The sequence below is a fragment of the Haliaeetus leucocephalus genome, unplaced genomic scaffold (assembly GCF_000737465.1).
Source record: "Haliaeetus leucocephalus isolate CR32 unplaced genomic scaffold, Haliaeetus_leucocephalus-4.0 Scaffold130, whole genome shotgun sequence".
In the NCBI taxonomy this organism is placed as follows: domain Eukaryota; kingdom Metazoa; phylum Chordata; class Aves; order Accipitriformes; family Accipitridae; genus Haliaeetus; species Haliaeetus leucocephalus.
Window position 1 is genome coordinate 1,557,287 of NW_010972566.1, and position 72,089 is coordinate 1,629,375.

Genomic DNA, 72,089 nt, shown 5'->3' on the forward strand with positions numbered 1-72,089 from the left:
AGGATCTTGCACTCACAGCTGTGCAGAATTCCAACACATTCACTAAGAGTAATAATGAACTTCTAGTATCGACCGGGGGGGGAAAAAAAGAAATACTAATAAGAATCCCTCATAGACACATGAAGGATATACATGGTACAGCATACTGTAAGAAGAATTTGACAGAATACTGTATTACGGTATGAGTTTTTTCTTGAGCTGCTCAGAAATTCTTTTCAGAACAGGAAAGTAAGTTTCCAGAGATCTGGATTTTCATGGAAAAGGTTTAATTTTCCAGAAAAAAAAAAAAAAAGAAAAAACTTTTGGAAAACTGAAACAAAATAATTTGACTTGGGTAAATTCAACTAGTTAGCAGAATATCAAAATGCCTCTTCTCATTTGAAAAATGGTGAAACAAATTAGCTTAGTATTTCTGAATCAAAATGCTTTATAATTTCTGTTCTACAATGTGCTTTGACCTTTTGTCCCAGTTTGGAAAGTAAACAGGTGCTGAAATGAATAAATGTGACAGAAGCTCCGCTTCCATTCAGCTGTGTATTTACTTCCATGTGCAGCACAGTTAAATTCTGGAGGGCCTTTTGCAGCATCCTGCACTCCAGAGAGAAGAAGCAGGAAGAGTGGGTTTGGAAGCACTCTGTATTTCCAGCTAGTGCTGTCTGTTACAGCACTAATGGGACTGGCCTTTACAGAGATCAGAACCAAGAACATATTCAAAATTGATGACCACATATCGACATACATTTCAGCTGAACAGTTTCACTTTTCATTTGGAAATGGCAATAAAAATAACAAATAGAAAAGTCTTTTTAAAGTGCAGTGCCAATTCCTGGCCCATTTCTTTCGTCATTCCTCATGTCACTTCCATCCCATAGATATGCCTTTTTAAAATTGTTTTAAAGAGAATGTAATACATAACATCTGTCTCTGAAACAGTTAACATAGAGGGAAGTGGGGGTGATGACTGAATTTTTTTGGTAGCTTGTTTGCAAGTTCAATGCAGAGATGGCTTTAAGCCACAGACTTGGCACTGGATTTGACGTCAGCTTGAGGGAGAAGGGTGCTGCTGACAGGCAAAAGGGCAGTTTGTGAAAGCTCCGTATCCCTTCCGTCCCTGCTCCGTAACCAGAAATACTGCAGGGCTGCACAGCACAAAGGGAGATAAGATGCTGGTACAAACAGTTTCTTGCATTCAGCAGAACAGGCCCTGGCTGTGGGAAGCCAACAGTGGTTTTGAAAACAATCTTTGGAAGCAGCGTACATTTCTCAGGAAGCTCTGCAGGTGGCCCTAGCGCTGAACTTTTAAAAACACAAAGCTTTTAGGCATCATTACCCAGATCTGCTGTCTACTTAAGCCTGCTCTTAGAATGGATGTAAGGTGCCTAAATACAAGGTTGTTATAATAATAATAATAATAATTAATTATAATAGCACTATTAACAAAAGCTGTGAGCACTCTACCTTACGTGATCCTTAAAAGGGAAGCTCAGAAGCTAAAGTGTAGAAATAGCTTTTTATTCGTTCCTCCTTTCTGTGACACTCATGAGTCACAGGTCTGTCAAGAAAAAAAAAAAAGCTTAGACCTGCCTCCTTTTAATAGTTTAGCTGAAGTCGGAGAAAGATGATGCAAGCTGTTTCACCCACTGCTGACCGAGCTTCTTACTCGGGACACGACAGAACTTGACTGCAAAGTCAAGAATCCCTGTAAGTGGCAGAATGGGAAAGGGGTATCCCTGGAGGCTGCTCTGTCTTTCATTGCCAGCCTCTATAATTATACACTGCCTTTCAAAGCAGTTTGTGAAAGCTGTCTTTGGAGCCTGCTTCTTTTTCCCAGGCCCTGGGGAAAGTGCATCATAACCATTCCCTGCCAAATCTAAACACCTTACGATCAAGGACTTCTAAATATGGCTCTGCAGTAGAGCTGCTGGGGGGAAAAAAAAAAAAAGATGAAACTTTTTTTTCCCTGAAAAATGACGTTTTGTTCAACCCATCAAGCTTTACGGAAATATCTAGATTGTGATGAAAGTCTCACCTGGGAAGTTTTTCAGGTCTAGAATATTACCGGAGAGTGGGGAGTCAAAAGGCTTTATAGTAGTTGATAGCCCTAACTCTCTGATATTTTTCTTTCCATTTCCAGGTCACTTGTTAAAACAAACTGTGTTTGTTTGTATTCAGCAAAATGTTTCAAAACCTTAAACCTCTTCGTAAAGTGGAAGTCCTCTCAATCTAGCCCTAGTGTCAAAGATGCTGTCAGAACCCTGAGTGACAAAGTCTTTGTGCTATTACTAATAAATGCTTATTACAGCATGGATAACAAAGGATAAATATACGTCCTGTGTGCTCACAGGCAGGGAAGAATAGCTATTTTTCTCTCCATGGCCTCATGTGGTAAGAAGCCAGATCATTCCAGCTTATGTTATTGCATTCCTTGGGAACATTCCTGTACAATACTGCACTGCTTCCCCGGTGCTAAGTGATAAGGATTGTAACTCCTTGACTCGGTCTGGTGAACGTTTGTGGGAGCAGATTCAACTTCTCGAGTGAGAGAAAGTGCACCGACATAGGTATGGACTGCAGAGGCTACCTCTGGATAAGGGAAGGCAAACACAGATGTGTCCCTCGGTTGCTCTTTTCTCAGCTGATTCAGGCTCCCGAGGCAAACTCGTGTTATCCTTTCCAGTGACTGTGCACTTTGGAAGGATAAAGAACTATTTTAAGTTCTCATTTATATGGTGTGCTATAAAATAAGGCCCAAGATGGATGAACAGGGGCTCTGTTTTTTAACAACAGTGACTTAGAGATTTGCACATCAGCCATCTCTCCTGTAGAGTCAGACAGATTTACAGCGCCTGGAAATGTTTGCCAACAAAGATGTTATTGTAACTCCAGTGCCTGTTCAGGGAAGTTTATGAGGTAGAGCTAGAAACTGTTCATATTGTCTTCCTGCACTTGATGTATAAGAGAGACAATATGCCAAACACGTTGCTGAGTTAAAAGCAAAGCTACTGCAACGTTAGGATTGTATCTAACATCAAGTAACCTCACATTCTGGTCTGTTGCCTCCACCCTTCACCTAGAAAAAAACTGCCGTATTGAACCCTCCTTGCGTGACTGTGGGCAACTCAGTTATCTTTTCTGTGGTTTTGCTTACACAACTGATAAATAGGGGCAACGTTCATCATCTCATTAAAATTATTTGCATCTGTTCGATTCTTTGTGAGAAAGTTGCCTGGTCTTTCCGATGATTGGTTGTGGTTTACAAGACTAATAACTGACTTTTCTCCTTCAGATGCCATCAAAGATTCATCACTAAATGATGGGTCATTTCTGTAAGTGGACATAACTCCATTGGGATTCACAGCAACTGAACTTTTGTCTGGATATTCTTTTCCTTTCCAAGACATGCTAGTGATATTTTTTTTTTCCATGTTGACCTCTTGGGTTGCCATTTTTCCTTATTCTAAACACCCGTCAACTGCTAATACAGTTACTTAAGACAGGTCATAAATCCTTATCCAAAGACAGCTCCACTTGCTAGTGGAGAACAGGAGACAGCTCTGCTTCATCTGGTTGTAATTCCTGGAGCTTACAAAAGTTTCATACGTGTCTATAAGTCTAAAATTCACCCTAACTAAATCTGTCCTGTGGCTTTCAAACTGAATATTAGCTGTCTTTTTAATTAGTGAGATTTTAAATAACTTTGCTCTTTTTTTATTCTCTTGGAGTAAGTTAAGTAGGCTCCATAGTAAACATCCTCCTCAGGGAAGGTCCCCTGCCTCATTTCTTCTATACTTTGCACTCGTTGTGTTAAGCCTATGCTCAAGAACCAACGCTTCCCTGTGAATACATCACTGACATTAGCTGCACATTCCTTGGATAGCAGCAAAGTATTTGGCTGTCTAGACACAGCCAAATAAGAGCACAAAGCTTACTTTGAGCAAATCACTAACAACTTCTGTTGGCCAGCAATGGGCAGAAAGGTTCTCTGATCCCTTTAGCTGTGGTGCATGGGAGTAAGTCCAGGCTCTACACGAACTAAGTCACTGCAACATTTTCTTCTCCATCATTTCCATTCTAGGAAGAAAAATATGATCCAGAGAGACTATAAAGAAATGTGGGAACACAGCCAGAGTAGTCGCTGCTAAATCTCTCATGTTGGTGTGGTCATTTTTTAATAGCCCAGGTGTAACATAATGTTGGAGGGATATACAACAGGCAGATGGTACCTGGCCAATCGCTCAGTTGTTGGAATGGTTCCGCTCCTCTCCTCATAGTCCAGTTCTATGTTTGGAACATTACTTTGTTTAGGCTGAAAATTTAGCATCGAATATTTCTTCTACTTGTGGTGGAAGCAGATTTTCTCTTTGTGACCCATTTGGATTTAGAAGTAAAGTTTTGAGAGGAGTTGTTTTTTTGCCTACTTCCTTGGGTTTAGGAAATATTTGCCCAGAGAATTGACTCTCTAAAGTACCCAAGAGCCAGATTGAACCATATGCTCAATTAGAAAGAATGAGAAAACTGTATCTATTTCAGGATAGAAGATGAAAAGGACATGACGAGAGGAGCTTCATTCAATGTCTGAGGAGATTTTTCAGGCCTGAATGAAAACTGGATTAACTGAAGCACTATTTCTGTGATTCTATTTTGGTTTCATTTGTTCAATAGAAACAAGCGAAATCCTACTTAATCAAAGATTCAAAGTCATGGCATATGTGGGTCATTTTTCAGTGCTATGTGTAGCAAATTAGACATAACACTCTTGGTATAACAGAAACTGATCATTTAATCCATTTTGAATAGCACAATAATGTAGATTGCCATAGTACATGTCATTAATGTCAGCTAGAGAAGCTGACCTTGTGAAGTGTGTGGACTTCCCATCTATTTTTTAAATGATTTTTTTTTTTTTTTAATTTTAATGATCTTTGTACCAAGAAGCCTTGAGTTTACCGGTAATGATATTGCAAACAGCACCCATCTCATCCATTTTCCATTGACATTAAAGTCTCTGCATCATTTTAATTATATTGCAACCCATAATAAAGACCTAAGTACTTGGATCCTTGCAGTTATGTTGTAAAACAGACACAGGAGGCCTTGTGAACTGTGTGCTTGGTACCAATGGGGCATGTAATGCTTCAGCCCATTCAAAGGTTTTCGGCCTGTGAAGGCTTGTGGGGAAATGAAAGATAATACATTATTTACATGAAAATATGTTAAACAAGCAAGAACCAGAGCCAGTAAAATGAGTGTGTTTCTCTGCTTCATGGACCTTCTCCTGCTTCTCCCACTGGGAATAACCAAGAACCAGCGTTGCTTCACTGCTACTTCGCTGTTACAACACACCATGCTGTAGAGCATTGTAGAGTGGGGGAAAAAAAGGGGTTAGAAATTTTTTTTTTCCTCTCTCTCTCTTTCTTTCTCTCCACCCAAAATACATTCCTTAGTCCACCAAATATAACTAACAGAAGGTCCTCTGGGTTTACACATGCTGCTGTTGTCAGCTGTCCCCAGCCAAGCTGTGGATACAGCAGCAGGGGAAAAGCTTTTCTTTCAAACTTTGTATTACTATTTCAGGATACTGATAAAGGATCTGTGATGCAGCAACAGTATTCAGGTGACTTTTCCTATTCTTCAAAATGTATAACCAAATGGCTCAGACACAGCTAAATATTTCCTGCATGTGAACCAGAATTAACTGAAATAACAGTTGGTTTTCAGACAACTGGTTTTCCAAAGTGTTCTAAGCACATTGATGGCCTTTTTGCCCATTTGCAAAAGGCTTTTATCTAGAAGCAGAGGTTTATCTAGAAGCAGGTGTCAATGACAGCCTAAGAACCTGCTCTTTAGGCTTCTGCAGCCTCAGCTGGCCTTGCAAGGAGTGAAGTTCAAGGTCATCATCAAGGAATGTTCCAGAAAGTTGTCATATTTAGCACAAAATAGCACACTCATCAATCACCTCTGCGAAGCAAACAGGATTTTGACAAATGGCATGTTTGTACAAAGTGCCTGAAACTATTGCTATTTTAGGAAGCCTTACTCTATTGTCAAAGTAGAGGAGCTAAAGCTATTTCACTTCTTTGTGTAGTAAAATCACCTGTTGAACCGTGGCACTGCAGTCTTGCTGATAACCAGCCCGAATACTTGATATGTGCATATTGCCCCTGCTCTGCTGCAATGCATTGCACACATCATCCTCGACAGCAACGGAGTTTCATTACAAAGCCTTTATTTTTGCCTGTGCTGGTGCAATGTCCTTCAGCAGTACTTGTGGGTAGATACCTCGAGAGGTGGAAGATCTGATGAGGAGGATGACAGTAGTGAAGATTTTGTCTCCAGATAGGCTCAGTCTCAGCTGTCACAAGACAGTGATATAAATGAGAGACACAAGAGAAGAGCATGAATGTGAAAAACTAACACAATGTCAATGGCCTTTGGCTTCTTAATATGCCTTCACTTCTGAAATTGGGCAGTGCATTTTGGTATCCTTCCTGTTTCCTCCTTCAGAAACTTCTAGTGTGTCAAAAACAACAAATACAGAGCGAATGCTAACAATAGGTAAGACAAGTATCTATGTTTCCTATGTTTTGTAATTCTATTTTCTTATTTTGAAATTTGTTGTGAATACTGTTCTTTGGGGGGGGATTTTTTTTTTTTTTTCAATTTGTTGTATATAGTGTTTTATTATTGTTTTTGTTACCTTTATGAGTAGGTTTTAATAGTACTATTATTCAAATTTTACTGTGCTTTCATCAAGCTCCCATGACTGTACTCTGACAAAACAACATATTTTGTATCCCAAAGACCTCCAGTAGTATCAGTGTGATGATCTTCAGCACCCCTTGGTCTAAGCAGCAAACGTTATCTTTGAGCTCTTTATCAGAGAGTTTTCCCTCTCTCTTACTCATCTTGCAAATTAAAGCAAAGGTTAACCTCAGCCCAGTACCACCCATAGGCCCACACATCTTGACGCTCCACTGCACCTCATCCCACAGCTCCAGTCTTTTTGGCATGCCACATTTTCTATTCACTCTGTAAGTCCATGGAATATCTGAAGACACAGGGAAATCCTAAGGATTCCTTTATTTTAGTTAGCATGGGAAATATACCAGTCCAAGCAAAATTATACGTATTTCCCTACCTTGACTTTCTTACATCTTTGAGCAGCTGGGGGATATTCTTCATCTTCCACATTTCTCCTTTTCTGTCTCTACTGTAGATGTTCAAATACCTGATTCCTTCTCTGTTTCTTCAGTCACAAATGATCTGATAGAAGCGTTTCCCTGCTGGAAGCGCAGCACTTCCCCTTCCTACCTTATGTCCATATTTCCTGTTCCCATGTGTGTCCTTGCATTCACCTCCTTGGCCTTTCTGTGTTCAAAGGGCTCTACCAGAACTTTTTTCTTTGGCTCTGTCTCTGAAGCAACGCTAATGGTGTAGACCCCAATGCGTCACAGAGGAGCTTTCCCCTAAGCTTCAGCTATCCTATTGTTTTGTCTGACCAAGTCTATTCACAAGATAATAACACTTAATGAGTCCCTCTCTCTCTCTCCTTCCCACAGACAGACTTGTAGACGCCACTCTTCGGCTTTTTAGCGTTAAGAGTAGGAAGCAGTCACTGCAAAGGCATGTCTACATTGCAGGCAGAGCTATGATTGCATCACATGCAGACATACTTGAGTTACCTTTACAGTACTCCCAGCACCTTGCTGGGTTACTGGGAGCCATTCTGTCAGCCCCAGGAGACCGTGTCCTTATCTGTGCCCTTAACCCGCGCTAAACTACAGCCCCCTGCAACTCCATTTCCATTTGCAGCTGGGTTCCCCCAAGTATATTCCCACAGGTGTGTATCTAGCAGACCTCCTGTTGTATTGTAAACATTTTGAAAGGCTGTCAGATACCCAAATAACACCAACACTTCATAAAATCAATCCGGAACTCATGTAGTTATTGATGAAGTTTCTATGCAGACTCGAAAAAAACAGGCTTATGCAGTGCCTGGTAAGAGATATTACGTTATAGGAAAGTATTATCTGAAAAGGTGACTTTAGCCAATTTTATACTAATAGTATCATCCCAACATAAGCACCAAAATGGTTTTAGCAGGCTTACAGCTATACTCCTACAGTGACTTTTGATGTTGGTGGTATAGCCGGGTGCATATTTGCTGAGCAGCAAAGGGGAATGTATCTCTGCTGGGGTGCTCCAGTCGCACACAGGCACCGCTGGCCATCCTCTGTACTTACAGCCTTGAGTAAAAGTACTCTGCTGACACAATTCATACCTGTAAAATGTGCTGAGCAGCTAGTGATCTATTTCCACTAAGATATATCTGCTTGGAGTCTCCCATGTTACACCATCTCCTTCCCTGCATCATGGACATAAATGTGCTGGCGGAGACGCGCAAGTGTCCTGCCCAGACACTTGACTGCCTTCTCCCAGGACAAACCTCATTTTTAGCTCATGTCGTGGATTTCTCACCTCAGCTGTTGAATGGTGAGCAGCTGCCTTCCCTTGCCTTTTCTTCCTTGTTTTTCTACATCTGGCCAAGATCCCCGAGGAGCACTTCCTTCCTGGTTGTAGAGACAAGAGGGTTTTTGCAGACAGCTGTTCCCCCCCAGATGCCAGACAAATGATGAACCTTCCCCATCCTGAAATTTTGCTCTGCGGTTAAGCCCCATTTTGCCATTCTCCTTACTGTATTTCCTAATGGTTGTTAAATCATTTGGACTTTTTTAAAAATCCCTTTGCTTTGTATGTGAGCAATCGCTGTTGCGTTAGTTATTGCACCTATCTGCTTTGTCTGAGGCAGTATTTGTGGATTAGTGAGATCCACGATTTGAAAATTATATGTATAAAGAATACAGGAACATGAAAGCAGTGGCATGTTCTGGCAACTGTGAGGATGATCTGCAGGTGCGAGTTGCAATTTAGGAAAATTAGCCCTGAATTTTGAAGGTTGCTTGCTTTTGCAGCCTCTATCCAACTGCACTAAGAGTGCCAGCTGGTTACCTCTTTCATATCAACCAAATGCAGCTATGTATCTTTTTCTTACATATCAGACCTGCATGGCAATTTTAATTAAGATTTTTTTAAAGTATCAGGGATTATTTCAGATCTTGGCTGGTAAAGTATCAAAAGTAACAGGTGTTTTCTTTGAGTTTCTTGATACCATTCATAATATTAACATTGAGCTGCTAAAGTTGCTGGCGTGCTGAACACTAGCTCTTTTGATGCATTTTATGATCCCTAATTTCCTTACTAATAAGCTATGGGTCTTTAGCATATTTAGCACATTAGCTGCAACCTCGGCAAACACCGATCCGTCTGTTCTTTGAGTAGGGTGCAAAAAAGGCTGACAATGCAGAGAGGGTGCCTAAAGCAACTTGCTCTGCAATGAATCCAACTGCACAAATGTGACTCAGTGCCTGCTCCTCTCTTTAAAAGTAATTGTCCAGAACAGCTGACTCAACCAGTGTATAAAACTCTGCCCATACAAAGAGATCACCTACGCCATTTGACGACTTGTTTTTGCTGGTTGGTGCTAAGCGTTCTCAAACTATTCCTGCAGCGTGAACCACTGCCCATAGGGCACCATCCACCTCCCCACTGAAAGCACTGAGACCTTTGCAGTTGGCTTCAGCAGTATGTGATCAACCCCATACAGATGTTAGTCCTCCTCCCACCGTTATTTTCATTATTTGCTGGACACCTTCCTCTCCTACTGCGTTTTCAGGGATGGGCTTCCCAACCCTCCACTCATTGGACTCCCAGCCTCTGGAGCAATAACTTTAGGGAAGGATGGGTTGAAAGTTGTGAGGGATTCTCAAAGGGAGTGCCAAGGGACACTGAATAGCCTTAGTCACATGAAAGTGAAGTAGTCTGTGACTGCATGGTCCTCCACCCACACAGCCAGCCTGGACTAGCTCTCCTCCTATTAAAGAAAAAGCGATAAGCACAATGTCAGCACCATAGTCTGAGGCAATCTCATATTTGGAAGCAAGAGGGACAAAATCAGGGAACAAGCCTGATGCTGAAAAAAGTGCTCATACCAAGCTATGATGAGCTCTGTGCTGCTATGTGTCTTGTCAGATCCACGCCAAGCACACACGTGATTCTTCATAGGTTGTGTGTCAGAGCTGACAAGTGGGGCAGCTCACGGAGCTGACTCCGTGTTCATGTGAACATGCCCCTTCTGTGGTGATAAGATAGGAAAACTCATGAGCTTCGGCCAGAGAAGGAGGGTTAGCAAGCAGAGTAATAAATATCAGAGAAGAAACTGTTGTATGAAAGAGAAACAAAAAAAAAAAAAAGAAAGATATGCTGGTAGACATTTGGGAGAATAAGAAAAGAAATAAAAATGTATGGAAAATAGTTATGGAGCTATATATTATCTCAGCCTAACTTCAGTCACCAAGTACTGCTTCAGTCTACCCACTGTAACCTCTTCCTTCCTCTTCATTTTCTCTTACTCTAGCTTCTCTCTCTCTCCAGTTCACACAAATTAGCTTTTAATAAGTTTTTTTAAACTATTAGCCATGTTTTTCAATTCACTCACCTGTCAGCTGATTATATCACTATCTCCTTCTTGTGTCCAGGACTTCTCTGTTTTAAATATTCATCCCTCTTCCAATTTTTCAGCCTTTATCTTCAGGGTCTGTCCTCAAGGCTTCCTGATCTTCTGCCCATAACTTCCTTATCCTTATTCAATGAAAGTGTCTCATCCAGTAAGTTTTGCAACTGCTTTTCCAAAATCCATTTGTATTTCTCCCATTGAAAATGTGTCCAGAGATTGTGCAAAGGAAAGCAGAAATTTCCCCTGAAAGGAAAATAGCTGACAAATTTACAATCATATTCATTAAGTTTAGGGAGGTAATAAAAATGAATTTTCTTTTCAAATTTTCTTTTAGTATTGATTTTGTAACGGTGTCATTTTGAAATACGTTATTACAGTACAAAAATATTAAAGATTGAAATTGTCACATTTCCAAAAAATAGCATGTATTGGATGTTTCAAAAAGGTGGGGTATTTTCTTAGAATTTCCCTTCATTAATGATACCAAAGTTGAAAAGGGTTGCTTTGGTTTGCAAGGAATAAAAACTTTGAAATCATAACACAAACTACAGCAGTCTTTCCTCTGCACAGCTTTAAATAACATAACTTGCAATTTAGTGTACATGCCAAAATACTTTCAAAAGTCCGGGGGGGGGGAGGGGGGAATATTTATGGGAATATTGGGGACAACTCTGTTTCACAACTATTCTGGATGGATGACTAGCATATTACAAGAACAATTTGATTTTCTTACAGGTAAGACCATGTTAAGTGTCCAATCCAATAGTTCTGTGAAGAGTCCTTGCCAATTTCCGACTGCAAATATAGAAAAACCTCGTGATTTGAAATGTTTCCAATGCAAAGCAATCATATTCTAAATCTTCCTTCTTCGTGTGCCAAGTCTATATACTCTTGAAAATGCTTTACCAGTGTGTACCATCATCAAAGGATAACACAAAATTATATGTAATGTCTGCCTTGAAAAACATGTCAGCATTGCATTTTAAATACAAAAATATAACTTGATTCCACTGCGAGTGTTATTAAAATCTACATAAAGATGAAATTGTACCTTATTTTAAGATGTATTCCAACCCATTTCTGCAACAACTGAAAATAGGCTTGTGTGAATTCTTCAACAAACCAATTCTTTCCTAAGTAAAGCTAAAATTACAGAATCAGGTTATATTTCAGTAAAATAAAAGTGTTTTGACATTACTCATGGGCCACATTTTTAAGGCAAACAGAGAAGTTATTATCTCTTCCATGACACATTGGAATAGCCACTTCTAAGTGGTTCCAGCTTTGAAATCTGAGGAATTTCCAGCCATGAAAAGCAAGTACATTGTACTTCTGCTCCTCCTACCACCTATAACTCTGCACTAGTGAGAACAAGATCTTCTCACAGAAACTACTGAATACATGAACTTTTTAAAATAATTGCACAGTTTTCCATACGATACAAGCAGCAAATGAAGCATTGGAGTTTACCAAGTACAGACTAACTCCTGCTATGATTTTTAGAAATGTTTTAAGTTAGATTTTTCTACTAAAATTCTCTGTATCTGTTATGCCAAGGAGTTCACTTCCCCCAGATATGCTTTATTCTCAGCTAATGGCAATCCTTCTTCAAACACAGTAGAATAGTAAACCATATTGTGAGCTAGTATATTAAGCCCAGGCAAAATTGTAGATTCCTACTTAGAACAAAACAAAACCAAACCAACAAAACCAACTTGTGCATTTGAGACAAGTGGTTGCACATTCTTTGAGGTTAATATACTGACAGCAGAGCAAAAAAATATAAATCTAAATCTACAGTAACAATAAATTACACAGATGAGAAAGTCACATATTCATCTCATTACTGGAAAAGAATCATGAAACAGTGGAGCGTCAGATGTAAGGCTAAGGCTTTCCTTAACCCCTTCAAAAAGTGATACCGGATAAAAGGTGGGATAGTGCAGGCACATTTGAACAAACTGCATCCAGATGTGCACCGTGGGCCTGATCCAAGCTGACCGAGACTGACGGGAAGACCCTCACTGATTTCAGAGCTGCTCGGAGCTGGCTCTCGGAAAAGGGACTTCCCAGCCAAGTGCCACATCACCAGGTCCCTCCCGCGCTGCTGTGCCAAACGCGGCTCCTTCTTTAACAAACCGTCTTTCGTCTTGTGTGTAATGCTGCTGGTTGGTCATGTCGCAGCACTCCCGGGAAGGGATGGAAAAGCAGATGGAAAACTGAGAACAAAATAGGCACTTAGATGAAACTTCCTTGGAGAGCGCGGGGTGGGGGAGAGAGAGAACAACTGGGAGAGATCAGACAGAAGTTTTTGCCAGGATGTGTGAGTAAATGACATCAGGCATTTATGGAGGTTAAAGCAGTAACAGCCAAATTTCTCTCAACCTTGAGAGAACCCACTAAGGGCTCTGAAGCAGAGTGAAAGGAAGGGCAATCTGTCTAGTAAGCCTGCTTGACGTATGTGCGTGTCCTGAACGTCGTCTGTGCATAAGCCTCCAAAACCACAGCGCTTCAGCGTGCAACCTCTTCTTGTGCCGCAGAGCCAACATATGCATCTCTTGCGTTACCTTGGAGGGGACCATGAGCTGATTTTTCCAAAGATTTCTAGAAAAGTTGTATACATTCACTGGTCTGAAGAGAAAATATCTTTGCCAATGAAAGGAACATGTCGTTTCCTGCTCAGGTCTCAGCTTCCGTTGAAATCTAAATATGAAGCTAACCACAAAGTTGTGGCTAAACTCTGTCTTGGCGTTGAATAGCCAAACTCCATTGAAATTCATAGAGTCGAACCCCACAACACAGCGTATAGTTTTTCCCAGTGTATCTATGCATTTTTGTTTCTTACGCTCACCTCAACATTTCTACACTAATCTCTCGCACTCCAATTTTCCAGTATAGATCATTATACAGCCATTTTACTTAAGGCAAGATGTCTTTTTGTCGTCAGTGGCAGTAGATCAAAGTGGACTGGCCAGTAGAGGGTGCTACTTGAATTTGGGAATAAAACATATCGATACGCTTTAAGAATAATCAGATTTCTGTGAGATTATGCAAATCACAGGGGTCATCAAGTCCTTCTGCCATCAGTGCTAGAGAAACTGAATGATGGTATATTTTTTTCCTGAAATGCTTGTTTCAACGGGTAGTACAACATGTTGAGCAGTGATCTAAGTGAAGCTTTGGATTTATGGTCCCACAGCAGTCTAAATGGCACTAGGTACTACTGCTCAGAAATAAGCATTGCATACACAACCCAACACTCTTGGTTCACTTTGGTAGACTCTTCATTTTATACTCTCTCCACAGATAAGTTGGAAGTTAGATTTTTCACTCCAGGTCAGGATTTTTACCTCTTTGCCTTTTACCAGACCAACCCAATCTGCTTGAAATTTCCTAAGTGTGTTATACTGCCAAAGTAGAAGTTTAATGGAAAGTTTGAGGTAAATTCAACAAGATGTTTGGGAGACATGAGGGCTCAAAAAAGGAAGCGGTTTCACCTCTTGAAAATTTTCCTAACATTTTTTTTGGCTTATAGTAACTGCAAAATGGCTTGGCTGAGAAACTAGAAATTTGTTTTAATCTTTTGTAGATGGTGATTTCTGTTTCCTTTGGCTTCTTTTGGGGTGCTTCAGGGGGCAATTATTTAGTCGCTAAAAGACATTTATGCAAACATTTAGGGCTCCTAAATCCGCATGTCAGCTTTTATAGGGCTTATGAAATCCACAATAGTGGAATGCAGCCTTCCCAGACTGCACAGACTTTTTCACAGGGTAACTTTTGTGATCGGGGCAGGGCAAACTTCGTTTCAGAACAGACTTTAGTAGGTTTGAGTTGCCCTGTGAGAAGCTCTGAAGGGTCCCACCCACAGCACCGTCAGGTCCTCCAAGACCTGCTCAAGGCAAAGGCCATTTCCATAAAGGCATTTTGCTTCCTTTTTGTCTCTCCATCTGCTTAGAGCTCTCCTACTTGCCACTGTTATCTGCACGTACGTCTTTTGGCAGGATTTGAGGGAGAAGATACTCTTCACCACAAATCTAAACTGGTTCTGTAAGCTATGCCACTCCCAGTGCATGGCCAGAGGCAGGCCTGTATGCAAAGATTTACCCCAATGACATTCAGGAAAAAAAATCAATTTTTGCATTCTTCTCACTAGTTGGTAAAATGTCTTGTACTGGCCCTGAGGACCACGTCTTTAAGTGTAGTTAACAGTTTTTCAGTAGTTAGCAAAACTTTCCATGATGAAGTTTAAAGGTGATTTGAACTTCCACGGTACGTGATTTGTTACTCCTATTGGCCCAAAGTCTATGGAGTGAAGCAATTTACTGGCAGCATTTTTTGTAGAATAATATTAAGAAAAAGCTGAGGTTCCCTAATGATTTATTAACAGAATATGGTCAGAATTAGCACCAACCTGTTGAAGATACTGTTCCATTTCTGAGATTTTTGTGCTGCTCCCAACTTCTTGGATTAACCATGAATTATATCTTTTTCAATCCAAAAATCAGAAATAAGAAGCTGGGATCCAAAAATGTAAGTCAGAAAGAATCTGTGGAAGTTTGGGAAACTTGAAACCAGGCTGTCAGAAAGGGATGAGGGAGGTATGCAAAAAGTATGAAAGAATTAATATTACACCTGCAGGCAGAATTATCTTCCAAAGTACAGAACATTTTCTGAAAATAGTTTAGCATTATTGAAGAGTTGACTAGAAGGAACAATGTGCACAGCCAGTCCTGAGACAGTCATTGCATTACGAGTGAGATGTCTTTCTGCCACCAAACTTTCTTTTTCCCTGTTCCCCCTTTTCTCCTGTCTCTCCACACCCAGCTTTACTCCAGAATCTATTTTATGAGGGAAAATATATTTTGAAGAAAGCCTTGTTTATAGTCACCTATCAGCCTGGTATGTACGCAGTTACTGGCCCAGAGTTTTATGTGTCAGTAAGACAGCCAGTGGTGTCACGGAAGTAAAAAAGTGGTACTTTAAAAGATGATGTGCTAAATTTCCATTGGTTAAACTAATGAAATCCTGGTGAGTCCAAAGAGATATGGACTTGGTAGGGAGCAAGACATGCTAACAAAATGAAGTAGAAGTGGCAGCTATCTCAAAAGAGAAGAAAAAAAATAAAGAATATCAATAAACTACAGAGGAAAGGGGTTCTCAAAAGTTTGTTTCTGGAGGGCAAAGGGTAAACAAGAACAAAATTCTTTTCAGTGAAAATCCTCATTACATTTAACAAAATGGCCACAATTTATAAGTATGCAGCCTGTTTACAAAGACTTTGTAGACTTCACTTTGCTAACATTTTCTATAGAAGGAAAGTCTGCACTGGATGATTTTCAACCCATTTGTTGTTTCTTTTCCACCAAACAAAAGTATTGAGAAAGCACCGATGAACAGAAGACCAGAAATGTAAAACAGATCAGAAAAGAGTGATGCTAGGACACCTCAGGGGCAACCCTGAATGTTTTCCCTCTTCACATGTTTTCTCAGGAAGAGACATTTTTCATCCTGCAATTATGAGGACCAGTCAGCATCTAAAGGAAATTTCTTCATTAAAATCCATTTGTCTTGTAATTTCTCTGTTCGCAAATATGTGGGATTTTTTTTCATCAGACAAGTCCATCACCTTTCCCACACTTGAAAGGGAAGCTCCAACAAAGAGTGCTTGCAGGTTCATTATTTGGCTCAGTTATTTGCCAGATGTGAGGCCGTGTTTTGGCTAGCCTGTATGCTCTAATGTAATATTAAACCAAATAAAAAATTAAATGGGGTCCAAGTGCAGACCTGCAGCTAAGAGAAGCATTCTATGAAAAAAGGAAAATTCCTGAAATTTTATCTTCACTCTTGAGATAATGTAAATTATTTATGCCAAAACAGAAATTAAGCTTAATATTCTGTTAGAAATATGACAAAAACCCACTATTTTTTCAATCCAATTAATCTCCAGCAACACTCACCCTATTTTACCTTCAAGGTAACACGGCAGTATCTGGAAGGACTGCTTGTAAGGGAGTTTGACCTCTGCTTCCAGTGCTCCTCCTGAGAATTGCAGGCTATCTGCAGACTTGATTTCTATGTGTCCCAATTTATAAACATGTCAGGAAATTTATTCTGTAAGTGGCAAACCTTCTGTTTCTGGCTGGCAGTTCACAAGAGTATCTGAATTATTAACTCATCCACAACTGCCAAATGGCAGGTTAGCTGCTGGTATGTTTAAAGCCTGATTGAAAACTGCATAAAATTAAAAGCAATGTTCTATGAAAACTTTTGGTAACTGATTTATTTTTTCTCTATGTGTCAAAGGATGGGTTTGGAAGGTTGATAACATGTTTATCTCGTGACTCCAAAGTCTGCTTGAAAGATTAATTGATCTCTTCCCTCTTTATTCTTGCTATATTTATGAAAATGTACTTTACATGATTTTATGACTTTTTGTATTCAACTGTTATATAGAATAGGTATCATAAAACACCATCCTGAAGAAAAAAGTAATGAAATATATATTAAGGCAACAGAACCCACATGAGGAAGCTCAACGAAAAAATCTAATTGCTGATGTCACCTGATAGCGCAGTGGAGGATGTGTTTTTAGTACCAATTGGCAGCTAACGTATAAGCTGTAAGATAACTTTGTTGAAAAATACTCTTTTTCAGTTACTGTTTGCAACACTGGGTCCATATAGCCCCACAAAAGACCTGTTTTGGTTTGGGTTTTTGGGGGAAGATCCTGCTTGACTTGTACGAGCTTCGCATCAGGCCTCAGTTCTGTACGAGATAAAATTCTTCCTTCAGAATTTTTCTGCCATCCATCATAGACCAGTTAGGAGGAACCAGGAGGTTATCTGAACCTTGAAAACTGTGAAATCATGGATAATCGTGAAAATTGCTTCTGGCTTGTTTATAGGAAGGATGAAAAAATTACCCTTGTAATTGTTTGAAAACTCTCTAAACTATCCCTCAAATAGGATTTGCTTAGTTTCTTGGAACTGCTCTGGGATGATACGCGTTCTTCATTTGCAACCTATCATCTGCGACCGTTCACCCACTTGTGAGTAGCAGAGCCATCTTTGACTAATTCTGGTATAAATCTGAAACTACATCACAGCACGACAACGTTAATTTCTTTCTTTCTCTGCTTATGTATTGACAATAATAAATAGGCAAATAAATAGGATGGCAGCTAGGATTTCATCTATATACATGCATACATGCACATATATAAATACTTATGAAAGAAGCACAAAAGACAGATGTATGCATGGCCTAGAAAATAAAAGAGTAGGTAAAGAAATATTTTCTGGTGTATATGAAAAATAGGTACAATTTATATAGGCTTAATTCCATATCCCTGTATTTGTCCTCAACCATACACATGTGGATGATTGTACACATGTATGAAAGTCAGGAGAGGAACAAAAGAGTGTAAACTAATATCTGTTCGAAACAATATTGAATCTCTTCTTAGTGCAAACTAACAGGAATGGAATGATGTTGAGACAGGCCTTTTGTTTAAAAGGCTTTTTTAGCTGTTTGAAATTCAGGCAAGAAAAGGCTTAGACCTGTCTGGGTTTGCAGCATTTTGCCCTAGCACCTCCACCGTTAATGAGCGTAGCAAAGCTTTGCGAAAGTTGTGGTTGAAATAGTTGTTCGTAGCAGAAATAAAATATACAAAAGTTATTACTTACATTTCGAAGCATCTGTGATTAGCCATAAAAAATAAGCTTAGTAATTATTACAACCATGAATATCTTAAAATACCTCTAGCAAGAACTAAGCTGTGATCCCATTAAGGCCATTTGATATAAACTTCTAATATGGCAACAAACTGTTTGCTTGGAAATCAAGCTGTAGTAGCTAGAAATTACTCTAGGTTTAAGCAAACATTGTTCAGAGTTTAATCTGCCATCTACTGTGGTTAACTCTGATTTGACTTCTCCAGGAAAATGTAGATTGCCATGTCATTATTAGCCGTCCTCCCTCTGCCTCCTCTCCCCTTCCCTCCAGTTGCTTCCACTTAAATGGTCCCCCAACCCTGGGGAAACAAAGACCATCCTTAACTTCCTTAAAGCAGCCACGTGAGAAATCTTTCAAAACATAACGCTCTAAAGAGAAAACTATTATCTTCATATAAAAGTATACAGCAAAGGATTTGGTTTCCATTTGTGCTTTTCCTTGAGCTAAATGTAGGGAAGTATACAGAAGACATCAGGAGACCCTCCATGACAGAAGACATCTAAGACCCCCCAAGGTCTTAGAGATGCAAGAGTTTGCTGTCTAGACTTCTTGTTACATTTACTCTCTTGGTTGTCAACGAAGCGCATGTCCCCAGCGGACTGGGGGTAAATTTGCACCCCTGAATTTTGCCTAGGGACTCTGACTGCCTTGAGACGCTGCTGCTGGGTCTCCCTGCCTGCCTGAGTCCGTGCTCCTGGGGTCGTGGCTTTCAACTCACAGGGAAAAAACGCCTCTGCCTCTGAATACCCTGCACAACATGGACCTTCTGCTCTGAACTAGCATGCCCTTTGAGGGAGTGGAAATGATGTTGTCCAGCCTGGTGGGGCTTGGTCAAAATCCAGGCGTCGCAGTCCCTGGATGTACTCTAATCTTTAGGCTGTCGTCCAAGAAGTAGGCATCAACCAGGTTTTTTCAGGGAAGGTGCCTACAAGTAGTGAACTCAAACCCATTCAGAAGTGTTACACGCTCTCTGAGCAAACAGAGAATTAAAAATACTTTGTTAATAATTCTCAAATGGAGCTAAGTGGAAAATAGCCACTTAATCATCTCAGGTGAGCAGCCACTCTTCTGTACACGTACACTTTCAGTGAGCTACATGTGCTGGGGAGCTTCCATCAGAAAAGCCATGTGCATGTGCTATCTCAGATATTTTGATGCATAAGAATATGAGAGTGGTCTGAGTGGGTCACACCACAGGTCCATCCAGCTCAGAGTCCTATCCTCAAAAAAGTCAAAAAGAGGATGCCTAGGGAAGGGTGTAAGTGATGGTACTCAAGAATATTCATCCAGCATTCAACCATTTTTGCCTCATTGACTTTTTGAACCAGTTGTCTTGCATACAATAATTCTCAGTGGATTTTTCTTACATGAATTTGTCTAGTTGCCTTTTGAAATCATGTAAAATTTCAGCACCTGAAACACCCTGTGATAAAGAATTCCACAGCTTAACTGCATGTTGACACAGATGGATTAAGGCCAGCTTGTTTGAATCTCTCTCCTGGACCTGAATTACATTCTGGGAACTTAAGTGCTATTTACAGTTCACTCTTGGTCCCTAAACTGGTGACTTGGTTGAACAAAATCTGAAAGCCAAATACCTGCCAGACCCACTGAAGCTTAAATTTGTTGTCGTTACATTTAAGGTATTTTTCAGGGGTGAAATCGCAGCGCTGTGCCAGGACTGAAGTCTTAAAACTGGGCCACTTATGAAACCTGTTCACCTGGGCCTTTCTCAGACTGTTTTATTTGTTCCTTCATATTAAGTGCATTTCCCTTTGCTAACACTTGCACTGGTTTGTTTTTTGTTTTTTTGTTGTTTTTTTTTTGGGGGGGGGGGGTGTTAATCAACCGAAATAGCATGTATTAATGACAAGAACAACAGGAAGAATAAAAAATTTACATTTTAAAAAATCCAGTCAGACTAAGCTGAGGTAAGGTTTAGGACACTGAAATCCAATTTCCCTTCTTAGGGGGAAATAAAACTTTTGTTCAGATCTTGGACAAGAAACAGCAAGGAAAGGTATTAAGTATCACATTACTTTTTGATGGTGGAATGGAAGCAAAAGTATTGCTGGTAGCAGTTTGGATCTTTAACTCACATTGAACAATAAAAAATCAAAAGATAGAAAGGAAAAAATCTGATTTGTATTGCAAACATTTTGGTTTTGTCTTTTTTATCTGTCTTTTTATCTGTGTGCAAACCATCCATTTGTTTGACTATAACCCACAGGTCATTTTCTTGCCATTGTACATGCCATTCCTACTGTGGTATTACAGATAGGCAAAGCAGATAAACAGAAGAAGCAAATAAACAGTCTTCAGTGTGATGAATGCAATTTATAATTAACATGGACAGGGAAAAGATTCTGAGCAGAGGCTTAGAAAAATTACAAGTCCTGATGTTCAACTTGTTTCTAAATTCGTCTGTGAACCACTGATAAAATAGAATGAGAAAAGTCTTTGTAAAGTAAATGATATATTATTACAGAAAATAATAGGAACATGCAGTGCTGTAAGTATGAATTAGGCATCCTGTGGTTGACTTTTGCATCGTATAAACATACTAATCAGTCCAAAGCTGAAAACAGAGCCAGGAATTCAGTAACCAGTGTCCCTTGTCCAGCTATTAGTGACTCCCAAAGTGCCCTGGTATAAAGGACCCATATGGAACTATTCATGTGAGTAAGGCAAACTGCCAGAGCAAGCTATACGTGATGAGTAATAATATATTAGCCAGAAACTGAGAGTATAAATATATGAAGCACAATTAAAGCTCACTGAATTCAATTAAATTTTTCTATTGCATTTGTTGGCATTGAATCACGACGGGAAAGGAAGACTTGCTTAACGTACGCCTAAAATGATACATACAAGTACATCGTTATTAGTCATGCTACCCGTACATTGCACCTGTTGAGCGAAGGCCTAACAGAGAATTTCTGGTATTGGATTTGGTAATTTTTGAGATGGGAAATTTTCCTCTAAAACCTTTTGAAATTTCATGGATGCTTGAGTGCTGACAATACATCAGGGTTGTTCTCTCCCCTTGCATAGTGTGGACACATGCTTAGGGAGATGATCATTCTGCCTACTAGCTTGGTTTGGTTGTCAGCAGCAGACATGGGGCTTTCTTCATTAGAACATTCATCCATAAAGACTCAGTATCATTTATTTCCAAGTTATTGCTGAGCCAGAAAGAGATAACTCCATTTTGATGGAGTGCCACTCACTTTCTTCATTTACTCAGCTGGCCCCTTCCTGTGTTAAGTTTTATAACTATGATATTAATGTTCAAGTCATGAACACCTCTCCAAATTTCATTAATACCAACCAAGTCAAATTAAGCCCATAAAACAAGCAGTTCTCATTTCTCTTGTTTATTACACTGGATCCTAGCATAGACAGATAATTAAAGACATTCCTTTTCTTCATGCTCCTTGGTGCCATGATTAAGGCTGTTCTCGACAGTCTGACATCCCACTAAGTGCACGTCTTCTATTCTTTTCCCTTTTTGCTGTAAATTTAACAGTCTTCCAATTAGTGCAGAGGGCTGGTGAGACAGGGACCATTTACCTTGTGTGTTCACTTCTCTGCTTAGAAGGTGGACCGTATTGCCTTCCGTAAATGATAGCTTCTGCAGAAGAAACCTTTCTCTTTACCATACTTGTCTTGCCAGCACTTCTGCCTGCTTGCTCCTCTTACTACTAGAGAATGGCAGCAATGGGAGGTGCAGAGACCAGCAACAAGGAGATACCGTGAAGCTTATTAGCAGGATTCCTAGTAGTGCTACAGCCCAAGGACAACCCAAAGAATCTGCCACTACCTACAGAGTGCCTCCATCACTTAAGTTAACCCAGGGATCTTTCCTGCTCCTGGAGAATCCAGTTGTTAGGGTGTCCGACTTTCTAGTAATCTTCCCCCAGGCACATAATTCTTTATTCTTAGAGGTTTAGAAGAAAATATGATCATCTCTTGAGCTCTAATGCATTATGATACTTGGGATCGGTGTGGAGTACAGAGTTTCTCACTGTCTTTTATAGCACTGGCATGCTACAAAAGCATAGTACACAGCTCCAAAGCTTCAAATTCATGTACGGATTGCTGTTTTGTGTACCTTTTACAGGTCATTCCAAGCAAACAGTCATATGAATATAATGACTACTTGACCTCCTAACAAATTTGGATTGCTGTGAGGCAAAACAATTAATAATAATTAATAATTATAGAATAGAGAATTTTTCATTTGTAAATGCTCATCAAATCAAGGAAACTGGCAAATGAATCAAATTTATGAAACAAACACGGCTCTGAGTGTACAGTCATTACACATGGCTACCCCATAGACATCTTTGTGACATAATATGTTTTCTGTTTAATAACCTGTGTTTTATACGAAATGTTATTAAGGAAAGTAGTGGGCACCAGCAGTATAAAGAAGCAGAAGTTAACCTACTTTTCTATATATTATGCATGGACTACGTTTTTGGCCACAATACTATGATTATTTTATGATAGAATTAAAAATAACATTTACTCACTCTCAATAGTTTGCTAAATCATCTAAATCTACATTTGATGCATATGGCTAACCAGACTGACATGCATTAAGTGAACCAGAACTAAAAATTATTTAAATACAGTTTTGTTACTGTCCCAAAATTCCAGAGGAATACTTCTGCCCACCAGCAGGCATGTACATGGAAAAAGTGCTTCTGAAATCCTAAACCTAACATTTTTCTTTTAGCCAACATAAATGTAAAAGTCTGATCCCTTAATAAATTAGAGATTATGTAAACTCTGCAAAATGCTTTTTATAGGCAAGAACTAGTCCTGATGAAAAGCTTCTGTGACTAGGTTTACTTGTATCTCTATTGTTTCTTCCATCAGGAGGAAGATCAGTCCAGGAAGAAGTCCCTGGCACATTCAATGAAAAGTAGAAATTAAGGGACCTTTTCAATTCAAGAGACATTTGCTTTTAAAATTATGGTTTGTGTGTGTTGTCTCAGCCAGTCCAAGCTTGTTTCAGGATGATTAGTAACCGTGTATTTTCCAGTGTGTTGGAGTAGGCAAGGATTTTACATTTGCTAGTCAATGCACAGTCAACCTTGTTAGAGCAAAGAGATTAGCCTCAGACAAACACAGACACACAACTTCTGGGAAAAATTCTACTAGTGCTTTCTTAGGACTTGTACTTCTTGCATTAGATAGTGAAAGAAAAGAATTCGGGTGTAGAATGTTACTTTTACAGCCTAATTTTCCAATTCTGTGCTATAGTCTTTATTCACAGAAACCACCTCATCAGCAGCACTAGTGGGACTATTTGCTTGATTAAAGCCTTCTCCAACTTCTGATAGATGAAGATTCAGAGACATCAGTAAATATTATTTCTATTACTTTCAAATCTGGCTCTTCAAAAAAAAAAAAAGAAGAGTTGGACAAAAGAAACTGATTACACGCTGAGACTATTTTAACATCATAAATCTACAGGCAGAAAGGAGTTCCCTCTGCCTCCACTTCAAGTATACAAGAACTCGTGCTGCTCCATTATAGGCTGGTAAGAAATTGTGAGAACACCGGTAAAAGCCATGCTTAACTTCAGCTAATAAGCCTCACTGAGCAGAAAATATGTTACCTGAGAACTAAGGCTGCATTACACACTTTCACATAGCTTCTGTACGGATTTATCATGTATATTTGATCTTCAGTCTTTTGGGACTATCTCCTTCCCAATGCTTTTTTTCTGAGGAAAGACAAGCTACAGGGGATGGTGGACTTCACCGTCCGAAGGGGAACGTAGCATAAATAACACTGAAGCAGGCGGCCTCTTCTACAAAGGCACTTAGTGCTTGAGTGTTGCAAACCCATCTCTCCTCCTTCAGGGTGCCGGACGGCTTCTGCTCAAACGCTGTGGTGCTTCTGAAGCAGGTTCCCTACACCAGGTCTGGAATAAACGCGAGCGGAGTCTGATCACCCCTGCCCTTTTGTAGCGACAGAAACACCCCCAGAGGCATCTGTCTGGTCCCAAAGAGAGACTTCAGTAGCCTCAGGTTTTCTTTACACTGTCTCAGCCGTGCAGCACGCCTGAAGTCTGCACGGCACGACACGGATTTGGGGGTGAAAGGTGGAAAACCAGAATACCAAATTCTGCATGATAACCGCTGGGCAGGCAGAGGATCTGGATAAACTGGCTTCCATCTGATTTGCATTGCTTTGAATCTATTTCTACATCTGCATTCACTCCCTTAATGTCTCCTCACACTGAGTTCCCATCCAGAAGTTCAAGGAGCTTTATCTGGATGTTGAACAGTCTGGGAAATCATTGCAAAAGGAATTTGCAAAAGTAATCAGGCAAATGTTTAGAAAAAATTTACTCTGCTTATACCTTCTTCTGTTCAAGCAAATTATTTTACTGTCAGATATTTTCAAACAGAAAAGCTGAAGTACAGGCTGGTAGTCATTAACAGTGTGCAGAATACGAGTTCCAAAACAGGACCTGGATCTAAGCGTAGACCCCAGCCAGTCAGAATGGAAGTGCACTGTATGACCTATTTCTCCCACCTCACATAATCAAAACAACTCAAACTTCTCTTTTTGAATACATGACAGTCACAACACACTAATTGCAACTAATATGCAGGCCAAGAATTATTCAGAACAATTACATGGTAGAGTTTCCAAAATCCATGTATTTGAGAAAGTTTCCACTTGCAGATTTTAAACTGGAAAAGTACAGCTGCTAAAAAATACATAACGCTGTGCAAATAATCTCCTCAGCTTGGACATGAGTCTTTCTTTCTTTCTTTCCTTCTTTCTTTCTTTCCTTCTTTCTTCCTTTTTTTTAAGAAAGACAAATAGAAACACTCAATAGAATGTGCTTTCATTGAGCATTGAAGAAAATGCATTCAAATCCTTGCCCTTTCTCATATAGACTATGGGCTTGATCCCAGGTGCCTTACTTTCTAGGTAAGTAATATATATTATAGCGCGGACTCATTTTCATTTTGGCAATAAGTCCCACACTGTGGACCTGGTAAACCTTTTTTTGTGGAAAAATACATTGTCAAAAGTTCCCAGCCAGTTCTAATTGTAAGTTTGTTTCTGGAAAGGGAAAAATGAAAGGGAGGAAATATAACCATATTTGTTGGGTAAATCACATACTAAATGCATCCTTCTGGTGGAACAAACAGATGTGGAATAACAGGCAGAGTCATCCAAAAAATCAGTCTTTGAGTTGGCAGCAGGAGATTTATGTTCTAGTCGTGGCTCTGTCACTGACTGATTTGGGCTTTACTTTCCAGCTCTTTGCCTTTTCATATCCCTTGTGTGTCTTGCCTATTTAACTTATAAAAACTTGGCACAACAGCATTCCCTTAAAATCTGTAGCTGTTCTGTGAAACCCTGGACTCTCCATGGCAGCAGTCCTGCCACGTTAGCCATGTCGAGCTGTAGGGACCTCTCAGCCCAGATCTGAGTAGGCACAGGTAGGAAGAGTTGCTGCAGCAGTGGGAATAAGAGATTCTTAGGAGCAGTTTTTAAAAGCCAGTTCTAGCAAACCAGGCTGAGCCGCTTCCAGCACAGCTCTCAGCATCCAGTTGCAATTGCAACCCTCCTATTCATCTCCACCGTCCAGGCAGTCCTCTGTCTGCTTGCACAAATTTAGAGCTTTGACGTGGAATGGACGGGGCTTTTCTCATCCTCAGGAACTTTTCCAGTTAGGGACTGATACTGTTACTATTTACAACCAAAAGAACTTCTTCCATGCCACAGAGGGATACCAGCATAAACCAAGGTCAGCGTGATAAAATCAGCCCCCAGTGCAAAACATCAAACCTTTGAAACGCTACTGCTTGACAGGTTGGTTGTTGTTGGTTTTTTTCCCCTTGGCTGTATGGAGTTAAGGCATTAGGTCAAATTCTGCTCTCACAACACTGTGAGTCTGGGAGACGTGAAGTTAATATCAAAGACGGCTGGCTAGCGCTGTGCCGGCAACATTCATCAATAAACGTGTTGCACATATTGCTAAATGCATAATTTATTCTCAGTGTTAAAATGACACATAGTGTCCTTATAAAACTAGAAATAATTGTTCTTTAGTACTATATTAACAGCTATGCAGCTGTTTTACAGAACCTTCCTTTATGTAAAAAGGGCTGTTAAATTGTAACACCAGGTTTTATTTTTTCCTCTTTTTTTCATTTAATTTTTAGCCATTTAGGAGGGTTTTTTTCTATTTTTAGTTGCCTTGACTCATGCTTGAATTTACTAAATTACTCTTCCCAAATGCTCACAGGGAGAGTCTTTTGAATTAATGGATAAAGCTAAACTCACTCCCATTCTGCAACTAAATTAGTATATTACAAGCAATTATTTATGATTCATCCAAACTGGCTTCCCACGGCCCCATAAATCTTACAGAGTCAGAACACTGTGGCATCATCTCTGCTGATAGTTTTCACCCTTTTGCCAGGCATAAAGCTCCTTGAATCAGAGAAAAACTGTTCGTACTCAGCAAGGACCAGTTATGGTGCTGGCGCTGGCAAATTTAGGGAACTGTGTCCAGCCTGACAGAAGGAAAGTAGGTATTTCCAACGGCACTAAGCACCTACGTCCAAAAAGTGCAGTCTTCTAAATTCCTGCTCATTTGTTGCCACACCCTGGAGGTGCCTAAGCTCCGCAGGCGCCAGCTTTTCACATTAAAATTCCCCAGACTCCTGAAATTCTGCTGTGGGCATGTCCAGAAACGCCTCTCGTGTCATGGCACCCAGCTAGCTCGCACCCCAGCCCCGCCAGATCCAACAAACTCAGCTTTCCTGCACCTGCACCCCTCTCGCCCAAGGGGTTGAGCCGCCGACCGTTCCCAAAACGTGGAGAGCGGCTGCTCCGCGAAGCGCGGCGGCAGCAGCGCAGCCGCGTTCGAGAGCTCCTCGGTTAGAGCCTTTACCCTAGATGTGGGAAAGCTGGGGTTTACACCCTCCTGCGCCCGAGGAGATCAAAACCCACGCCCTCGCCATGAGGCCGGGGCTGTCCTGGGTGAAAGTGTCTCTCCACCCTCCCCTTTGAAGCTCTTCCACCCTACCAGAGTAAACCACAGCTTCGCGACGGCTGCGGAGAACGTGAGCGAGCGTGATGCTTCGAGGGGTTACAGCCCTCGTGGGAGAAGGCAAGGGAGGTTTCGGTGCCATTTCCCTCCCCCAAGGAGTTTCTGGGTGTTATGCCCTTGGTCAAACGTTTAAATGGTCTTTTTTGGAGCGCACGCAGGAAGGGGCTTCCCCAGTGCCGCTCCATGGGATGCCGAGGAGGCTGGCGTCACCCCTCCTCGGTCGCCAATGCCACCGGAATCTCGGAGCACCGCTGCGGCTCCTCCTGCCCGGCTCTCCCCAGGGCCTCGCGATGGCTGAGTTTCTCAACAACTCCTCTCCCCAGAGAAGCCGAACACCACCACCGTTGAACAACGACCCGGCGCGGCATTTCAAGCGCGTACAACGTCCGTCACGTTCCACCTCCCGGCCGCCCCGCTGTCCCACACGCCACCGGAGGCGGGTCCCCACGGCAGCCCCGCTGCCGGGCGGCAGGGATGCCAGGGATGCCGCTTGTCCTGGTTTCCCGTGGTCCAGGAGCTCTGCCGTCACAGCTCGCTGGAGCTATTGTCCGTCTGACAAATGGCTTGAGGAAAACGGCGAACTGGGTTTCTTCTTTCAGGGGTTTTGGAGAACGAGTTGCGTATTTCTCCTTAATATGCATCTATCTGGGTGACAACCCTGCCAGCGCAGGGCTGCCCACTTCTGCTAGCAACCATTGTTTCCCAGGCTGGTTTTTGTGAAGTGGTAGCAGCCTCTGGGACCCAAGTTCACACTGAGCTTTTTGTTTTGCCTTGACTATTGGAAATCTCCAGTGACTCTCCAGTTTCCAGCAGTGAAGTCATTTGCGACACTCAAGTGCCCTTCAGTCCGTGTCCTTTTTCGTGTGATAGTTCAGATTCCTTGGCCCATAAATTCAAACCACTGCCCCACTTCATAAGCTTGAGCGAGTCCTTTGGCTCGCCAAGTGCATTGTTTGAAGATTAATTCTTGATCTTCAGTGCGCTGCTTTGACTTCCTTAGGCAAGTTTCCAGTGGAAGTAAAACTTGTAATATCAGTCTGTCCGCATATCCGTGCCATCCCCAGTGCATTTTGCCTCCTGTGTCTGATGTCAGACAAACCTGACAGGGGGACACGGGTTTGAAGGGAGAGATGGGGCCTGAGCATTCACAAGTTCTCCTGAACAGGTATTGCAGCTGATTTCTGTAGTGAAATACATGTATACGTGAGGCATGATATGTATATATCATTGCCAAAATGCTCTTCAGAAGCAGGTTAGAGATATACAAAGGTAACAGAAAATGTCATCAAAACTAGTCAACCGACAGAAACAGGTAGGAAAGCAGCCTTCATTACCATCCATATTCAGAGAATTAATTATTGCAGGGCCAGTGACAGAACTGGGGTTAGCGTTTGAGAGGGCAGGTACTGCACGAACAGGTTTATGAAAGTGTCCTGCGCAGCTTGCCATGCGAGGACAAGGGCTGGACCTGGCTGGAGGTAATTGTTTATAGCTGCCTCAGGAGTGGTTAGGGGTATATTACTAATGTTAGGGATCCATACCCACCCCATAAATAACTATGTAAGATTGTTTGTGGAATTCATTTTGATCTGGTCGTTTATAAGGGATATGTTCATCTAATTTTAACCCTTTTCACTATGAAGCAACTGTAAGGTTGTCTCTCCAACTTTGGTATTCTCTGAGTACAACAGTCATATATGTTTTGTTTTTCCTGTGGTTTGCAGTATTTATGACTTTTTTTCTCTTATAGAAGCTGACTACACTATAATCACTTCCAAATACTCCCCCTGACAAGGATAAATCAGCCTATGCTGAGCTCTGGGCTGCTATGACCAGACTGCTGCCAATATCAAAGCCTGTTTAAAAGTAGCTGGGGGATCTCAGGGCTGCTCTGCAGATACAGATGTTTAACATTTCATTACCAAAGTTTTATGCTGGCCTCCTCTATGTGACTGAACTGAAACCTTTTCAATACACTTAATGTTGCAGAATCAACTCTTGTTGAAATAAGGCTATCTTCTGTATATCTTCTCCTGGGCTGGCAGGTGCTGCTGGCGTGTACAGTGAATTACTGTTTACCCCTCCTCCAGCAATCCCTTACACTTCTAGAGTGTTTCAGCCCTGGCAGGGCTTCTAGCAGCTCCAGCAGTCTGCGGCTCCTCTTTGTTTTACTCCTAGTGCCCTACGTGGTTGAGTAGCTACTCAGAGCCGAGGACCGTGACCCGTCTGCTTCCAGATGGTCAGCCCTGCGGAGCACTGGCCTTACAGGACCCCGACGGGTGGAGAGGATAGCCTGGAAAAGCTCTGGCCCTCTCAATGCCATGGCTGGCACGGATCACGAAGCTGTCACCACTGTGTTCCTGTATATACTGCTCAGCTGCGCTTTTGCTATTTTCATGCACTAAACACCTGCACTGCTCAAGCTAGAGGGCCTTGTTGATACTTACAGATAGTAATAAAAGCACTGAATGGCTTTTTCAGTTGAAAGAGAACCTCTCTGGTCATATATCAGCAAAGAAAGTTCAGAAGACCCTATTGTTTTCATGTGTTTTTACGGCCTGGGGAATATTTTTTGGAATCATGTCCTGGGCTGCATAGAAAGAAGCATGACCAGCAGGTCGAGGGAGGTGATTCTCCCCCTCTGCTCTACTCTCTTGAGACCCCACCTGGAGTACTACGTCCAGTTCTGGGGTCCCCAGTACAAGACAGACATGGACCTGTTAGAGGAGGTCTAGAGGAGGCCCAGAAAAATGATCAGAGGTCTGGAACACCTCTCCTATGAAGACAAGCTGAGAGAGTTGAGGTTGTTCAGCCTGGAGAAGAGAAGGCTCTGGCAAGACATTCCAGCAGCCTTCCAGTACCTAAAGGGGACTGATAAGAAAGATGGAGACAGACTTTTTACCAAGGCCTGTAGTGACAGGACAAGGGACAACAGTTTTAAACTGAAAGAGAGTAGGTTTAGATTGAACATAAGGAAGACATTTTTTACGATGAGGATGGTAAGACACTGGGACAGGTTGCCCAGAGAGGTTGTGGCTGCCCCATCCCTGGCAGTGTTCAAGGCCGGGTTGGATGGGGCTTGGAGCAACCTGGTCTAGTGGAAGGTGTCCCTGCCCATGGCTGGTTGGAACTAGGTGATCTTTAAAGGTCCCTTCCAATCCAAACCATTCTATCATTCCGTGTTTCTATTATTCTATGAAGAAAACAATCCAGCTGCACTGACAGGAAAGCAGTACCTTGTCAGGCTTTAAACTAAGTAAGTTTGTTGTTATTCAATTTGTTTGATAGTTAGCAGCTCTTGTAAGACTGACTCACATCCTCGCTTTGGTAGTGACTGATTAAAATCACTGCCTCCTTTCTTCCAGCAAGATTACAGACCAACTGATTTCAGTAACGTCCTTCATGACATCACACCCTGGGAGATGAAATTTGATGAAGTTCAACACAAAACTATAAATAAAACGGAAACACTGATAGGTACCTTAAAATGGCATCCGGAAGCTTTGTGAAGAGCTAACTAGAAGGACTGCCTGAATAATGTTAGATCATACAGTAATGACATATTTTGTCCCTTTAATTTTAGGAAACACTGCATTTGCATGAGAAAGAACATATTTGCAATGGCATGTGAAAAATGCAAAATTTCAGCTAAAGAAAGGTCATTGTAGTTTCCAAAATAATTCCATTTTCCTAAAATCTCCATCAAAAAGGACTATATTCAGTCCTTTAAACCGAGCTGTTTTCCCTTCAGCACACTTTAGCACATGTATCACTCCGTGTGACAGCAGATACTGTGGGGCAAGACCTTAGGCAAGCATAAATCAACAAGCCTATACCAAAACTGGCAGAGGTGAGATGGCTTAAATCAATTTAGAACATGGCCTATCAGTTGCATAAAAGTGCTCTTTGCAAATGATAAAGTGACAAAACCGGGGTTTTCTTTTGTGAATTAATTAATCTGTGCTAACTACTAATGGAGGTGAAAGGATCTTCAGACACAGGAAAAGGTATACAGCAGCTTTAGAATATGATGAAAGTTTTACACAACCACCTCTCTTGGTAGGACTGATTTTTGACATTTTCAGTTACAGCAGACTTAGACCTTGCATACATGTTGCACATAGAAGAATACGCATGAAACATTTTGTGACTACTTTCATGGGAGTTGTATTTATGGCAGAAGAGTGAATTTGTGGACTGCCCCTGTTCTATCCTGCCAGAATTCACAAACAGTTTTAAAAGGAAGGTCTATTTAAGCGTCAGTTTTGATCCCCGCTCCTTTCCCAGGGGGCACAGAAAGGCTCCCCCAGGAAAACCCTGGCTGCCGGCGTCGGTCTGGGGGTGAAATCTTTACCACCATATACCTTCGGAGGAGAGCCAGGGACTTCTGAACGTGATCCAAAACAGCCAGCGTGCTAAGCTTGGACCTGCCTAAAATCGGTAAACTCAGCAGGCAGCTGCTGACACCTACTTATTAGGGAGCGCTGAGGGCAGGGGACGGCTGGCTCCGAGCTGCAGGTAGCCCATCTCTGCTGCTGCCCAGCCTGCAAACGGCCCTTGAGAAAGCAGAGAGGCGAAACTCCTTCAAAGAAGCAAACAGCTCTCCTTGTAACTGCCTTTAAGAAACAACTGCTCACCACACTGGTTTTCTATTTCTCCTTGGGGTTTTTCTTGTTGTTTGGTTGTTGTTGGTTTGTTTGGGGTTTTTTTCCCCAAATATGCAATCCCAATGGTAAGAGAATAGAATTAATTTACCTTCTTAGCCTGAGGGGTTCAAACCCACCACCCTCAGAAGAACAGCCCACGTATCAGCCTGTGGGATGGGAATAAAACTTTCCACCCACCCGCCCCGCTGAAACTGAGCCGCAGCGCAGCAAAAAATTCAGGAGTCAGTGGCTCGGAGCTGCTTGTTCCTGTCGAGATCGGGGCAGCTCTGGGCATGTACAGAGAAAGCCTGGGCTGTGCGTGTGCGGAGGTACAGCCCCAGGGACCCGAGAGATGGTAAAATTAAAAGTGGTGTCTAAAGGGGGAAAGTTCATCCAGGATTTTGCTGCTGGAAGGATCCCAGCCCTGTGCTTTCACGCTTCTGCTGGACGGTGCTTCCACACTTCTCACCCGTAGCGTCAGCACTTGAGCTCCAAGATGCAGAACCTTTCACCGCGGTATGAAAAATCATACTGCTAACCCTGCTCTTTGCCCCTCTGCCCAGTCTCTGCCTTTACGACCTCTTACAACCTGCCTTTGAGAAAGGGATCCCCCCGAACTATCTCTCTTCTACCTCTGGACTGCATTATTTATTCACGGTGATACTATAATGTGAATAATAAAATGAAATGCAGGCCCTGCTTGTGCTGCTGAGGTCAGTGAAGCTGAATCTATTTACAGCAGCTGAGAAACTGCACAAATGTATTTGTTTTCCTTCTTTGCTCCAGAAATCTGAACCCTTCATTTTCTGTTGCATGAAAAGACACTGCACAATGATTATTTTGGTGGATCATTTCCCATCCGCTCTGGGTTGTCCTTTTTATTTTCTGAGTTTATACTAAAGTCTGGACAAAATCTTTTAAAAATGCTATATTTGCCTGTGAGCTGCATCCTGACAAAAAGAAGGAAAAAACAAAAACACCACAACTTTTTATTTAACAAAAAATGTTCTCAGGTATATCTTGGAGAGGAGTAGGAAACAGATTCCGGGACCATCATAGTGGCTTGTATGTGTAAAATTGTACAGGGTATTTAATCAGAATTTGATAGCTTTTTATTTTTAACCTGATGTCTCAATGAAACCACAATAAGCCTGAGATGACAGAAAACTTTTCTAGATGTTTGAATTCCTTGGAAACAGAGGCATATAGGTTGAAATAAATCAGTTTCCAGCTTTGGTTCATGTACCTGAAAGGCTGTATTACTTCTACTGCACACAGTACATTAGAGGCCTAATTAGTCACTGCCCAGTACACTGATTCACAAATCTACCCCTGCTCAGAAAGTACTTCAGTATGTGCTTCTATGAACCTAAAGAAATTCTTCCATATTTTTCAAGCAAGAGGTCACATTTTCAAGAAAAGCGATGTGGTAAGATCTCACACCTAGTTTATACTACTTTAGAACAGCTATAAATCATAGCACAGTAAAATATCAGACCCGGCAACTCAGAGGTCTGAACAACCTGCCCTCTTTACATAGACTGGGTGATAATGCTGACATTTTAACTGCTCATTAAAGTTATCTCAGCCCATACCCTAGTGCTCATTATTTTTGCAGTCACTTATGGCTACTGTGTTTATCCTAGAATCCAAAATCCACCTCCTAAACTGTCTACGTACCCGAACTTTCACTTCTCTACTCCCCTTTCCTCTATTCCCAGTCTTTTAGCAGTTAGGTACTTAATGCATTCACAGTAACAAAATGTTTGGAGTATACCACAAGTCTAATAGGAAGCATTAATAATGTGGAAGTTCCTAAACTGTTTCCTAAATGGATCTTTCCCTATAGAATTCATTTTAATCTGTCTTTGGGATCAAAATTTACATATGGGCAACCTCCATTCTCCAAGTACCCCTTTCAATATTTAAACTAACCCAGTACTTAGCAAATATGTTTAAACATTTAAATCTACTGGTGACTGTCAGGGGCACATAAGTCCGCAACAATGGAAACATGAATTGCTCTCTTGCATCTTTTCCCACCTGTCATCCCATCTAAAGAAAAGGCCAGTAACTGCAGGAGGTATTGCAGAACATCAGGAAAATTAACAAGTCTGAACAACTGAAGAGAACAAATAATAAAACCGGTTTTGCCCATAAAATCCGTCTCCCAGCAGTTTTACTTCTATATTAATTGCTAGCATGAATACTTTGGATGCAATAAAAAGTCTTTGAGCTGAACAGGACTAATTCACAAAGAGTTTTGTGCTGAGATTTTCAAATAAACTCTATTTTGATTTTAACATTGACCGGCTCAATAGGGATAGCCTGACCAAGGCTGCGCCCTTCAGCATCATTGTACAGATCGAGGCTGTTACGTATAATATTGTTCAGAAGTTGAAAGGCAGACAATGTACTTTATATGATGAGGAAAACACCTCGATAAAAATAAATTATATGAAGCTCCATTGGAAATTTCAATACATCAAACTTGTGCTACATGATTCTGGGAAAGATTTTAGGTCCAAATACCACAGAGCATGCAAAGTCTTATGACGCTTTTGCTCCATTCATATGTTTATCTGATGACTCCACTTCTAAACCTCATATTTAAAAACATGCAAAACATGAACTTGCTTCTGGTTTTATTTTTATGTATTTTTTTTGTCTTTATTTTATCTTTAAAACTGCTCTCAGCCTCTTCAACTTCTTACTCTATACGGACTCTGTTGTCAAATCTCCGCATAAACATAGCTCCAATATTGTGTGCAGGGTAGGATCGTGACATTTCTAAACTATAATCAAATGTGAATTTTTTTTTTTTTTTCACTTAAAACAATACACTGGTTTTAAACAGGGCATTTTCATGAAGCTATGAATAACTCTGCCTCACACAGATTTTGGGAGAAAATATATCATTATCTCCATCAAAGGTCAACCGCAGATTATAACCCTCTTTTCGCTTGTTATGATGAATGCCTTTTCTGTGGACAATGATAAGATATGGCAAGAAATGTGTGAGAACAGAATCTTAAGCAGAATACATCGCCTTGGGTCCAAGAACCTTTTCCCATTATTTTGCATTGTGTTAGTTGGCTAATACTGAATTACCACACTTCAAATTAGTTCACTTCTACTCTTTTTCTTTCAAAGGCATCTAGGGGAGCACTATGCATCAATTAAAGCTGATGCATGCTGATCCTCAGCTCCTGTGACTTCCAAGGCACTCGGAAAATGATCGCCAAGGGGGAAGACTGTTACAAGAAATACTGATGGGAAAACAGACCAAGAGAAGAAAATCTGAGAACCAGCCACATCAATTTGGGGTCTGCAGGACCCAATTATAGAGCCGGATTGCTGAAATGGATGTACGTTTAGAACCCAAATTTAACTGGTAACATTGCTTGGGAAGGAAAACCGTCTCGAGGCTGGATGTGTGCTGCAGAGCAGGAGCAAAACCACGTGGCAAAAATTTGGAATGTGCAGTGATTTGCTCCCATCATAGCAAACTACAGGGAAAGGCTCTGAGCAATAACCAGAGTGGACTGGAACAGGGTAAGCTGAAGGAAACATTAGCTGAAATAGTCTGTGACCAGACTTTAGCTCATCACATATAATAGCCAAGTGTTGCCTCAGACAGCTTAACTCCCACTTCGTATTTTGTAACTCCTTTCTACAGCGCTACAAGATGGAGCTCACGTCCAGCAGCCAGTGGCCATATGGCTGCATATGCAACTGTGGAGCTGTGGAACAAGGGGGTGCAGGAATATTTGGGGTGCATCCACAGAAACGGAGGTCCACAAACACATGCCTTGTTTGTCAGACCACTTAGCAGAGGCTTGCTCTCTAGTGGGGAAGCAGAGGGGAGTATTGGGCTTCTGCAGGTTTTCTATTTTATTAGAGTAGGTATTACTGAACTTTCTAAGTTTTAAAAGCAGGGTACACATGTATTAAAGAAAAAAAAAAGATAAAATGCAATCTCTCTCACATATGCACCTATATAATATATGCACCAAATTCTTAGGATTACAGTATTTTGCCAATGAGTTTTCTTCATTAATTAGTCCCTGTTCACATACTTTTATACATCAAGGTAGCACACAAGTCTAACATACAAACTTGTCTATCTCTAAAATATATTTTGATTTGTTAAAAAAAAAAAAAGAAGAAGAAGAAAATAGGCTGGTCTCAATTAGCTGAATCATACAACCAGTTCATACTTCTGACTTGTTACAATACAGCCCTTAGGTAGGTGAAGAAAGAACTGCATAGTCCTTACACAGGCAAAACTCACCAGAACAATAGGGGAAATCTGGCACAAAAAAAAAAAAAAGAAAATCAGTTTCCATGGGGTTAGCAGCAAAAGCACTATTATGCAGCAGCCACCTAGTATTATAGAAAAAAGCTATGGTCCTGCTGCAGAACGTGGCTTTGCAGAGACTTTGATTTCCTGACTTGAAACTAAATCCTGAAATTCGTCCACTTTGCTACATTTCTCCTGCTTCATTAGATCTTGCAACTCCACTGCTATTATTTATTTATTGATTGCCCTGTAAGAAGGATCCCAGCACAGAGAGGAAAACACTTCTTAGTATGCAGTTTGTCTACAGGCGTACGGGGGTATGTGGAGAGGGGAGGACGGCACTGTGGAGTGTCTCCACCTGCACTGACATTACTAAGACTGATGGTGTTTCTCCCACTAGGAAGAAATGCATTCTTTAAAAAGGAAAAAAAAAAAGGGTAACTTATCATTGGCTGGAGAGAGGCTGAGCCAGTAACAGTGCCATGGAGAGATTGATTTGTTTGTTCTAACACTGCCTGTGCAATATCAATGAGTTGAGAACATCCAGATGAAGGGAGGAAGATTAGGTAATACTGATTGAATTTCCCCACATTTCTTTTTTTTCTTTCTCTCCCAAAAAAACATTTTCTTTGGAATAAGGCATATCCGTCAGATTATATGAAAGGGGATACACTTTCCTGGTAAAGAAGATGTTCTTGCGGTTAAAGCATGAGACTGGTAAGAGGGGTTTTCTGTTCTAGTCTTAGATATTTGTCACGTCAGGCCACATTCAGCTCTGGCTATCAGCAGCTCCCACTGGCTTCAAGGAGAGCTCTATCTGCTTAAGCCAGGTGTGCTGATTCTGTCTGGGAACGGCACAGATATTTCTCAGTGACTCTCCCAAGTGTGTTTATGAAAATAATGTTCGCTCACATCTTTGAGCACTCTGAGGTGCTGCTGGAACACCAAACACTTTTGTTATCTACCATTAAGTTACAATCAGCAGTCCAAAAGACCCAGCTGGCATCAGACATTTTATTTTTCAGTTTTATTAGGGGGCCATCCCCATGATTCATTACAAAAGTGCACTTGTCCTGTGTCTGGGTTCCTTCTCCACTGAACCTGGGAGGGCACCAGGGAGACATTGTCCCTCTGGCCTTAAAAAGGAAGGTTTATATACGTTCACAGGTCATGAAAAATTTCTGGCAGCTACAGGCACTTTCACTTTTTCACTTTTTTTCAACTCATCTTTCGCTCTCCATGCTTACTTAGGCCCGCCTGGTTGTGGATCCCTATCAGAAGCAGCAGCTCAGGTTTTCCAATGCATCTGTTTTCATCACAGCTTCATTTAAAGAAGCTGAATTCCTGCTATTATTACACCTCTTCTCAATGTCCTGTTCTTCAGATTTTTAAAACAAATCCAGTTCCATCACATTTTCCTTACAGTTTCCTTTCCTTAGAGCCCTTTCTGAGTATACTGCATTGACTGGTAGGTACATATGCATGTGAAAGTGAAGGGTGTCCAGTCTGGGGGTAACAGTGCCAATAAGGTATGGATTCCACTTTTCTGGGTGTCAGGATAGCCTGCTACCCCAAAGCTATTCCTGGGATGATGGTACATAGCTTTTAGTCCTTATTCTATCTATACCTCTACCACTCTTACTGTTGATTCTCCAGCCTTCACTCAAACAGCTTGAATTTGTGGTGAATGCAGATCACCACCTGAAAGCAGCTCTGCTAACATTTTCCATCATATGGCATTGTGGAGAAAATTGCAAATCCCATGAAAGACAGAAAAAAAAAAAAGCCATCCTACAAATCTGTGTTCAAGGACTTTGATTTGTTTACTCCAGTCTTCAAAGCATTATCTTGCTAGGAAAGTGAGAATTTGATAATATGGGCAAGGTCGTGGGAAACATAAGTTTTATTTTGGAGGTACTCACTCAACACAATTGTTTAAGCACTACTCTTATTCAGCAAAACACTTGTGTTTACTTTTTCTTATCATCTTCTTAAGCATGCAGGCTGGAAAAAATATCCATGCTGCAAAGACCTCCACTGAAGTTAGCAGCCATGCATGAACATCTCTGAACTGATCTGAACTCAGAACTGGCCATTTTTATCCTGTAGTAATTTCTTGAGAAGCCTTATAATTACAGTTTTGTACGTATGCCTAGCTCCATTCACCTAAAAGATACTCAGGGCCATCCTCACATTGCACAGAATAAGAAGACAGGCTATATTAAAGAGGAATCCTAATTTTCTTAGCGCCCTGAGTGCTGAGAGCAAGTTCCTGCCTGGAGCAGGTCGTATGTCTGAGCATTCTCCATTCTCTCTCCTGTGAGAGCATTAAGGAGGGTTTCAGAAAAGGAGTCTGCATTAACAAATCGGCCTCCCTAACCTTACCTGTACCCTGATCTCCGATTAATCACTCCAGATGAAAACTTCATAAACTCAGTCAGCAAGAAATAAGCCATAACAGTGTGGTCAATTCAAAAAGTGAAATAGAAACATGTAAAGCACTGCAAATTAATCCCACAAAAAATACACAGATCAGGGAACACAGAAACTGATCCCAGTCTCTTCTTTACACAGATCCCATTAAATCTGTGCAGACTGCTTCCTTAAGAGCACTAAACCCTCTACAAACATAACTCATTTGGAAAGCAGTTAACCAGTTTCTCTACTGCTTAAAACACACTAAACAAAGTGTGGCAATGACAGTATTGTATATTGATTGAAAACGATGCCTTGGCTACAAACCGCAGTTGGTTTTTCTTTGGCAACAAGGAATGTACCTATGCTCAGCCCTTTCCATGCCCACCCGGGGTGGGGGGAGGCAGGGACGGCTGCTTGTGTTTCTCTTGGCTCCCCATGACCAATGCTGGACAGTCCCTGCAGCTCCACAGGTAGTCTCCTTCGCTCCAGTAGAAAACGCAGACTGGTAGCCTACTGAAAACCAGTGAGATTTGTGCTTCTGAATTATTTTGTCTTATTTTCAATTGTATTTTTTTAAATAGGCCACCCTGAATGCAGAGCACGACATTAACTGCGGAAGTATCACAGTTCTTAGTTGTTTTTCCCTCATCAAGACTGGTGTCAGTGAAGAAGTAAACCACAGCTAAATCATTTGGCATAAATCACAGTACGTTCTAGCTGAAAATTCGCAGTATCATTCTCCCGCACTTGGCACAAGCTCCACTTGCTGAAAGTGTGATGTCATAGAAATGGAGTTATCATGCCACTGCCAGCATTTGCATAACAGTTGCTCATTAAAGGGAGACTGAAGGACATTACTATAGAAAGAGTTAGTTAGGGAACATCAGCCTCAGTTAAGGAGAGCCACTCTGGCCAGAGGCTTATAAACACTTGGAAACCGAAATGGCTGATGAATAGTAGGTAAATTTATCTACTTTGCTTGTCATTTTGATTTCTTTTTCACTCTACTGGATTCTTATCCTAATTTAAGCTTAACAAATTCCAAATATAAAGAAGTATTTAAAACACTGGAAAGACAATACCAGCTCCTCCTCCAAACCAATCTGCCAGTCCCAGGGAAGCGGTGCCGCACATAATGGAGCGTAAAGCAAGTCAAGTTATACAAAGCCACGCAGCTGCACAAATTTGAATTAGATCATCATAAATCTGGTGTGTGGCCCCGTGCGGCCGCCTCACAGTGCTCCCAGCAAACTAGTCTTATACCAACGCTTTGACTAGCTTAATTGCTCTGCCCAAGAAGCTTTATGTAATGCCTCAGACGACAGCATAACAAACTGATCAAAAGCAGAGGAGCCTTCTATTCTTCACCCTGAACTCACATATCGGCGGCGAATTATGTCATTCACAGCACACCCGGAGAGTTCCAGCATATGATAGCATCTCTCCTCACTCCAGATCCACTGCTAGGAGGAAACATAACATTTAGGACGGTATGTTAAACTGCAGGCGGCACACAAACACACGCACATAAAAGAGTTTGATATTACTTGCATTAAGTTGTTCAGTCCGACGCTACTTTGCCCTGAATTCATGACACCACTCTGCAGCACCGTCATGACGCGGCAGCTCAGCTGCTTCATGTGATCACCGCAAAATCCATGTCAGTGATCACGTGAATTTGCCCCAGCTGAAGACCCTGGTGAAGTTGAATGACTTCAGTGGGGCCATTAAGTTCAGCCTGGGTCTTTCACAACGTCTGTCATCACGACGGTGCCCATTTTACATTTCAGTGGTGCTAAGAGCGAGCCAGTGTTGTTATGCAAGCGGTCTCCCAAACTGGGCTTTGACTTCCATAGTGATAACATGCTCTCCAAAAATGCCTATTTCCTTTTTTAGCAAATAGTTTTCCAGCAATCTGAAAAAGGTCATGCCCATCTTATACCACACACCAGTGTATTTCGTTTCTTATCAGATCAACACTTCATCTGTTGGCCCCAGTACTGAAAGAAGATGTATGTCTTATGAAATGCATTCACCAGTAGTAATGTGAAAATACAAAAATGTCATCTGTAGAGGATACATGTCTGTCAAAAACGTACAAAACAGGCTATTACTTTGTATCTATAAAGAATAGCTTAGATAAGATTTTTTCTTTTTTTTTATAGATAGGCTCTTACAAATGATTGCATGAGATTTTCCTATCAATTTTAAATTTAATTTTCAACATAAAATGTTATGTTAAATATTATGTACCTTAAGCTGTTAGCATTGAGATTTTATTTTTTAGATTTATTGTGATTATTTAAATATATGCATATCGCTGTAAGAGAGCAGAGTCATAGGAATTCCAAACAAATGAAATTTCTGAGTAAAGGGTTCTTTGCTCTAGTTTATATATCTGCAGCTTTTAATGTAAATATACTGCAATAAAAATCATAAGAAAACTTGGCATTCAAACTTTCCTTAAGTAGTTGAAAAATTCTTAGCTTGAAATTGTCATTTATCTGCCATTTCTGAAAGGTCATTATATCCATAATATAAACCACAATGTTAAAAATAAAGGCACTAAACATTTATAATAGAATATGCAATCTCTCTTTACATTAATCATAGCATTCATGTGCGTGTTTTATGCTGTAATTCTTTTTAGCTTTGCTTATATTTATTTCATCTTAATTGTTTCTATTAATTGTCAAAATGACTCTACTGTACTTGTTATTCTTTTTAATATTTCTCCAGTAACTTCTTGCACAGTTGCTTTAAGGCATTTTAAATGAAGATTCTTTCTTCTAAAATAGCTCTTGAACGCTTTCTCTTAAAAGAAACTCCTAAAATACACAATTCTAATTAGCTAATACATTTACAGTCCACGGTCTTCTGCTATTCTGTTCATTTAAAGAAATAAGAATAGCAAGAGGCAAGTAGATGTGTTCTCTTTTAATGTTTCACCCACCGATTATAAGTGACTCCAAGTTTCAGGCTCACTCAGGCACTGGCCTCTCCAGGGGAGATGCCGGCAGAAAAGGTGTTTTCGAAAAATACGCACTTTTGTGTGGGAGAGCACTGGGACAAGGAGCACCAAACTCTTCCCACTAGGCAACTGCTGGGTGGCAGATAATGACTGCAGCAGTGCCTGACATGGCTGAATTCATTGGTATGAAGGAGTTTTTAAAGTACTGTCAGTCCCAGTTTCTGTACTGAAGACAGAGTGCTATTTGCTCTGTAACATTCCTTTGACCTTTGTGAAGGCTTTGAATAAACCAAGTTCTCCACATCTTTTCCTCCCCACCTCTGGTTCCATTAACTCCTCCACCCTGGACTTCATGCCCAACATCGCCCTTCCCACCAAACTCGGAACCAAATTATTCAGTTACTTTAGGGGCCAAACCTACGTTATCTGCCCTATGCTTACTAATTACTGCCACATGTTTAATGAGAAGCCTCTTCTTTCCTTGCTCTTTATATAACTGTCAAAAAATTTTTTGCTATTGCTCCAGTTTTCTTTGCAAAGTTGAACTTATCTCAGCTTCTAGCAATACGTACTTTTTCCTTGACAACCTCAAAGGCTTCTCAAGTTTTAAAACACCAGATTTTTTTGGTGATAAAACCTTTTGTCACTCCTAATATCCTTCTGAATCTGATTCTTCAATCAGTCAGGTTAGGAACAATTCTCTATAAGCCTTTCCCCCCAGCATGGACTAGTGAATCTGCGTAGTTCCTTGTCTACCTGACAGAAAGAAATTCCAGCCTGCTCACACATTGAAGTCCTTGAACTCTTCAGTTCTGCTGATGTCTTTAACCAATCCACATTTTTGCAAAATTAGGCTTATCAGGAGTTTCCACGTACGCATCACATAATGTACACTTCTCGTGGGCAGCCACATCACATACATTGTTGCTTGTTTGGCTTATTTCTTATCCTTAGCTTTTTTTATTTTCTGGAAATTTTTCCTGACTTGCTTACATGCCATAGGCTCGATGCTTTTCTTGGTGGCCTTTGCCTGTATTTCTGTTTCTGATAGCTGTCTGCTGTAGGAAAATTCTTTTACAGTGTCCAGTCAGACAGTAAGTAGCCTTTTCCCTACTCTTTTTTACAGCTCAAACCTTATTTATAGTTGGTTTTTAATGAAGAACCTGCTTTAAAATGCCTAAAGATGGCTTTTTAATTCGTTTCCCTCATTAAAAAAAATCTCAGTATCTTCAAGTCTTTTACCATTTTATTTTCTTTCTGCATTAAGTAAAACATAAAACTTTCATGCCTTTTTTTAATTGTCTGAATGTAATGATCCTCTGACTCTTTCGCTGCTTCCAAAGCTTTTTTCCCCTTTTCTGTTACCCTGAGTATGAAATCATCTGTGTCTGCCCAGTGCTTCTGTACCAAACCACTATACCAAGTAGTGCCATTTTTAGCTCCCGCTCACATCTGTGGATTTCCTGTACAGTTCAAATTGCTGTTTGAAACTTTTTCCAGGGCTGCAAATATAAATTGAAACCGTCACCAGTGCATTTGTTTTCCAGTAACTTTTGTCCCCATAAGACTCGATCATTAGAGTACTTATGAAAAGTGGTCTTGAAAAGGATGGAAGATGAGTCCTTTCATTTAATGAGCACATAGTGGCTCTCTCTAAAAAATTATAGGGGATTACTAATCTTATTTCCTTCAAACAGCTCTCTGTTGAGTCAAGAGATTGGACCTAGGCCTTTTGAGATCTCAAAACTGAGTCCAAGTAGCAACAACATAGGTAAACTTCTGACTTAGTCTTTATAATTCAGGAAATCATAGCAGATATATTTTGCAGTGCTTATCCAACACTAATGAATTTTTACCAACCTTGACAATTTTCCCCACTTTTTGACCAAAAAACCAAGGTGGAAAAAAAAGGTTTTTTTTCTCAACAAATGGTTCATATGCTACAATTTTTTTCTACAGAATGGCAAGATGATCAAGAAGCCAGAAGAGGCCAAGTACTAACCCAAGTCATTTGGGTTTAGTCTCCTTCCTCAGTCAAACTGTCCTTTGGACAGTGAAACTTGAACGGGACTTGGCCAAAACCCAACAAGTTCCACAGCTTCATAGTTCCAAAGCAATCCTTATGATTTCCCATGAAGTCCAACCTTGTATATGGTAAGGATAATTCTCATTTTCTGTCCTAGCCACAAACTATGAGCGTGACTCACCAAGTATGCTCTTTTCTGACTTCTGGGCGTTTTTTTTTCATCTGTGTGCCATACTGTTAAAATGCCAGCTGTGGCTTCTGCCTGGCCCTCCTTTTCATTTGCCACTGCCTGTACATGTAGTTATATTTTAATAAATGAAAAGAGTTCTTACGAAGAACCCTTATTAACAGCTTACATGCTGTGTTGCACAGAGCAGGTATGTCTTGGCTGAAGATGCTTCATTCCATCTGGAGACCTGGGACTTCAAAGCACGTTGTCATACATCAGCCATCTGGCAAAACAAGCATAGCAACGAGATCTCCAGTCTTGCTGCAGGCACAAATACTGTTGTAGCGACTCTTTCCAGGGTGGATGTAACTTCTCAAGTACAGTACGCTGCAGTAAATATGCTGAAAGTTGCTGGAAGTCCCAGCAACAGGGAAATCACTGTGACCAAGTTGCCAGATATGTAGCTCTAGCAATTCTGCCACTCACCAACAGAACCAACATGCTTCTGCAAATCCATAAAGATGATAACTACAGCTGGTTATCTGACAGAGCAGAACTCCCCACGGTGGGAAACACTGTGGCTAGTTCTGCTAAATATTTTCCATTTCCTGAAATTATTGCTTCTGTTTTGCTCACTGTGAGTTTTAGCCAGTTGACCTTCATGAATGTGCTAATTTCAGCCAAGTAATTAATCCAGGCCTCTGGATTATCAACACTGGGAGTGAAGAAGATGCATGGCTGAGGGTACCTGCATGCTCCTGACCTTCTAGATGTTTCATGATTTCCTCCAGGGTATTCAAATAATAGTTGAACAAGATAAGCGACAGTAAAAGGCACACTGGATTCATTCTAATTACAGAGTCATCAGTTTGAATAAAAAAGAATAGCACTAGAAGTCTTCAGTGTGCTCTCTGTAGATGAACAGAAAGGTGGGAAACAAGAAATCCCTCTGTTCTTGTGCTCAGTACAGGGCTTTTACAGCCATTAGAGGTCACCACAGACTCCAGTGAGCTTCCCTATGAAATAGGTGGACAACTCACCTGAGCATATAATGCTCTTCAGGGTTAATGTGAAACAGTAGTGACTGATTATATGATTTACTGGGCTGGAAAATGTTGGTAATATAATTTGAACATGGAAAAATGACCAAGCAGGATGAACTATGATTCAAGGATTATCTGTTGAAGATGACAAAATACCAGCAAAGAAAGTCTTAGGCAGTGCTTAAAAGGCATAGATTTAAAGTGACTGAACTGATAAGGAAATGAGAGCCGGACCTGTCCGTGTTAAAAGAAAATGAAGAAATGCATTATGATCAGAATCCAAGTTTGAGAGCAACTTTGTTCGCTCTTCTTGTTAAAAAAACATGTTTGTTGCAATGGAAAGCAGAAACCTTGAGATGCTAATGATGACTGCACGACCTGTCTGTGAGTTCCAGTCATTGACCAAGACCCTATTATGCTGGATGGGGAAACAAATGAATGGCTCCTTCCTCAATAAATTTCTAAGCTAAAGGGGAGGTGGGGGGCAAGAGAGAGAGGACATTGATATGGACTGTCAGTACAAAAGAGAGTAGAAGAAACTATTAAAAAGCATTATCAACAGTGCCAGCACACCAGCAGTCTACTTGCTGGGGTAGCAAAATTTGATTTTGCCTACTCTGCTGAGAAACCTTGAGCTGGGAATGTGCAAGTACATGTCTGAAAATCGAGGATGTGGGTGGTGAAAGCTGGCCAACAGAGAGAATAGAACTGGCTGCTGTGGAGGATGGCAGCAAGCCATGAGGCAGCTGGAGAAGAGCAAGGGGTAGTTCATCTGATGTGGCAGTGAAGGAGGAGCCAGCATAAGAGCAGAAAGGGGGAGAGGGCCATAGGAACAGGCAAATAAGCACTGCAGAAGCCTCCTGGAAAGACCTATCTAGTAGTAGGGCAGCATTGCATTAGCCAAAGCCAGAGAAATGAATGTTGCAGTATAAAGGCTCATGGTGCATTAATAAAGATCCCAGAGGATAACTCTGGATTAACAGGAGAATTTTCTCTTAAAGGTGTTACAAAGAAGAGTTTAGACGTAGCCTGGATTTGTAGAACTAAAGGAGACAATGTGGATAATGCTTAGAGTACAAATGGGAATGACAGGCAGGAGGGTGGTGTGTGAGGCACTGTACAGACATCAGGTAAACTCTGACCTGAAAAGCTTGCAATCTCTAACACAAGGCAGGTGTTTAAGACAAGCAGCGGCCAGTTAAAGCGGAGGGGTGAAATGTGCTTGTAATACCTAGTGGAGCTGTAGCAACAACCACAAGTCACAATTTACATAAGATGTTATTGCACAGCAGGTTCCTTTTATGCATTACAGCACAGACGTATTTTAAAGTGGCATTTGAAGTAAGATGAGTTGAGACACTGGCATGTCCAGACGTGTGGAAGGCAGCTAAGACTCTGCTTCTGTGCTAGTACCTAGATCTGGAGCCAGGAAAGGACTGAAGGGAACTGAATCTTCTGGTTATACATCTGGGTTTGGGTTATACAGCATTTCTTGACTACCCTGCAACTAGTCAGCTAAATATTTACTTGCTTGCATTATCACAACCAGACTAATGTCAATATTTTCCTTTTAAACTGTTGTCAGTATATTGTATATTCCTAAATGTGAGAATGTTTTTTCATATTACATAAAGTGGGAATGCAAGCAATAAACTCAAAGTGAGGGACTAATAGTAACATACGTGTTGCCAGGAGTTTTGGGGAGCAGCCTGAGCAAGAAGAGGACACTGAAATCATGGAAACTGGGTAAATAAATCCTTTGAAGCTCAGGGAAATACTGGTAGGGCACAGATACTCTACGTCACAAGTTGAAATGCAGCGGAAATTTCTTTTCTTGTAAGCAAGCTGAATGACAGAAAGGACAGACACACTGTCGGACAGAAGTTCTTTCTCCCTGCTTTGAGGCATCCTCGGTCCCTTGGACCATGCTGGAGGGGCATTTCACCCCCGGACAAGACTGTCCTGTGCAGTGGATTCCACAAGCTCTGTTGGGGACCTATTCCACCACGTCACTGTCTTTCAACTTACAGCTTTTTCCCAATAGTGCAGCAAAGCCTTTTTGTGGCAAATTAAATCCACACCTTCTTGTCTACCCCCTGTGGACACGGAGAACAGATAGCTCCGTGTACAGGAAGGCTGCTGTCACACCGTTCTCCTCTTCTTTTTCTAGACCAAACAAAACCAATTCTCTTGACCTTTCCTCATGCAGCATGTTTTCCATACCACTTATCATTCTTGTTCTTCTCCTCTGGACTCCCTCCAGTTTGTCTCTATCATTTTTAAAGTGTGGTGCCCAAAACAGGACAAAGTACTCAAGGTGAGTCTCCCCAGTGCCAACAGAATAAAAAAGAACAGGCATCCACATCTTACATAAGATACTCTTGCTAATATATATTATAGTGAGATTCGTCTTTCCTCAGCCATATGATGCAGCTCATTCTTACTCAATTTAGGGGCCGCACAGTCTTCAGGTTTCTTTCCCGGCCTGCATCCCACAGAAGTATTTCCCATTTTGTATTCATGCAGTTGATATCTGTGGCAATCACACTTTGTTTTTCTGAATTTGTACTATTCGTAACAGATCAAGTCTCCAGGCTCTAATAAGTCCTCCAAAGTGTTGGCACTTCCTATCTGCTGGTGTAACTTGAAGATCCACTGCTTCATCTTCCAAGTCACTCATAAAAATATTGAGTAGAACTAGACCAAGAAGTGACATCTGTTCCATGCATATGTTATGGTGAACTCATCTACGCTGTATTTTCCTAGTGAGAAAAGCATGTAGGACTGTGTGGAAAGCCTTCTTAAAATCAAGAAGTCTATTGCTTCATTCTTACCCCCTTGGCAAATTGTTCTGTTGAGAACGAGATGGATTCGTTTCTCATAAATCCATGCAACTCTTTGTTATCACTGTATAAAGTTCAAAGTGTTCACGAACTGATTATATGCTGTAGTATTGTAAGATTTGTCTGGTAACAAGATTATCTCTCCAGGTATCTACAGTTTACTAGGCTCTCATTTTTACAGATAGGTGTTATAGCAGACAATCTCTCACTCTGGTATCTTCCATATTCCCTATTTTCTTTAAAATACATGTTGATGGTTCAGTGATTGCTTTTAGCTAGCTGATTAAATGTTGCAAGGTGCATATGCCTGCCTGTGCCTGTTAACAAAGTGTTTGTGTTTGATGACTATACGGTTTGATACACCTTACTGGAAGAAAGGTGTCCCCATCTCACACTGAGAACTGAAACCTCCAAGGACTTGAAGGAACACAGTGACATGAGAAAATCTGTATTTTCCAGTCCTTACTAATGGTTTCCTAGAAGAGTACTGAGTATACTTACTCAGTCAATATAAGGAAACTTGCAGCTGCAACAGTGGAGTGGGAAAAGGATGACCGTTTCAAGGGTTCACTAGTCATTTTGGTTATGTTAGGACTAATGCTAACAAATACGAAGGTGAATTTTTAGGGGCATGTATGACAATCAGCAGTTAATTATTATCTGACAACAAGAATATCTTAGTATATTTTCCTTACCCTCTTTGTATTTTCTTTGATCTCTGCTTAATATAACATCTAAAGCTGTGATTACAGTTTGTCTTGCTAGTTAGTTTAAGGATTAGCAATATTTCCTCACTTTATTGGTTATCCCACCTCTATCATTGTAATATATTGTCATCTATCCCAAATAGATTGAGAAGAGCAAAGTCTTTAATAAACATTATGCATTATCGCTGCTCCCTCTTGGAGTAAGAGAAAGCATTGCTTTGGGTTGAATGTTCCTGCTCACTTGTCTTAAAGGTTACTTAATCAAAACATGAGCAAAAGAAGAATGTCCCTGCTCTAGCCAAACATAAAATGCCATCCTAAAAATAGAACTATAATCCTCATTTTGATGTGACAAAGCTCAGATCCAACTCACAAGTTAGTGAAAATCTTTGTGTAGAGCACAGAGGGAACCTGACTATCTCAGCAAAAAGATATTTGTTGCATCATTCCTTAGCACCTCCTACTGGCTAAGAGACATGGAAAGACTTTTATCGGTATGAGGGCTAGCTGAGCATAGCCGGCATATAAAATCATGTGCACAAAGCTGAGTGATACTTTGCCACCACTCAGAAAGCCAGGGGTTTCTGTAATGTTGTCAGTAGCAATGGTAAACAGAAAAAACAGGTTTGTACAGGACAAAAGACGAACTAGAGACTTGAGCAAGTAATAAAAATTAATTCTTGAGGCCTGATTTTTCATATATCAAGATTCTTCATATATCATATAGTGTCTCTATATCAAAAGTAATACTGCTTATATCAGAGTGACGGATATGAAAGTGGAACAAGAATCAAGCACAAGATAGCATCAGTAAAAATGGCACGCTGTAAAACACAGAAGTGCTGCAACAAAATGATGTATGTGAGGGTTCTTTTGTTGGCATATATATTTCTATTTCAAACATATGGTGGGGTAAGGGGAATATTGTTTTGGAGTACAAAGTCTCTAACACTAACTTTACTGTAACCCCAAAGTGTAGCTTAGTATCTGTGGATGTGTATAGAGTGAGTATCAAAATAAACTACTGGTGTTAACCTTCTGCATCTATTCAAAATGAAAATTTCGGGGAAATTTGCCAGCTATAAAAAAATAAACATTGCTGGTTAATGTCCGTGGACCAGAACGAGCTCAGCATGAATAGATTTTATTTACATAAGTGCAGGAGCAGGTTCCATTTGCTATTAGATCTTCTAAGGTAAACTTTCTTATATAAACTATGGAATCTCCCACTAAAATAGTACAGTGAAAGAAAGCCAAAATTTGGGGTTAAAACACAAAGGCTGTATTTATTCTCTGAAATGCACACAAAACCTCATACTTTCGCTGTTCTGTTCATCCAAGGATCACAAAGGCAACCATCAGTTATAATAATGTCTATGTCTCCATTATACATCCTGGCACAATAGGAATGGACCTGCAGAGCAAAATAGCTAGTACCAAGGACCCAATGTCCCCAATACTAAATATTTGGGGGTTTTTACTTTGGGCTAGCTTTAATCCATTCCTGTTGATTGGACTGCATCCGATATGCAGCTGGAGTGCATCCTCCAGATGAGCACGAGAAAGGATCCAGCTAGCATGTGGTGAGACTGCTCCGTGATGTGAACCAAAGGGTGGTAATTGGGGAGGATGAAGAAGTCCACTTCAAAAGCGTGCCCTGATCCGAAATAAAGCAGCAGTAGAGACACACCCAGGGAATTAAGCCCTACCCAGCAGCCCAGTGCGCAGGGCAGATTTCATTAACCCCATTCTGCCAGTGGCAGGTGGAGGTACAGCAGATTTACATGAAAAGCAAGTGGCAGAACCATGACAAGGCTGAATAATTCGCTGTCCAGAGACATTGGGCATTGTGGGGCACTACATCTGCTGCAAACGGACAGGGCACAGTGGTGGAGTAGTGAACTAATACAGATAATCTGTATCAAGAAAAACACAGCACAAACAGAAATTAGAGGGTCTGGCTTGATTAAATGGTCTGTGAATGATCTCATTCAGCCTTACCAGTGTCAGTGATAAGGAGGATAACCATTAGATTGGCTGTGACAAGTAGCAACTTAGAAATGGACCGTGAGACACAGATTTAAGTGAGAAATATGAGGGCAAAAGAAACCGCAGCCCCTGGCTTGGCCAGATGTAGCACATTCTCTTAGTCACTGGATGAAGAAAACATCACCCCGCTGGCAGCCCATCCGCCTCCATCATGGCTACCTCCAGGAACAGTTATATTCGACACCAGAGCTCCCAGGGGAATTCAGAGAACCCAATTATTAGGACTCCATTGCTATCAGTTCAGTGACTTCACTACCACAGAAATGTGTGTTATTTTAACCAGCAGTAAGAGCTAATAATGTCTTATTTTGTATGATGCCTTCTGTGGTTATCATATAAAGCAGAGCTTGCCATTGCTATTTTTGTATGTTTTTCTGCTATTTAATATCTGATAAAACAGCTATCCAGACTGGGTATGATATCAGCTAGATACTTAATTATTATGTGGCTGTACTGGAAAGCAATGCCAGAAAATATAGACACCCCAGATGTGCCAGTATTGGTTTTGGGCTTAGCCCACATTTTTTACCAGTGAAGAAGTTTCATAAGTACATTAAAGACATAATTCTGGAGAACTCTAAAGCAAATACTTACCACAAAATCACTGGGCACAGAGAATGACCCAATTCATTGGTAAGCTTATAAGAAGGGAAGCAGCCTGAGTAGAAAAAGGTCTCAGATGTCTCTCATTTACAGCAGAAGGCAGCAGCAAGGACTTGTCATGAGATAGGGCCTCAACCTTAATGGCTCCAAAATAGTCATTCAGTAGATGTAAAAAAATCTGTGAATTAAGAGCCATGCCTTTATCTCCTCTTCATGAACCCAAATGTACTGCACCTAGAGGAACAATGGCTTTAAGGTTTCCATAAAAGATCTTATATTTTTGTCTTCTAAGTGATTTTAGAAGGAAGAAGTCTTGAATACTGTATCTCTATTTAGTGTGCATTTGAAATTATTTGATCATTATATTAAGACAGTTGGATATCAGAGTTAATTTTTTTGGTAAATATTTTATAACTGCCCTTTAAAATATTAGCATCTGATCATTGCCAAAAAGTTGTGCTGAATCCATTGCTGATCTATAAAAAAAAAAACCACTCCGATTCCTCTCTCAACCTCTGTTTCCACCAAGGTTCATTTACAATTGCTGTACTGTTCAATAGGAACATGAGATATAATTGTTTCAAAAGTGAGGTTGGAGGCACTGCAATTCCCTTTGGAAATTCTCTTCCTTCCCTTCATCTCTACAGGCAAACTCCAGACCATGATGCTGCCGAGTCACAAATATGCAAGTCAATAAAATATGAAGCCATACCAAGATGCTGCATTTACAGGAACTGTAGTCTGACTATAAATTAGTCTTTCCCAGTCTGATGTTTCCCAAATTTTCTTTCATACCTCTTAGCACATTCTTTTGGGAGACACTTCATTTTAAAGGCTTTGGTAGAGCAGTAATACGCAATGATAAACACTGACCAAATAGTACTGTTCAAAACTGGAAGAAGGTAAGTTGATGAAGAGGCAGAACCTCATGATGAAGACTGGGACCACATCCTATGGTATTTTAGCAGATGGAAAGAAAATTGTTTCAGGGTTTCCATAGAAAAGCTTTCAGCAGTGCCATTTTCCTTTTACTCCATTCTCTATTCGTATTTACAGATGGCTGAAAGAAATTGAGCTTGTGGAAACGAGCAGCCTTCTGTCAGTTTCTAAATTGTTTGTCATCTTCAGACTCGTACCTCTCTGTCCTCCTCTGGCAATTACACAACCTATTCAAGAGTCAACCTGCATGCACAGCCATATTGTGCCTTTGTGAATAGCAGTGATGTCTCATTCCGGCAAAGTTTAAATTCTGGAAGTTTTTTCTAATTAGCTATACTTCGTGCATAACAAGATCATAAAGCTGGTCATTCAGTATGTTTCTTCCGTTATTTCAATTTTTTATCCTGGAGAATTAGAACAGATGATTCATACTTTATTTGCTTATGCAGAGAGTTTAGTTGTTGTTTTTAAGAACTTTAAAATCACTTCAGCTCTAAGATGTAAAGTAACAATCTCAAGCCAAGATTTTAGAAAGACAGCCTACACAACAATAAAAAAAAAGGTAGATTTAATTTCTTTTTGAGTTACAAAACCTTGAGAACAAAATGTTTACTTTTCCTAATTCCCCTGTTTGCTTTCATTTCTGGACAGTCAGATTTTCTTGAGCTCTGCAGCAACCTCAACACAAGTGTTTAAGAAATTTCCTTCTATATTACCTTAGTTGCTTTGTGCCTAGAATCAAGACAATGTTCGGAACCTGCACTACCTACAGTCTCCCAAAGATTATCACATTGTCTTCCTACAGTATTTCTGTAAGGTTTAATATCTTTTGAAGGCATTTGTCTGTTGTCAGGCTTGCATAGCATCGCTGCACATTGCTAGGATACAGTAAATGTTTTTAACAGTGAAAGACCTCCCCTTTTTCCTATTGCTATCTAGAAAATATGACCAGATTTTACCCTCTGATATGCGAGTGCAACTCCCCAGGGAATAAATGGAGTCCTACATGGATAGAAGGGTAGGCTTTGGCCTTAAAGATTTATAGAGCTATAAAAATACAAGTAGATAGCTGAGATGATGTTTTCTGGAACTTAGGGCTGAATCCACATCCCTAACAAAAGTTTAATCTTAAAATGGCATTAATATCCCTTAGAATATGATTTTGGATTATTATTATTATTATTATGCTCTTTTAGGTCTCCGGATTCATTTGACTTTCAGTCTGATCTGTTCCCTTCCCTCCTCTTCCCTTTCCTATCATCTGGTTTCACGGGTGGGGTGATATAGGAGAGAAGTCAGGAGCAGAAATGCCGTACCAGCTAACTCAACATCTCCTGGAAGTTGCAATAGAGATTCTCCCACTGTCCAGGAGAAGGGAGATGAGCTGGGAGTGGAACTGCGTGGTTTACAACGACACCAGAGGCAGTGACCTAGAAACCTTACGTAGGAGGGAAACAACACTAACTGTAAGCTGCAATACTAAATTACTCAGGCTTTGCGCAAGTGGGTGAATCTCATTCTTTTTCTGACTTGTTATGGTGTCCCAGAATATTCTTACCTTCTTCTTTCATTGTTGAAAAGAATTTTCCTATATCTCCTAGGTACTCACTGAGGAGCCTACCATTAGCCTTTTGAGAACTGTGTAGCATAATGTATTTATCATAGGCCTCCTTTTTATTTACAGTCTGGTTTTTCCACTCTTGAAACAGAATTATCCCAAAATAAACACCAGACAATGAGAATCAAAAGCATGTGTAATAGCCATGCCATTTCGTAACTACTTGCTACATCTTTGTTTGGCACACTGGACTTTGTTTAGCAGAAACATGGTAGTATCACAAGGTCAGAGTCTCCACGACGTAATCCATCCCTAACAAAGGCTGGAATTCATACGACACAGATTTTTGTATAAAAGAGTTTTAACCAAAGTTAAAAATAAATCCCCTCAAAATGGTGAGCAAAGTGTAGTTAATTATAAAGGGGGGGGGGGACTAAAAAAAAACATCTCCCCAAAGACTCCTCAGTTTGTTCACTTTTTTTTTTTTTTAAAAAATGAACACCTTCATATATGCAAGATGCAGTTGCTTTGTTCTCTTGGCTAGGTGCTACATCACCTCAACTGTGATCATGCTGGATCTCATAAACTAAGCAGGACTAAGCCTGCTAAGCAAAGTTACTCAATGGGGAGTTCTCCAAGACAAGCACAGGTGCTTGCAGGGCTTGCAAGAAGTGTTTTCATAAGAGTGGAAGTAGCACTTCTCTCGGACTCATGGACCCATGCCGGACCTTAGGAAGAGTTGCACTACTAGGAAAATTACTGCAACTAGCGTCTAAAACAAGTGGTGGTGAAAGACATTACACTGTAACTCATAAGTGCAAGCATAGAGGTATGTATGGATCACCTGGAAAAGTAAGAACTTGGGAGAAAATCACACTTCTGTTCCCATGATGCTCACCTTGTTATTTTGCAAAGCAGACCTAACTGTAACCTCTCCCTTATAGCTCAATGCCATCCCAAGGTCCCTGGACAATTCTTCCAGTTTAATTCACTGAAGTGAAGTGCATGAAAGGTCACCTCTTTTCTAAACCTCACTGTGACCCAGGGCTATTCAGGATCTTTTGCATCCTCTAGAGCAATTCCACCACTTTCATGCACTTACAATCCTCTTCAGCTGCTCAAAATCCAACTCACTTGTGGCCAAAAGTACAAGAAGAGAGTATAAGTAGCATGAATATGTTCTTTTAAATAGCACTGGGGAAGCTCTTCCCAGCTCTATGTCTCCTTCTTTGCGGACTGCTATTGGCGTTGCAAGACCAAGAGTTGTTCTAATGGGAATTACATGTCTCATGACAGTGGGAATTCATACTCTAGTCTAGTAAATGAAACTATTTAGGGATCATTCTCTATCCTCAATATCCCTCTGTCCCTCAAGATTTGTTCTTGGCAATCCCAAGCACAAATACAGGCTGGGCGATGAGTGGACTGAGAGCAGCCCCAAGGAGAAGGACTTGGAGGTGTTGGTTGATGAGAAGCTCAATGTGACCTGGCAATGTGTGCTTACAGCCCAGAAAGCCAACCGTACCCTGGGCTGCATCCAAAGCAGCGTGGGCAGCAGATCGAGGGAGGGGATTCTGCCCCTCTGCTCCGCTCTGGTGAGACCCCCCTGCAGTACTGCCTTCAGCTCGGGGGGCCCCAGCATAAGAAGGACACGGACCTGCTTGAGTGGGTCCAGAGGAGGGCCACGAAGATGATCAGAGGGCTGGAGCACCTCTCCTGTGAGGACAGGCTGAGACAGTTGGGGTTGTTCAGCCTGGAGAAGAGAAGGCTCCGGGGACACCTTAGAGCAGCCTGCCAGTACCCAGAGGGGGCCTGTAGGAAAGCTGGGGAGGGACTTTTTACAAGGGCATGTAGTGACAGGACAAGGTGTAATGGCTTTAAACTGAAAGACGGTACATTTAGGTCAGATGTAAGGAAGAAGTTCTTCACTGTGAGGGCAGTGAGGCACTAGGACAGGTTGTCCAGAGAGGTTGTGGCTGCCCCATCCCTGGCAGTGTTCAAGGCCAGGTTGGATGGAGCTTGGAGCAACCTGGTCTAGTGGAAGGTGTCCCTGCCCATGGCCGGGGGGTTGGAACTAGGTGATCTTTAAGGTTCCTTCCAACCCAAACCATTCTGTGATTCTATGATTCTATAAGAGTAAACATGAGCTCATGATTTGCACGCTTTCTGTTCAGCTTCCTCTGCCTCCCTGCCACCCTAGGACATGGTAGCCTCAGCCATACAGCTTACTGACAGCAGTCAATAGCAGGGGATTGGCCATGCTTCTTCCCAAATTGTGTCTACGACACATCTGAGGGCAAGGGCCAAAACCACACCAGAACATAGGTTAGAAACTAAAAAATATGGACAGTTATAGGAAAGTAATCAAGCCTGTGTCTTTTATATTGCAGTAAGAATGCAGCCTATGATCCCTGCAAAATGAGCAGGTGGCACTGTAACCTGCCATGTGTTCTTGGCAATTAGAACATTACTGATAGGGAAATAAGATATCTTATTATTAGTGCTTTAATCACAATGAACAAGCCAATTGTCTTTTTAATTAACTTATTACATACCATCCACTAAGGCTAAATTTGTAACGATTGCCATATGCAATAGTAACAGACTGTAACTTGATCAGCAGTGTCCCTTACTCTTATGTCCAAATGATGCCATCAACTTGATACGTAGTCACCAGAAAAAAATAGAGTTTAAGCTAATACATCTAGCTCTTGTCTACCATCACTACACCCCAAAGTGGTTGCAATTACATTTTAAAGTTTTATTTCAATTTTTTATGTTTCCTTCTTCTTTTGACTTGGCTGCTGTATTCAAAGAGCAGTGGGAAAGAGCTGACTGGGGCCTGTATAACACATATCTCACAAAATAATTCCTTTGGTCTTTTCCCAGTGAGAGTGATGCTGACAGCTGTCCCTCTTGGAGGCTGAGAGGCGATATATTGCCTCAAAGCCACCAGTCAGAAGGTATGGATTTCCTGGCTGGGCAAGCAACCAACCCTGTGTACGTGTGTACTCTTCTGACTGAGCCTAGAAGATATATGCACGCTGGCCTACTGGCTGCAGCTGAGAGCTCTAGACTGCTTTTCAAGATCTCGAGCAAGCTAAACAGGATGTGTCTACTCCCCAGTGCAACTGGTTTGGTATTAGTAATTACTGTTGCTGGGGAGGAGGAAGAGAAACCAGGCATTTGCAATAGGAAGGGGACTTGTAGTAGGTAGGAGGAACAGAGAGGCATGGTTTAATCTTAATAAAACAGAATCTTTACTGGTTTATCCACTCTTTTATCCATTTGTGTGGATGACATTTGATCCACAGAGATTGAAACTGAGCTAGCAGTATGTTACAGCAAATACATGAACTCATCTTCTGTTTTCCCTACACAAGCCTTTTTCAGCTGTAGCAATTTTAAGTGTTACTTGAAACCATTGCAAGTAGTGTCTCCAGGCAACTGAATACCTGAAAGACATTTTTTTTTATGACATCGACCGGTTCAGCTCACGCTAAGTGTTAAGTGAATGGGCTGTACTCAACAGCATAGACAACTTCAGCTTTCTTCAGGCTTGGTGACACAGCAAGACTTGGTGGCTCTTCAAACCAAACTCACTAGATTTGCTTAGAACTGTTATTACAAAATTTGTAGTTGTATTCCCCTGTATTACAGGATATTTCTCTGTTGAGCATACAAAAATCGTTGTTTAACACAGGTCCCAGAGTAACAGCCCGTAATAACACTCTCTACAAACAGCACTGAATGGGGAGATGGGAAGTTCAGATTAAGAGAACACGTACATTTGCATTTCAATAACACTTTCTATTGAACCACTTTAAAGCTTTGATAGCCTGATCCTACTTTCACTGAAGCAAATGGCAAAACTCCCACTGAGGTCAGTGGGAGGTTTGATCTGACCCTAATTCATGAATGGCCAGATTTTGGTACTCTGACTCCCACTGAAAAAACTGTTCCAGTCTGTGCAATTCCACTTAACTACTTAGTTTTGAAGTAAAGTACTACTCACTCTCCGTGTCTGTCATGAAGCCCATAACACTCCTTTGAGGTTCATCAGTAAAATTGATGGATGTATTCATAGCAAAGAAAAATGTATTAGTAGTGCATACCATCTAGATATTCTTTAAGTAGTCATGAAACAGTTCTGACAATATATTTGTAATTTTGACAGGTTTATGACCTGATGGTTTTACAACCTTTTTATGACTCTTCACTATTTCTTTTGTGGGATTAGTCAACTAAATCACATGCATAGTTTATCTTTGCTGACTGGATGCTAACTTTAAACATAGCTCCCAAGTAACTGCAAAAAACCAAGTTTTTGGTATGACTTTTCATAACACTGGCTAAAATTTGTGTAACTACCTTCCCAAGTAGCTGAGAATTGGCCAAATACTCTGAACAAGCCAAATAAGAACTTGCAAACAGAATTCAAAGGTGTTTTGTGTTTGGTTTGTTTTTTTTTTTCCACAAAAATAACTTTATTGCATTTGCTCTCTTAGGTGATATAGAGGAGAGTACTTTGAAAGCAGAAGGGCAAATTCACACCTGACTACCGGTGAAGATCACTAAGAATTGAACACAAAGCATACTTGTCTGGAGAAAATGAGGCTCAGGAGAGACCTTATTGCTCTCTACAACTACCTGAAAGGAGGTTGGAGCAAGGTGGGTGCTGGTCTCTTTTCCTAAGTACCAAGCGATAGGACAAGAGGAAATGGCCTCAGCTTGCATCAGGGGATGCTTAGATTCGATATTAGGAAAAATATCTTCACCGAAGGGGTTGTCAAGCACTGGAACAGGCTGCCCAGGGAAGTGGTCGAGTCACCATCCCTGGAGGTATTTAAAAGACATGTAGATGTGGTGCTCAGGGACATGGGTTAGTGGTGGACTTGGCAGTGCTAGGTTAGTGGTTGGACTCAATGATCTTAAACATCTTTTCCAACCTAAGTGACTCTATGATTCCATGAAAAATAATCAAAAAGCTCATTAACCTGAGAAATAATTCATAAAAAAAAAACCCCTGAGAATATTTACAGAATACAAACAGGCTTCTATTGAAGGTCTTTTCCAACCTAAACGATTCTATGATTCAATTCTATTCTATTCTGTGATTCTATGACTGTCTGTTAGAAACCTCTCCATATATTAACTTATATATTATCTACATTGTAGATTTTGCAGAGAGCATTAAACAATTTTTCAAGGCTGGGGTAGTTTGTTGTAAGATAATGCTCTCCTGTCACTAAACCATATGTTTTGACCTCTCTGTTCTTTCTGCCGTAAAGGACCCATCCGTTTCTGGCAGCACCTCACCCACTAAAGAGATTAGGGAGCAGTGGCTAGCGCAAAGTTTCTAGAAAATTCAAAAGTCTTTCATTAGGACATCATAACAGGTAGCCATGGAGGGAGTGGAAGTGACGATTGAGACTGGATGCAATCCTTCAGCATGTGTGATGCTGCTTGAGGATGCGTGTTCACTGCCACAGCTCCTTTGTAGAGTCATACATGCCTAAACTGGATCTTCATGTAGACTTTTAACAAAATAGCTAAGATTTCTTTTTATTTTCAGTATGAAGTCAGAACACCAATGTCCAAAAATACTGAGAAAAAGGTTTGTTTTAACTATCATAATAAACAACAGAAATGACAGAAATCTCATGAGATAGCTCAGATTTACAATGAAAAAAAAAAGGTTCAGGTGATACAAAGAATCACGAGACAAAACCAAACTCAAATTTTCAAGTATCGTCTATCACTCATATTAACAAAAGATGATCAATAACCTCATCATTACAAATGAAGGTCTATAATAGAATGGTGAGCTGAAGAGACTAGAATAAACTAGAACTTTTCCCTTAACAGCTGTTAATATTTGGACAGTTAAGTAAATCTCTGGTTACAGCTCAGCAGGAATTACGTTACTTTCAGCAAATATTGATAATAAATCAGCAGGGCCTGGAAAACAATCTGCTCCAACGCTCCTTTCACAATCAATTTACTTTAATAAAACCACCAAGATTTGTTCAAACTTGAAAGCACACCTGCACCACAAGTAGGTATCCTAGTTGCTATTAAAGATCTAAACCAGCGATGCATGTTAGTTCACGTGTGGTAACAATCACGAGGTAATATCCTAGGCCATGCCTCCATGAAATTGCAAATCCAGTTTTAGGGTTCCTGATACTTGCCATGTGGTCCAAAACACAGATCTGCTATCAATTCACAGTGCCAGATCAACCATGTTCAAAAATAATGACCAATCAACTTCACGCTGACAGGTATCGTGCTGGTTCAGTTACCATGGGCTGCCCTTCCTGCGGTACTCCACAGGCTTCTTTCCCTGCCTTAATCTCTGTCCTTTATATTCAAAGGTCATTGCACCCAGATGTCCATCCCTACATCACATCATGGCTGCTGAGATGCGATTGCTCTCTTTTTATGCAGTGCCTTCACATGTAAAGGTGCAAACTGCCTGTCTCCAATACATGGTAAAATGACTTCAAGTTTCAAAGGGAAGAAAACACCTTTTCTTCTACTACGGGCAGTGGCTGCAAATACATAGTACCTTATACCTGTGGAATTCAGGTTTTTTTAAGCATGTAGGAATGGATAATTTGTATAAAAACATTTTAGATAAACAGACTTGATCCCAGAAAAAGGGGCAGGTATTGATGAAAGGTCCTGTGTTACTTGTTTTCCACTAAGTAAATATTTGGCGCAGAGAAAGTAGTGTTGGGGTCTTTCCTCACATTAGAACTATCATATGCTGGAAATTCTGGAGAAGCAGAATGAAAATCTTCTCGAACAACATTTGTAGGTGGGAAATCTGGGTGCCCTTAAAGGCAATATGACATTAAACTGATGAATAAAACTATCCACAGACTAGCCCTGTATGTGGAAGTCATAACATCAGCAGTGTTCAGTTCTATGTGAATACCTCAGATGCTATACCAGCAGAAACCTTGCACCGACGTACAAAGATAAGAAAGATGCATTCAAGACTGTTTGCTTCAGTTTAATTCAAAAGGGTTTGGGAACCACCCCTAAGAAATCAGTTATCTTTGTGAAGACCTGCAAATATTGTTGTAATATCTAGAGCTGGTATACCACTATCCAGCAATACCCACCACAAAACTCAGTTTTCAGGTACTTACAACTTGATGTATATGCATTATGCTACAGACTTTAATTACACATTATCTCTATTTTCCCCCTGCAGAATGGTAGCCGTGGCCTCTTAAGATGCATCAATACTGTGCAGTCAAGAAGGCCTCAGCTGCAGGATCTCTACCAATGTCAGTCACTACAGAGGTTGAAAATGGGTAGTGAATGACACAAGGGACTGCAGAAGTAGTTTCTTCTTCAGGATAGACACTGGCCTGGGATACCGGGCTCTGCTCATATGTTTCTACTGTAATTTTTAGAAGCTGACCAAATCACTCACCATTTGAGAGATGGCTAGTAGCTGTCTTCATCTTTTGATGAAGAATATCATGCGATTTGGAAAACCATTGAGCCCTTTCAGCTTTAAACGAGGTTAAGAGGAGCTGTGCTTGAATATACATCATGACAGATAACACAAAACACTTAAAAATCAGGTCTTAGATACCTCAAGTGAGGTGCATAAAATCAGAAGTTACTATAGCTTAATCTGTCCATGCTCTGGTTCCTCATCCATAAATGGAAATAAATCCAGTTTATTTCACAGCAGCCTGACAAAGATAAGCATTAATTAGTTTCTGAAGCTCTCTAATACCACCACAAACACCACAGCAAAGCCTGTAAGGAAATTAATAATTCTAATTTTAGAAGGGAATGCAGTAAATAAGGCATCCAGCCACACATTGAACATTGTTTGGTATGTTATGTGAGTGCAGCCCACCAGATGCACTGAATCAGGCAAGGATCCTCTTAAAAAGATGATAAGTGATCACATAATCAAAAAATCAAATTATAATGTATATGTAAGATAATTAATTCAGCCTTATTTCATGGCATTAGTATTTCACTTGGCAGTGTTACTCATCTACCTCTTTTAACATAGGTTTTGTTTTTAATCACTGATACTACGCTCTCCTCCTCCAGAAAGTGCTTCCTCCAAGGGACACTATCACAGTTCAAGAACTGACAACAAACAGTAGAATGACTGGTTGAGCCTTACCTTGTACACCACCAGAACTCCAAAAAGCTTAACAAAGATATCATAGATGTTTCTAGGAGTAGAAGAAAGAACTGGGGCAAGTTGTTTAACCCCATGTTTTATCCCTCTGCCATACCCTCTTTATGTAATTTGGAACAAATTTGGGAGATTGTATGAAAAGATTCAGACCTTCAGCTGAAGGAATCAGTCAGGTGAAACAGGAGAAGGTTGACACTGGCTTAGGGAGCGTCCACTCATCTACCACTCAGTCAGTAATGAAAACCTCCTGGTACTCCTCCCCACGTGTTTTGGGAGAGAATGGCATCTGCTTTATCGGTCAGGTTTCACTCAGTATATATTGGGAGGCTTTAATTCCCACCTGTAACAAGAGGAAAAGGTAGGGGATAGTAATTTGCAGTCATTTATCACACATGACTGACAGAAGTTGCAGAAGGCTCCAAACTCCTTGCCCTACGTCCCAGCTTCCCCTCCTTGCGCCACTCTGATTCCCCACAGATGGGAATCTCCCAGTTACACCAAGTCTTACTCTTGCCACATTCAGTCGGTGTTAGCCTTTGGCCTCCTTAATTTGTATCACGGGGAGCCATGATATATGTTGTGAAGGGGACTTGCTAGGCTTCTTCTTGTGTGATGATTTTCCATGTTGAAATAAAATATTGTACCAGCAATTCAGTGCTACCGCATTTGCATCCAATTGAAACTTGCCTCGTATCCTGCAAATCCAAGGCAAGCAAGAGCAACCAGATGGAATAGGCTTGGAATGATGAGCACAGTAAAGAAAATTGGACTTTGCTTTAGAAGAATAGGACTGTCAGGCTGATAGGTATTAGAAAAATGTTTGCCAGCCTTTAAAAAAAAATCCATCTGAACACACACTTAAAAAATCAGAATGGCCACATCTGTTCCATTCCAAGGACCTGATTCGACAAAGACCTTTAAACACTTTACTAGTCTCATCATCCAAACTCCAACCTAAGATCAGAACATTTACTAGCATTGTGAAAAACGCTATCACTGATAAACATGAAAATAAAATGAAAAATAGAAATATAGCGTTGATGTACTAAGACAAAAAGTCCATTCCATTTGCAGGGAAGGATTAGACCCATCCAGGTTGTTTTACAATGTTTTTAATTATTTTCTTGCCCTCTTTAAAGTGTGCCCACTGTTGACTAAAAGAAAAGATTATGATGCTATAAAATATTAGGCTTACATTCTTACTGAAGAATTAGACCTTTTCCACAACTTGTCTTTGAAAATGAAAGGTCTACAAATGAAGGAAAACTATTTCTTCTGCCACGGCACATCACTGAACATAGGAAATTCGCCTGCATTAGAAGTAGGATGGTTGAAGAGGAAGAATAAAAGATAAATCAGCTAAGGTAATTATCCTGCCTTCTTCCTACCTCAATCATGACCATTTTAGACACAGTTTCTGTAGCAGAGCTCCCTCTCTACAAACATCATCCTTGACGCTCACAAGAATTGCACGCTGTCACAGGTGTCCCCGCTCCAGCGGTATCTGCCATCAGGGGGCTTCTAAGGTCCAGCTGCAAATCATTCGACGTCCGCCAGATGTAGATTGTCCCAGAACCTCTTGGGACCTTTCCTGGTCCCGCTATCTGGACTCTGCAACTGCAGATCTCCATTGCTCTGGCTGGGGTTGCTCAGCACCCTTGCCATTCAAGAGGCAGGGAGGTTGTTTAGGGCCAGTTTAATGCAATCAGGAGGCGAGTTCTCCTTTTTTGTCTCTTGCCCCCTTCACCTCACAGACCCCCTGTTACTCATCTCCGTCCCTCTGGCCCTGGGATGACCTGGAGGTGAGTGTCTCTGGTCTCGTCCCAGAGACTTACACCCCTCCACTCACACTCCTCTCTGCCCTTGGGTCAACTAATGGTATTTTTAACAAATCACTGCAGATACCTTACTATCCCCTTCTTCCCTCTCACTAGTGCCATCAAGCATCCTGCCCTTCTATTCAGGGGACTTGCTCTATCACAGAACAGACTGCGTGAACTTTACCTATTAGGGCCATTAACAATGTCTTTGCTTTGAATTCAATATGAATGTTTTCATACACTTCAATTCTTCAATGGACTGTTTGATCAAGGTGATAAACAGTCGAAGTCTGACTAATAATGGAACGATATTGAAAAGAGAAAAAAAAAAAAGGCAAAATCCAAACTGAAAATTTTCACAGCCCCTACAGCTTTAGGTATTGGTATATTGGTATTCATTCTCTTGAATATTGCAAGTCCTCTAGAAAATATTATATTTAATTCCCATACCGCTATAGGTGAAATACAGAAATAAAGGTGAAAAAAATATTTTAAAGGGCTTTTTTTCCCCCACAGCATTAATATATATAACAAACTTGAGGTACAGTAACAGAACAATTAGACAGCAAGATCACGAAAACTGCCCCCAAAATCTTCAATACTTGCCTGTCCCCCGAGGAGCATGGTGCTATCAGATTTTCTGTCCTGTACATGACAGAGGTTTTATTGTTTCTCTGATCTGCTCCAGTCTGCAGGGAACGGTGTGATTAAGATACTACCTTTAATGGACAACTTTCCAAGTTACACTGCTCACCCCAGAAAAGTGCTCTGAGATACAGGGAGAAGCAGTAAAGGGGTAGACTGTTGTGAATTTTTGCTATTCTTTTTTTCTTTTTTTTTTTTTTTTTAAGAAAAGCATTTTAATAAGTTAGTTGGCTGAATGGGCTAAGCATCTGCCAGAGACACATGTTGTCTATTATGCAACATGGGGACTACCATCCTTTGCTGCTGAACACACTGAAAATATCATGTGTAATATAAACATCCATAGGATAAATAAATATGTTAAACTTATCTATTCTTTTACCAGCTCCAGCTCATACTATATCAATGTACTGTGGCTTGGGAAGCCAAAATTCAGTTCCATTGATGGCCCTGGGAAAAAAGAAGACAGTATTTTTTCCCAGCCTAGGTTACCAGAAGATTATAATACTTGCTATAACCCAGAGCACACACTAAATGCCCTTCTTCCTATTCCATCACCTGGTCCCCTAATAACAGACTAAGAAACAGGATTTTGAAAACAGAAAAAAGAAACAAAAAAACCTGTATCCCATACACACATACATTGTATAAAAACATTCATGCACATGTATACATATAGTCAATATAAATAAATGCATTTGCATACTCATGCACACTCTTATGATGCAAAGACAGATGAGATGCAGATCCAGATAGTCAAACACACAATTCATTAACTTTATAAAACAGCCAAATATATGTCATTGATTTACCTCATTAATATTAAAATGTTATATTTTCCATACAGACTTCCACAGGCTCCCTTAGAGGACGTGCTGTTGATGTAGCATCAGGCCTTTCCATCTACTATTTTCCTTACCATTTAGAGTTATATTTGGGGGCATTGCTGATAAGGAGTTGTATGAAGAATGCACAGTGATAATCTGTGGTAATGATTGTTGCTTGACTTAAAATAAAGAGGAGCAGCCTTTTAAGGTCAACATCAGTTCCATGTTTGGATTGTTTCTACTGTTTGGAAGGGGTTGACATGTTTTAAATTACTAAGTAATGTGAAAATACATTACTAGCATAAGACTGTTGTCTATGTAAATATTTTATGGGTAGAGTCACCAGCCATTGGTTAATAAGGTAACACAGATTCAAAGCTATTTATGTTGACTCATATTTTTAAGATGAGGAGTTTAAAAACAAGAAAATGTGACAGAGTTGATCAGGAGGTAAGCCAGTGGCTTACAGACAAACTGTTTGTGTCTTGCATGTCATGAACAGCTCTTTTAAATTACTTATAGAAAAGAGATGCAACATTGTCCATGTGAAATATATTAAATGCATAACACAATGAGTCACCTAATGAACCTAAGTTAAATAGCTATAATTCTTGTTTTTGCAGAGATGAAAGAAAAAGATCCTGATAGGCTTAGCTTCTCCTGGGTCAAGTATTCTCATAAAAATAGAAACTACCATCTCCCATGTCATGTGTACATGACATCAAGTACAAATACATCGAATACAACAGGAAACACATCCATTGTGAGCGTACACGAACGCTCTCACCCTGGGGTCAACAGCATGATTGGGGAGTGCAGCTCATGGGCCAGACCTCCAACACCCTTCCCCTTGCTGCTCCCCAGTCTGCCTTCATTCACAGGCAGCATTAAGGCCTTCCATGCTGAATTGCTCAGTTTGGACTTATTTGGTACCTGGGCTGGTGCAGGTGGTCTCTCTCACTGCTCTTGTCCCATCTTCGTCGCCCAAGACCGAACAGGAGCGCAGATCGCGCTGTCCCGCTGCCACTGGGGCAGAGTCCCACGGTCCGTGAAACGGGGAGCTGGGGGATGCGGCGATGCCGTGCAGGGGCTGCAACGTGATGGTTTGCCTCGTGCGGAGCCCGTCAGAGACGCGGCATGACAGCCGGTGGCCGGCAGGCTTCTGGAAGCCTTCCTCCTCTGCACGCTTGCATCAAGAGAGAGAAATCCTGTAGTACCCTTTCTTCTGGGCAATGCCTCGGAAACCCGTCTTAGTCTTTTGCAAGGGACTTGGGGGTAACGAAACACATACAGGCATTGCTGGTGATTTTACAGAGCTGCACAACGGTGAACTCCTGTGTGTCGTTTCTATGCAGACAGTCTTTCAAGTCCATCGTAAGGTAAACATTTCCATCAGATGATCACCAATTTCATCAGGGCCATGAAGGCTTTGACCTAAAGTCTCTCCTGAACACTCCAGCCAAACAAAATACATGCCTTTGCTTAAATACTGGACCGTATGGCCCAATTAATATGCATTTGAAGTGTTTGTAACTCAGCTAGTTCCAGGGAGGTCCTCAGGCAGCATTTTAATTTCATTTTACAAGTTGGTCTCCTACAGCTTTACTGTGTTTCATTACTTTTTGGACAAAAAGTCTTATGTTCAACATACATTGTGCATACTAAGGCAGGGTGAGAGCTGTTCAAGAAGCAGCTGCTTCATAGTATTGACTGTTTCACAGTGGTACAGGTACAGAGGCAGGCAATACTCATGTTCAGACTAATCTGGCAACTTGATACACTAGGATTTAAGCTATGGGATATCAAGGCATCATCCAGACCCAGAGCAGAACTAGAGGTTCCTGTTCTTTTACCACTGGGAGCTCATCTCTGAATGTCCTCACTCCTGTATAGCTGGTACCAAGCTGATTTGCCAATACTTGCAGGAGCCTCAAGTAGTTCGTCCAGCCCTGCCTTACAGCCAGGAAAACACTTTTAGTGTGTGTCGGCACTTTCAAGACATTTATGATACAAATCCAACAGTTAGAACTATATCTTTAGATGCCCCTTCTAGCAGGCTCCATCATTCATCCACGCTTAGATACAGAGCCAAAGTGCTACCCTACTATTCTTAGAAGAACAGGAACGTGTGAAGGATGTTCTTGATGAATTTGAAAGAAGGTGGCTATAAAGGCACATTTCCACTCTAGAAGACACATCTAAGCAAGAGCTGTGGAGAGCCAAAAGTTTGGTGGAAATACAAGATAGCAATTGTAGTGAAAGGGTTTCTGAATGTGTAAAGAAGGAGATATGTACGTTTTCCTGAGAAGTCAGGGTACGCCCTGGGCAATGTCCTTACTGACCTGTTCCTAGGAAGAGAAATCATATGGGAGTGAGATGTCTGGCTGTGCTGGGTGGCACCACGTGTCACTCTCCATAGGCCAGGTCAGAGCTGCATGAGCAGTGAAACTATTTTCATTAAAGTTTAGGCAGACAGTCTAAACTCATGATACGCATCCTCACACCCTCACACATGACTATTGCACACACACACACAATTGCAGAGGCACAGACACATCCACCCACCCTGAAGCAGCTGAAGATGAAAACAAAAAACCCAAACAAAAACCCCAACCCTTTTGTTCACAGTTTGGTGCTGTGAAACCTCACATGGGAATGATCTGTTTCTGGGCTGCTCAAATCAAATCCCTGAGAAATGAAGTTTATGATGTGTGAAATAACGTACACGGACAACAATCCCGTCCCCCCGACTCCTCAAAATAAGTCCTGTGCTCCCCATGCACACACAATAATCTTCCTCTCTGAGGCCGCAGCCCAGTGGAGCCTCATCCCTTCCACCCTTCATCCCCCCCGCTTCAGTTTACGCAATAGATTATATGCAACGCGTGATATTTGGAAGCCACATCCTGCTGTAGGCAGGGCTGGCTGCACTCCCTAACCCAACACATGGGGATGACTCTGCTTCCAGCAAGTGGAGTCGATGTGCTGGACGTGGTTTAATTGGTGCCAGCTTTGTCCTATTCACAAGTGTCGGCTTTCTTCACTTGGTGCATCAGGCAGTGATGTTCTGCAGGTTATAGCACCCTTATCCATTAAAGCCTTTTGTATATGTTGCTGCCTGATTAGACAGGAAATAGTGCATGGCACCAGGGGATAATTCACGTGCGTGAAGTTACTTGCATGCATATGCATGTGCAAAACTGGGGCTCCAGATGCAAAATACATCTTTTTCTAATCCCTGAGCTATTTTTCTGTGTGTATGTCTATGTACACATTGCATACTTATTACTTTTTATTACTTTTAAAACTTAAAAATAAAATTGGCCTGAATTTAGTTTGAGGATTGGCACCAATCCAGGACAATTCTTGTTTTAACTGAAACAGTTTGCCCACTGCTAATTTTAACACAAGCCATTTATTTTAACATGGATGCAAATGGTAAGCACACTCTCCCTTCCTACCAGGAAGCCTTGGAAGCCTAGTGCAAAGCCTTGGATACAGCGATGCCAGAGATCTGGGAGATGCTCTCTTTGTCCGGGAAAAGGTGTTTTTCAGAGATGCCTAATTTTCATAGCTGTCTTTTTGCTACCTCGGCAGGAGGGAGGGAGCTAAAAGCCTCACACCCCCATGTCTGCAAGGACATAACTGAGTGAGACACTGAGTCTAATTACCCCAAGCCTTTCATTCCCTTTAACTTCAGTGAGCATATAGAGGACCTGGCTCCATTATGGCAGATGCTAAGACTGTAAGCACTACACCTTCACCTAGGAGCTGGGGGGGGAAGCAAGGGGTAATTGCTATGTATAGACGGTGCAGTCACTGAGAGACCTTTAACCTGTTTATCCTGCCTTAATAAAGTTTTTGCAGTCTATGAAAGAATGACTCTGTTATTCCTCACCAAGCTTCGGCACATGACCCAGCTTTTTCTACCATTCAAGGAATGTAATTTAAACTAGATTTAGACTCCTCTGCGTGGCCGAGCGTGATGCCCACTGGAATGTTCAGCTTATGCAGTATTGTTTGGTTCAGTTTAAATAAATAAATAGCATTAAAATCTAATCATGGAAAGTGTAGCTGTTAAAAATAGACTGAGGTAGCGCTCACCCGAAGCACTGGGAAAAGGTACGCGCAGGAGGGATTCCGAGAGCCGATTCATCAAGTGCAGGAGCAACCAGACGACCAACGCTGGCGAGGTTTCAGGCACGTAAGCATCACCACCGAGTCTCCCCACCCTGCAGCAGGAGTTCCCAGCAGGAGTTAGACCTGTTTCCTTTTTTTTTTTTGCACTTCAGCCACCTGCTTTCCCTTCAATCAGTTTCTCAGTGGGGACACAAGATCCTCATCGAGCTACCTGTGGTGAGCCTGGCACCCAGCATGAGAATCACCACGTGCAATATTTCTCCACCTGTGAAGCAGCTGTTTAAAAACGAAGCAATAGTAGAAAGGATTTTACTTTTTTTTTTTTGTCATTTGTAGCTTTTGATGCTGAGTTTTGTTTGCCTGTGCCACAGTAAAATCTCAGTAAGCAAAAGATGCCATGAATCCAGATGGGAAAGAGAGTTTCTGTCTCAAATAGTTTCACCTTGTGCCCTTTTCTGCTTACTTTGAGTCATCTGCCTTAAACATGAAACTGTTATCATTCTTGATTAGGACATATAAGTTAATCAGGGCATTTAATGAAAAAAACTTGCAACACATTTCACATATCAGGTTCCATGATCAGGCTGGGTTTTGAGTATTTGTGGATATTCCTGAATGGAAAAGAATATTCCCTTTGGTGCAACATATTTTGGATTTTCCAGGATGCGCTATGGGAACAGACAAGAGGGCTGGCCATGGTGCATCGGGGGACCTTTAAAGTAGCCTGGAACCCAGCCAGGAGAACTCGGCCCAGGCAGCAGCTGCCGCGAAGACCAGGGGTAACTTTTCCAAATGAGCGCACTCCCTTTTTCACTAACATTTTCAGTCGGAATTCCACTGAATCCCACTTTCCTTTTTGCTCCTGCAAAACTAAATGCCTATGGAAAAAGAAAACTTTCTGACCGAACCGTATGCAAGCGTACCAGGGTTTTTTTGGTAGTTAAATTCCTGTCTATATGCTTTTGACAGACAAACAGTGATGCTGTCAGTCGGGATGGCACTGCACAGAGAACAGACTGACTCATCCATCTGTTCGGGAGCCACTCGGTCACAGTGAGATTTGGTTTAAATTATTATGGATTAGAACTTGCTTTAGAATCCCGATTTACACATGAAATCTCTGCAGGAACTGACGGATCAGCGGGCCAGGTCTCTTTTTCTGCCACGAGGACCGGGTGGACAGCCCAGAGCAATGACTGTATCCCTTCTCCAAAGGTGGGCTCTCCCTGGGTCTCAGCTAAGCCTAGTTCTGCATAACACTAGTCATCTCCTTGTCCCCAAGCCTTATAATTTCCATATATAAGGCAGACAAGGGATGGGAGTACAATCAGCATTTTTCAGAAGGGAAATCCAGCACTCAAGGTCATTCAGTCACAGACTGGAGATTTCCTGAGTCTTCTTCCAGTGACCTGCAGTCGCTGCTATTGGCCCAGACGAGTCCCAATTCAGATGTTAAGTAACTGTCATGGGTGACATCAGGTCACCCTGAGAAATGTCACTAAAGACTTTAGAAAATGTATGTCAGTTTTAAGTTTTTCAGGAGTGAATAAGGGAAGTTAAAAAATCTATGAGAAATGTGTACATTCATGATGAATGTTGCCTAGAGAAAGCTACATAAGACTTCCAGTTTGTTCACCTGCAAATTTATTAAAGGGCCCAAAAGCATGCAGGTGCCAAAAGAATTACTTCTCTGGCACTCTGGTTCTAAAAACCTGCAAAATGAATCTTCCTCCTTTGCCCAATACAGCTAACCATTAACAGATCAACTACTCAATTTGCATGCTGCTGCCAATGGCCTATTTACATTCGATAGGGAATGCCTGGAAAGCTCCCAGTTTGAAAAGCTTGCCTGAGTATGGCCCAGAGCAATGGAAAACAGAACAAAGAAGAGAAGAGCTAGTGGCATTTAAAGGCGAGATGCCACAGAGCACAGGCGGGTAAGTAAAAGCTGAAGAGAAGGAGCAGTGTGGAAGAAGATGCTGGGCAGCTCTGCTGCGTGTGCTCTTCTCTGAGATTGCCCATCTCTGAGCCAGCAGCAGCCTGGACCAGTGCCTGCTGGTGACTGGGCGCACTGGGCTGTGACAGCTCCAGAAGCCGTACAGCCACACTGCTGGGGCACTCAGCTCTGGCTAGGAACGCCACATTCTCTCTGGGACACATTGAGTCAGCCCCAGCGTCGCTAGGATGTGGAAATATTGCTGGCCGTACCTCCGGAGAGTTGTACTGTGCTCAGCCGCGCAGGGTATACCTGGCTGCTGAGTAGAGGAAAAAAAGGAAGCTATAAAACAAAGCAGGGCCAAACAGGGGTCCAACAGGGAGTGACAGTGGGAGAACACAGCTGTACAAATGGTTTTGAAAAAGAGAAGTCTGAATCTGTGAAGAAAAAAAAAAGAAAGGAGAATAAATTTCCTCCTCATACCCTTGAACTGGACAGCATGCCTCAGCACGGCTGTATGCTGCTCAGCAGAAGTGTGGAGCGAACCACATTTATCTGCTGAGATATGTATTCATCATGTGTTTCAAAAGAGTGCACTGCCAGGCCCAGAGAAACTCCAGAGTTCCTGGAGACTCTTAAACTCTGAGTTTCTCACCTCCAACACCTTCCACGCTGCAATCTCAAATTCAGAGTTCCTTTATTGTTGCATATGGGAAGATCACAGAACAGCTACTGTAGTGCAACTCTTTCTTTTCAAACATCCGCTTCCCGGTTGTCAACTTTTTTTCCTACACCACCTCTCATGTAGCTGTGTCTAGTCACTCCCTTTCCTTCCTCCTGCTCTGAGACCTGCA